This window comes from Wolffia australiana, chromosome 5 (genome assembly GCF_029677425.1).
Source record: "Wolffia australiana isolate 7733 chromosome 5, ASM2967742v1".
Taxonomy (NCBI): Eukaryota; Viridiplantae; Streptophyta; class Magnoliopsida; order Alismatales; family Araceae; genus Wolffia; species Wolffia australiana.
In genome coordinates, this window is record NC_135839.1 from 16,777,151 (window position 1) to 16,849,239 (window position 72,089).

The 72,089-nt window shown below is 36.4% G+C and overlaps 5 protein-coding genes and 1 long non-coding RNA gene across 10 annotated transcripts; 3 read left to right on the top strand and 3 right to left on the bottom strand.

Annotated features, from left to right (window-relative positions):
- Positions 1-31,175: 31,175 nt before the first annotated feature.
- LOC144703545 (aquaporin TIP2-1-like) lies at positions 31,176-32,375 on the bottom strand. The gene is made up of 3 exons (XM_078575732.1): positions 32,172-32,375; positions 31,848-32,098; positions 31,176-31,755 (listed from the first exon to the last, which is right to left on the bottom strand). The coding sequence occupies exons 1-3, from the start codon at positions 32,296-32,298 to the stop codon at positions 31,387-31,389; spliced, it is 747 nt and encodes a 248-aa protein (XP_078431858.1). The 5' UTR covers positions 32,299-32,375; the 3' UTR covers positions 31,176-31,386.
- A 1,664-nt stretch (positions 32,376-34,039) lies between these two features.
- LOC144703732 (uncharacterized) lies at positions 34,040-35,108 on the top strand. The gene is made up of 2 exons (XR_013581607.1): positions 34,040-34,653; positions 34,873-35,108. It is a non-coding gene; the product is annotated as an uncharacterized LOC144703732 (long non-coding RNA).
- A 15,103-nt stretch (positions 35,109-50,211) lies between these two features.
- On the bottom strand, positions 50,212-51,966 carry LOC144703550 (Phosphorylase superfamily protein). The gene is made up of 5 exons (XM_078575736.1): positions 51,674-51,966; positions 51,529-51,596; positions 51,286-51,441; positions 50,940-51,194; positions 50,212-50,678 (listed from the first exon to the last, which is right to left on the bottom strand). Exons 1-5 carry the CDS (start codon positions 51,900-51,902, stop codon positions 50,343-50,345), a joined length of 1,044 nt encoding a protein of 347 aa, XP_078431862.1. The 5' UTR covers positions 51,903-51,966; the 3' UTR covers positions 50,212-50,342.
- Positions 51,967-61,369: 9,403 nt separating this feature from the next.
- On the top strand, positions 61,370-63,164 carry LOC144703553 (rac-like GTP-binding protein 2). Its single transcript, XM_078575744.1, has 8 exons — positions 61,370-61,686; positions 61,779-61,866; positions 61,941-62,050; positions 62,142-62,205; positions 62,279-62,343; positions 62,433-62,498; positions 62,642-62,748; positions 63,041-63,164. Exons 1-8 carry the CDS (start codon positions 61,588-61,590, stop codon positions 63,072-63,074), a joined length of 633 nt encoding a protein of 210 aa, XP_078431870.1. The 5' UTR covers positions 61,370-61,587; the 3' UTR covers positions 63,075-63,164.
- Positions 63,165-63,283: 119 nt separating this feature from the next.
- Positions 63,284-64,738, top strand: CAK1AT (CDK-activating kinase 1AT). Its single transcript, XM_078575743.1, has 2 exons — positions 63,284-63,778; positions 63,851-64,738. The coding sequence occupies exons 1-2, from the start codon at positions 63,284-63,286 to the stop codon at positions 64,571-64,573; spliced, it is 1,218 nt and encodes a 405-aa protein (XP_078431869.1). The 3' UTR covers positions 64,574-64,738.
- A 168-nt stretch (positions 64,739-64,906) lies between these two features.
- Positions 64,907-69,848, bottom strand: EMF1 (embryonic flower 1 (EMF1)). 5 transcript variants are annotated; one of them, XM_078575739.1, is made up of 6 exons: positions 69,496-69,848; positions 69,010-69,202; positions 67,903-68,052; positions 66,759-67,081; positions 65,992-66,656; positions 64,907-65,923 (listed from the first exon to the last, which is right to left on the bottom strand). In XM_078575739.1, the coding sequence occupies exons 2-6, from the start codon at positions 69,120-69,122 to the stop codon at positions 65,087-65,089; spliced, it is 2,088 nt and encodes a 695-aa protein (XP_078431865.1). In that variant the 5' UTR covers positions 69,123-69,202; positions 69,496-69,848; the 3' UTR covers positions 64,907-65,086. The 5 variants fall into 5 exon arrangements, with proteins under 5 accessions (XP_078431865.1, XP_078431864.1, XP_078431867.1 ...); XM_078575738.1 differs by having other exon boundaries at positions 67,903-68,027; positions 68,967-69,202; positions 69,496-69,843; XM_078575741.1 differs by lacking the exon at positions 69,010-69,202 and having other exon boundaries at positions 69,496-69,842.
- Positions 69,849-72,089: the final 2,241 nt, after the last annotated feature.

The window sequence follows — 72,089 nt, forward strand, 5'->3', positions numbered from 1 at the left end:
ATATACATTAATTATTATGTCCTCACTTATCATCCTTCTCATCACTGTATTCTTATGTTATAAAATATATCCTCTCATCCAATAATTACGATCTAAAAAGACATTTAATCCATATTATATAGTCTTTCAAGAGATGACTTTGTTCATTACTAGCTAGTCATATTCTTTTACGACTCAATATTTAATAAATTTTAGTGATTTAATCAAATATCATCAACAATTAAATGTCCTTAATTTGATTTCATCAACATTAAACTTTTATATAAGTTATTATGCTGATTATTATTATTATTACAACTCATTATAGTCATCACGAACCCAACTTTATTCAAAGGTGAATGATGATGATGGCTCATCATATTTATCTTTGACAGAGAACTTCATGAGAATATTAAGAACTCAAAAATTAAAGATGAATTAGGCAAATTAGTATTGAAGTCCTCTCTAACCTCTATTTATAATGCAACTAGATTAAAATAATACTAAAATATAGATTCATAATTACTTACAAAAGGAATTTTTTGTATAGTTCAGGTGAAATTGTGAGTGATTTATAAAATATACAAAGTATGATAATTAGCATCGATTAATTGATAGTGTCTTAATTAATATCTATGGAGATAAGAAAGCCTCACATTTTTTCCTAGTTTTTTAATAAGTTAAATAATTTAATCAATTATTTGGAAACAATCCATTTATCACTACCCCCCTAATTAATTTATATACTTTTCGTGCATCAACCTCTTGTCGTTTTGTTTTACGTAGTCTAAAGTTTCAAATAACACGACTTACCCCAGATTTGGAGCCATTTTATCTTTTGTTTGTACAATAAAAGCAAACAGAATACAATTAGCACAAAAATCTGATCGAGCTATGTGCATAACTAAATTTAGTGTAAAAATAATGTAGTTTTATGCATTTATGATGTTTTCATAAAGAAGTTAAAGTTATTTTCCTCTATTTTGACTATAATTACAAATTTTGAAGGTAGCATTTAGGTCATTGCCCTCATAGGTAATCACCTGAGTGGACAACTGGTCAGTTAAGTTGATGGGCAATCGGGAATTAGAATTACCTAATTGCTCGATTTGGCCTCCCCAATTTGATAATCATAACACACCCACTATTTTCTTTTCTTATATAATCTATTCCTGTGGCCCATTAAAACTACTCTATAAAATAATGCTGAAGGGTAAGGGGTCCACGTTTAGGTCTGATCATCGAGTGCAAAATCAAATTAAGACGTCAATATAGTTACTTTGACATTTGCATCTTTATATTCACTTGATCGCAGTCAACTATTGGATTCATACCATGTTAGGGATGGTTTGATCACAGTTTTTAGGGGTTTCTCCAGTGTTGTTTGAATTTTTTGACTGCCTTTTTCACAACCCGCTCAACATTTGCTCAGCCTAGCGTGCACGAACTATACATGGCATTTGTGGGGTTCATGGTGTGTTATTTATTAGAAACAACAAGATTGAAAACATTATTCATGTAAGTAGGTGACTAAACTAAATCTACATTAAGTGTACTAAGGTTGCTGGTTTTAAACGTCTATGATACATTTTGTAAATTAAACTTAATAGAATAAGGTCATTAGAGGGGCCTCATGTGCAAAGTCGCATCGCCTCACTAACCCTGTGGTAGGGACAATTAAGGGAGGTGAACGGTTCAAATTTACACCTATAAATTTCTCTACGCGCTATCCCATGGGGTTGAAGAAGTAAAAAAAAATCCCCAAATAGGCAAATTTCTGCACCGCACCATGTGTCCATCTATGATTGATCAAGATAATTTACAATTGGATTGTCTGCACTGAGTAATCATACAAGTGGATGGATGGGCCCCACATAAGATATTAAGAACACAAATATGTCCAAAAAATAAACTCTTTCTTCTCTTGGCACTAGCATTCGCCAGTCCTGAGCCCGTTGTCATGAGACAATGATAGGATGGATGATGTACCTGATGTCAGAAATTGAAACTCTGATATTCATCTTGACCAATATCTAGTTGTTAGATGACGATATCATATTTCTATAGTACCAATATCCGACACTGTTATCCATCTTGATATTGGCCTTTGTCTTTTTCACAAGGGTAGGAGGCAATATCAGGTTTTCATGGGGGATACCAATTTGTTGATATCTTAAATAATTTATAATTTCACAATGAAGCATATAAATATGTGATTAAGCAATAAGAGTTGTATTTACATTATTGAATTTAATCGACATTCATTTAAGTTAAAAGGGTTGATATCAAATGAGGTTTTTTGAATTAAATCCTGTACTATTAGCCCAACCCAGCCCAAATAGACTCATTTTTGAAAACTCGAGGCCCAGTTGGAATCGATCAGCTGTTCTAAATCCATGACTCAGAGAGTACAGCTTTTTTACTACACATACTATTTTCCAAAAAAAAATACTATTTCCCAAAATACACTATTTTTTTTACAACACATTACGCATCCTCCACGTCTTGATTCTTTGATATCAATCTTGATATCAGATATCAGATGTCTACTTTTTATATGTTCAATATCCAATATCTGATATCCGATATCTGAAATTGTCTTGATTTCATCCAGATCTTAGATTTTGGATGGGAGAACACTATCTGGCACCCATAATTAGACCATATCCAAAAAGTCTCATGGAAGGATCACAAAATAATTAGACCACATCCAATCCATCATCGGTCAACCATCATATTCCATCTCATTCTGTCATCAAACACCACTCCGCATGTCATGTAATTTATCCCCATCCCTTCCGTCCTCCATCCCATCATCCATTCCATACAACCCCCCATACCCATCCGTCTGGCTTGCCACTTGGTACCCATTCATCTGGACAGGTTCCCCAATTGGGCCTCACGGACTGAATGGACCCATAAAGTAGGATCAATTCCAAGATGGATTTTATAAGAAATGAGGATTCTATTGATTGATCAGAGAATATAGACAGAAGAGAGAGAGATAAATATGCACTCTAAATTTCAGCCTAAAACTATTTCTGGATCATCGGTTATCTAGATTTGAAGTTGAATCATTCTGAAGTGATGGATTTTTATCTCTCATTGTGGATCCATGAGTCAGGTTACCACGCTATCACAAAATCCTTAGATTTTCCAAACATTTGTCACATTTTCTGTGTTTTAATATGGGTTGATGCATGCCCATCAAAGAAAAGTGTCCTTTCTTTTTTGGAAAAGTGTGCCTCATCATCTGCATTATTCTATTTCTGCAAGTTAAAGATTCCATGTGCACATACTTTCTCAGCTCCTGAAATTACATTTATTGTAAATTAAGTCATTTTCTCTATTGATCCCTGAGTGTATATAATTTTTTGAATTTTGAATTTGCATTCATAATGCTTTAAATATTCCCTTTTTCATTGGTAAATGTCTACCTCTAAAGTAGAAAAGAAGTAATGTTAGAGCATGATAGGTCATTATGGCATCATGACTTGTGCTGCCATAATGCAAAATTTTGAAAAATTTATTTGATGGCTAATCAGTTATCACATCTATGATTGGCAGCAGTCAATGAAGAGCTGCAGTTTAAATTAATAGAATTGCGACACATGGCTTTCTTAAGTTCAAATCCAAAAGTTTTGATAAAAACTATTCAAAAATATATTATGACCTAGAAAATGATTCTAAAATTAATTTAGCATCAAAAAATTCATTCAAAATATCTTTAACAATAAAATAGTTTTTACTAGTATGATGTCATTAAGAAACATGATAAAATTCATAAATAATATTTTGAGTGCAAAGAAACATGTAAAGTTGATGTTATTAATCTAATAGTTAGTGTCGGTACCAGGTGACAATGAAAATTTTATCATTATCACTATTCTTATGAGTGGACAATGAACAGGTGATGACTACAACGTATGATATTTTCATATTTTTACATGCTTATTTTATTATAGACTCTCTCTCATTACTATAGTTCCCTCTGCTACTGTCCACCACATGTTGCCATTGTCTAGTGTCATAGCTTCCATAGGTGTGATCAGAGACCACCATCTTCAGACATGAAAAATTGGTGTACAACATTGGCTTATGGATAAGCTTTGATGAAAATGGCTTATAAATTTTCAGTAAATAAAATTTTTAAATCTATTTGGTCACAATTGAATCCACCAAATGAGAGATCTGAATTGTACACTAAAATCTGACCTTCGAGAAATACATGAAAATTTTATGATACATTATGGTTATACGATTTATGATACCTTCGAGAAATACAGTAAAATCTGGCCTTGCCAAGTTTTGACTGTTATTTATGGTTATCCGATTTTCATTTATCAAATAAAAATGTATTTTTTTCTGGTCGAGAACATGATATCTTAAGCACAACTTATTTTTTAGTTTTAAAATCATAGAATTTCGTGAATTTATGCAATGACAGTATTGTCTTTTAAACTTTTCATTTATTAATCTTAAGCCATGATCCAAATGTCAAGTCTTCATAGAATTTTTTAGATACATCAATAACTATATGAGTTCTGAGATTAACATTGTTTGATTCATTGGGGTAAGTTATACCCAAAAGGGAAGATAAATTAGGAATTCCATTGTATTATGAACCTGTCATTTAGGTCTATACATGGATAAATGTGCATTTTATTATTATTATTGTTTAACTAGTGACATAATATAAAATTATTTTATTTTTAATTATATATCTTTAATAATATTCCAAGGAGCCTCTCTCACAATCCATCATGATCATGAGTCTAGGCCACTTTGGCCTCATCCCTATTATTCGAACTTTAAGGACTCCCTTAGTATCCAATCGATATTGATTGAATCTCTTAAATCCTGCAACCCCTATTCTTATTCAACTTCCATATGAGTGATACCATGTATTCATATTCCAACTTGTATAATTTCAGTTTACCACTCTGGTCTTTCTACCCAACATTTTCTTAACCTCTAGTGCTCAAGAAAATATGATGAAGCACTGATTTAACCTTTCTACCAAAGTATTCTTTTTGAAATTCTTTTTTACAGGGCCATTTCTGTCATTTCATGAGAAATCACTTTTTCTCTTCCAAACATATCTTGATCTCTAACAGCATGTAATTTCTCTTTCTTTTCTCTAGAGTCGTAATGTTAATATTAACTTTGAATTCAAATAAGTCTCAAATTAAAAATTAGATTCAGATTCAAAAATAATATTCTCTAAATAAATACAGATATTAGAGTAATTTTTGAGAATACAGATATTACTCTAATATAATTTAATCATTCAAAGTAATAAATTACCTACTAATTTTTCTCAATGGTTTAAATTTTTATGAATATCCATCTACGAATTATCCAGAACTCTTTCTCTAATGACATATTTATCAAATGTATACAATACTCAAGTATAAGATGGTCATTTTTTTAAAAAATGAATCACAGGGAACCCCTTTAGTCTCAACAATAACCATAGCATAGTTAAATTCAAGTTAGTACAAATTTACACACATACTATATTTATACATAATAAAATTCTATGGAGTATATTCCTATTGCTATTCATGTAAAAAATTCATTTAATATGAATTATTTGAGACTAAAAATAACATATATCAATAAATAAATTTAAAAATGGAAATAAATTTATTTATAATTGCTAAAATTGATTCAGAGACATTCACCTATTTTATCTCAGCAAAAGCGTTTCTTAATTTGTGACTAGTAAATTAGAGACAGATAAGTCACCATATTTGGGGATGGTGAAAGGAAATAAAAATTTACAGATTATTTTAGCCAATATTTTAGGAAAAATACAATAAATATATATTTATGACTTTAAAATTAATATAGTTATAAATTTTACTTTTTCCTTTTTTTTTTTTGGCAAAAATCACGGTGCCGGGTACGTCCAACCCTAGGGTTGTGCCTGTAGTCCGATCCAGCCGTGCCCTGGATGCCACCTAGGGGGTTTTAATTTATAAAGTGTAGTGTTTTTCAATGTTTGTGGGCGTGGATCGAGTATATATATCCCAATTACACTCGGATCCCACTCGTCCACGCCCATAGTTTGGGAAAAGAAAAGATACATGAGTGATACCTCGCGGACGCTCGAGGAAGTGTGTTCGTCATCGTTTCTCCGGAGCGATTCCACAAGGTCATTGTAGCGCTTGGTGGCTGATAACACCCTAATTTCGGTCTTTATTTCATGTTATTAGCATGATTTATGCATTTAAAAGGCTTAAATTTGGGTTGTTATCATATATTTACACAAAAATAATGCTTCCAAGTAATTTCTGATTTTTCCCTAATTTTCTGTTAATTATATGAATTTTTAAGGATTTATTGAAGCTCGAAATAATTATTTTTGGATGAAAATGGCACATTAAAAAGTTTATTTCAACATTTATCAACATGGGAATTAATCAGGGAATTTTCTAGAATTTTCTAGAATTTTTTACGAATTTTTAGGAATTTTCTGGGATTTATTTCAAGAAGAAATGCATTTATTCTATGAAAAAAGGGCATATTTATAAGACAAAAAATGTATTTATGCAATTTCTAGACTTTTCGGGGCCTTTTTGCAACGTTTCGTTGCAAAAAGACCCTGAAAACAGATCTCGGTCGCCACGGCAGGCGTAAATATCCTATTTAAAATCATTCAGGGTTTTATTGCAATTTTTAATATATATTTTTAATGTTTTAGGAGAAATCGGAGGAGAGAGAGTGCTCCAGGGGCATATACGCAATTACTTTTGGGCGGCGTCCAAAAGCAATTCCAGGCTTTTTAAGGACTTTTCTGCAAAAAGGAGGATTCAAAATGCGCCAGCCAATGAGAGAGCGACACGTCATTGCGTGTTTAAAAACGAAACTAATAAATAAATCAATTTTAAATCCAATGGATTAAATTGGTTTAAAATTGATTTATTAATAACTTTTGATCCTGAAGTCCGATTGAGATGATTTTTTATGGATTTGTTCGTCTTGATCCCCTCTTTCTATCTGTACGGTTAGATCATTCAGATCTAGCCTACATTGATAGATAAATATTAAGTACTAAACGGGGGTAAAATGGTGATTTTTACCCTATAACCTAAGTATAAAAGCTAAATTTCGAGAGGGGGAGCTCATTCTGGATGGTGCTCTATCACAGCTGCAAGACAGGGAGGAGCTCTAGCTTGGATCAAGTTATCTGGTACTTTTTTTCCTTTATTGTATTTGAACTTTTATGCATTTTGAATGAATTAGGTTAAGTTGTTTGTTTCTTCATCTCTATTCTGATCTGAACTTCTAAATCGCTTGGCTTGAGCGGCATGTACAAGCCCTGATTAGGATTGAGAGGAGAAATTGAGGGATTTACCTTGGCATTCAATTGCATTCCAAAAGAAAACTCTAAAAAATTTAGTTTTAATTCTTAGGAGATTAAGATTTCCCTTTTTATTTCTGATTTAGCAAATTCTCAAAACCAACCAAAACTTAAATCAAAAATTTCTTCCAACCTCTCTAATTGAATTCTTTGATCCATCCAATTGGATCAATTAATTCAATCTAGAGCCCACATTTCTTCTTTTCATCTCATCTCTTCTACCCCCCTCTCTAAATTCTCACCTAATTAGGGTGACTTGATCCTCATTGAAGATCAAATTCACTCTAATTAGGATCTAAAACACCAAAAATAAAATCAAATTGAAATTCCTACTTGCCTCCCTTGACGACACTCATACTTATCACTATACATATTAATTAGAGTTTTATAAATTTTATTGCATAAGCCAAAAATTCACAACGACAAGGGCTAAAAATTTTGCGTAATTTTCACCCCTATTTTTGGCTTATCAATTGGCGCCGCTGCCGGGGAAGCAACGCTAAGGAAATTCAATTGGTAATCATTTCTATCAATTGAGTGCTTTAAAATTTTCAAAATCGATTTTGGTTTAATTTTCTCTAAAGTGCTTAGTATTCATCTAATTTTTATTATTGCACTACATTGTATTGCTTACAATAGACAATTTTTTTTTTTTTAAGCATATGAAGCAACCATGTCTCACTATGATGGAAAAAGTTCTTATTATTATGAGTTGCATCAAAATTATCACCATGATCATTGTCTTTATGAAAATTCACAATGTGAATATTTTCTTGATCTTGGAGATTCCTGGCATCATGATGAAAAAAATTATTGTGGCATCAATCCTTATACGTATGATTGTGACCATTCAAATGAGGCCTTCCCCAATCTTTATGAGCATTCATATTATCCTAAATCTAGTGAGGTGACGACCCCTAAATTTTCTCGTCATAATAACCACAATCATGGCTTCCACACTCATGCCATATCCCCTTTGGAATATCCACACTATGAGTGGGGGCAATCACCATCTTTAGTACTTTCCTCTACAATTTCATTGCAAAATGCATCATCTTCATTTTCCAACGAGCATCATGTGTTTGTTAATGAGTTTGAAAGGATTCAACAGAAAATTTCTCAACTTGATGACTCCGAAGAGAGTGACCAGTTTATGATGAATTATTTTCTTGAATATGAGGATGTTTTCAAACATGAATGTCTTTCCAAAATGAGTCTACTTCATGATATGATTAGAGGGTTTCCTACTAAAACAAATGATTTTCATGAAAGGAGAATACTTCTTAAGGATCTTACATATGGAGAAAGATATTTGTAAATTTTTGAAGGATTTATTAGCAGAAAGTGGTCCTCGAGGAAGATTATTTTCTCAGAAAAATGAAAATTATTAAGATGGAGATTTCTGAAATCTTGAATTTACATTTTTATGAAGAGGAAATATATGGGTATGAGGAATCACAATCAGATGCTTCTAAGTTAAATTTTCAGGATGACATGCGAAACGATGGAAAGAGATGGGGAAGTTCAGTTTGCAAACACCCATCCTCATTTGGAAGAGTATCAACCTCCTATTCCATTTCCTGAAGCACTATGTACTGGAATTGTATGTAAACCCATATATAATAGGAATGGAGAAGAAATGAAAGAATTTTCAAGACATGATTCTTTTGGAAAATTGTGCAAGGATAATTTTGGGGAATCAAGGATCTCAATGGAAGAAGTGGATGAAATAATCTCTAACATCTATATGTTGTTTCTTGATGACAGAAATCATGTGAAGGAAAATAGCAATTTGAAGGCTTCCATGAGGATGGTATTGATGGATATAGAAATGGAAAAAGAACTTTGCAATACGCCAAATGAATTATTTAAATTTCAACCTAGGACAAGGATGAAAAAAATTTGTGATGAAGTTGAGGTTGAACCTTTCTTATGCAAAATTCTTTTTACAGATTGGCGTGATCATTTATTTGAATTGAAATGGCAATCTTCTAGTAACGTTTTCTTTGCATTTGATCTCTTAAATGTTTTACATTTGTGGACCAAAATTACAAGGAAACCTATTCTTAAATATAGGTATGTACACATGGGAATTGAGTTTCTCATACAAAGTCCTTTGAGTTTAGCTTTATGATTGAGACAATCTTTAGTTTGATTTATTCTGCTTTTTCTAATGGGAACTGGGATCCTTTTCCAGTTCTCCTTTATGTTTTTTTTTCCTATTTCTTTAGCTGTACCAAGTAGGTGGAACCCACATGAAGGAGGAATCAAGGGATGCAACCTTACCATAAGGGGGAGCGGTTTTGAAGATTTGTCCACAACCTGATCTTTTAGGACCCAAGTCCTCAACTTGAATTCTCTCTTCAATTTCTATGTTTAAAGACTTCAAATATTGTTTTTCATGTGCAACCTCTATCAGTTGTGTTGTTGTGTTTTTTATCAGGATGTTGACCAAGTTGGAGCAATCATGATGTACGACGCAACACAACTTATTTCAGGATTTTATATCTATCATCTCAACGGCGAGCCACACGTCCATCCCCACTGTTTGCCATTCTCTCCTCAATTTTTATTTTCATTATTTTCTTAGTTATGCATTGAGGACCATGCATGTTTTAGAAGGGGAGCTAGTTCATTTAAACTGGTCAACTATGACTTATACATTTAGTTTTGAGGAATATTATATGAATTGAACCTGCCTATAAAAATAATTAACATGCCTCTAGATGAATCAGAAATTTTCATCCAATGGTTTGGGAACATGTGTAGAGAAGTTAAGCTCCTAGAGCGGATCATGAGCATGTTAGAGGTGGAACACGTGATTTTGAGCAATGTGGGTTCAATTTCAAATTGGGGAGAGTGTCTAGTAGGTGATTAGATGATGGAAAGTCAAGGGTAGAAGCTCTATGCTTCAAAGGAGTGACGAGTGAACTGAGAGCCCCATTCCATCAACTCTAATAGCCGATCCCACTTATGCATTTCTTTCGCCTCCCATTAGCCTACTTTCATTCCAAAATAGTGAGCAGCCATTCTCCGAGTCCTATGCACGGAATCCACCACTTCATTCACCTTATTGTTCCACACGCTTCACGCCATATCCATCACAACTTGACTTCACCACCTTGCTTCCGCTACCGAGGATATGCTTATCTCCCAAGTACGTCTATCTCCCTTTCCACGGTATCACTACGATACTGCCTCTTTGTATCTTTTCTGTCAATAATTCGCTCTGCATCATCTAAATCTCGTTCTTCTATCGCTTCTCCATAGACCAATGTGATTGTTATGACACTCATGCTACTTGTGATAAAATATTTAAAAAACCATTCAAGTCATGGAAAGTGTTTCATTTGTTGTTATCCTCTTTGTTTGATATACAAAAAAAAAAGAAGCGAAAAAAAAGGAGTTTGAAAAAAAAGAAAAAGAAAAAAAAAGACAAGAGGAATGAGAAGAAGACAAAGAGAAAGGAGGGGTTTGACTTGCACCATTTCTGGTTTTGACTTTCAATTCAGGGCAAGATGGTCTTTATTCTCTATATCATCACATTGGTCTCATCTCTTCTATCTCCCTCACTTCCTCTAAAAATCTTGGGAGTAGGTTATCCAAGGTAGCACAGCACCCATTGGACCATAAATCTCTCATTGTTCATGCTCACCCTAATTCTTTCACAAAGTCTCATTCTCCCCCATCACAACTCTATCATATATTATTCTCGTTGTGTTCAATATTCTGTGCTCAACAGGAGGAGGAAATGGCTTCTTCTATTCTTAGGAAAGAGAAAAGGCTAATGGAGAGGCAAGTACTAGGTGGCCGTCACCCCGGGAGAGAGTGATCTTGCTCGCTAGAGATGTGAGGCCAACTGCACATGAGTGGAGAGAGTTTACCTGAGGGGTATAGCGTTATACCTAGAAACAAGTACACTCCCTTCTCATCCACTTAGGCATCCAAGCCAAGGAGAGAGAAACCCCACATTCCTGAAAAGGTCGGAGCTCAAAATGTCATTTAGTGTTTTAGTTCGGCTTGTGATTGATACACTTAACACTTCCCACACTTGTTGTCTGACTTACAGGATGAAAGAGATGATAATTCAGCAAAGTACTTAGATGTTGCTAAGGGACTAGCAATGTCTAAGTAGGGGGGTATATGATAACACCCTAATTTCGGTCTTTATTTCATGTTATTAGCATGATTTATGCATTTAAAAGGCTTAAATTTGGGTTGTTATCATATATTTACACAAAAATAATGCTTCCAAGTAATTTCTGATTTTTCCCTAATTTTCTGTTAATTATATGAATTTTTAAGGATTTATTGAAGCTCGAAATAATTATTTTTGGATGAAAATGGCACATTAAAAAGTTTATTTCAACATTTATCAACATGGGAATTAATCAGGGAATTTTCTAGAATTTTCTAGAATTTTTTACGAATTTTTAGGAATTTTCTGGGATTTATTTCAAGAAGAAATGCATTTATTCTATGAAAAAAGGGCATATTTATAAGACAAAAAATGTATTTATGCAATTTCTAGACTTTTCGGGGCCTTTTTGCAACGTTTCGTTGCAAAAAGACCCTGAAAACAGATCTCGGTCGCCACGGCAGGCGTAAATATCCTATTTAAAATCATTCAGGGTTTTATTGCAATTTTTAATATATATTTTTAATGTTTTAGGAGAAATCGGAGGAGAGAGAGTGCTCCAGGGGCATATACGCAATTACTTTTGGGCGGCGTCCAAAAGCAATTCCAGGCTTTTTAAGGACTTTTCTGCAAAAAGGAGGATTCAAAATGCGCCAGCCAATGAGAGAGCGACACGTCATTGCGTGTTTAAAAACGAAACTAATAAATAAATCAATTTTAAATCCAATGGATTAAATTGGTTTAAAATTGATTTATTAATAACTTTTGATCCTGAAGTCCGATTGAGATAATTTTTTTATGGATTTGTTCGTCTTGATCCCCTCTTTCTATCTGTACGGTTAGATCATTCAGATCTAGCCTACATTGATAGATAAATATTAAGTACTAAACGGGGGTAAAATGGTGATTTTTACCCTATAACCTAAGTATAAAAGCTAAATTTCGAGAGGGGGAGCTCATTCTGGATGGTGCTCTATCACAGCTGCAAGACAGGGAGGAGCTCTAGCTTGGATCAAGTTATCTGGTACTTTTTTTCCTTTATTGTATTTGAACTTTTATGCATTTTGAATGAATTAGGTTAAGTTGTTTGTTTCTTCATCTCTATTCTGATCTGAACTTCTAAATCGCTTGGCTTGAGCGGCATGTACAAGCCCTGATTAGGATTGAGAGGAGAAATTGAGGGATTTACCTTGGCATTCAATTGCATTCCAAAAGAAAACTCTAAAAAATTTAGTTTTAATTCTTAGGAGATTAAGATTTCCCTTTTTATTTCTGATTTAGCAAATTCTCAAAACCAACCAAAACTTAAATCAAAAATTTCTTCCAACCTCTCTAATTGAATTCTTTGATCCATCCAATTGGATCAATTAATTCAATCTAGAGCCCACATTTCTTCTTTTCATCTCATCTCTTCTACCCCCCTCTCTAAATTCTCACCTAATTAGGGTGACTTGATCCTCATTGAAGATCAAATTCACTCTAATTAGGATCTAAAACACCAAAAATAAAATCAAATTGAAATTCCTACTTGCCTCCCTTGGACGACACTCATACTTATCACTATACATATTAATTAGAGTTTTATAAATTTTATTGCATAAGCCAAAAATTCACAACGACAAGGGCTAAAAATTTTGCGTAATTTTCACCCCTATTTTTGGCTTATCAATTGGCGCCCTAGTCGGGGTGGTTGTTCGTCGTCGTCATGTGTGCTCGGAGTGGGCGGAGTGACGCTCTAGTCAAGGCGGGCGCGGTCCACGCCTCGTACGCCAGCGCTCCAGGCGATCCTCCAATCCCGCGGGCCTGGCGTCACGAGGAGGCGACGTGTGCGGAGGGAGGGCAAGCCAAGACGATCGAGCCGATGACATCCTCGGGCCATGGGCGGAAGCTCCTGCCAAGAATAGAAAAGAGTGGAGTGGGTGCGAGCGTGTACCGCATGGTTGGCGAGGGCATCAGCTGTCTGGTTTCCCTCTCTCAGCTGATGATGAAAGCACGCGATACGCAAGCGGCACCGCATGATGTCGCCACTGGGAGCATGTGCCTGTACGAAACATATCAACTAATATCTGTGAGTCCGATTCCACTATGATATTATGAAGGTTCCGTTCCTCATAGAGGAGGAGACCATCACGTATCGCCATAGCCTCGGCTACTGTATTAGTTTGTACGCCATAAAAAGAAGAGAAGGCAAGAAGGAGGCTCCCTGTGTGATCGCGTAGGATGCCTCCGCCCCCTGCTGGCCCTGGGTTCCCTTTCGCCGCACCATCCACATTCAATTTGAGAAAGCCTACTAGCAGTGGGAGCCAATAAACTACTCGATACTGGATGCGGTTGGCGAGGGGGGTCACCGGGATGCCAATAGAGCGGAGGAGGTCGCATGCAAGTGGTGATCGGCTGTCTCGCGGTGTGAGGAGAGGCTGAATGCGTCGAAGCCACAGCTGAACTCGACGCCTGATGTCCACAGCTCGCATAGGTGTACCTGCAAAACGAGACGAATTTCGCCCTTTCCAAATCTCCCATAGAAGATAAGCTATTGTGATGGGGAGGATGGGGCTCCGTGCAGAGCGAGTCGGCGTGAGGATAAACTTGCCGAAACACTCAGACGGTGTCAAAGGATGAAGACAGTCGGTGATGAGACGCCACCAGTCCACTACCGTCTCGCTATGGAAGAAAAGATGATCTATCGTCTCTGTGTGTGGGAGAGTGGGGCAGCAGTGGCAGCGCGAACTAAGAGAACAGCCTATCTGAGCCACTCGGTCATCAGTCGGGAGGCCTCGGTGGAGGAGTCTCCAAAGGAAAAAGGAGACACGTGTATGGATCACCGGATGCCAAATGCGCTGACCCCAGTGCTGTGGGGGAGATTTCACACGGAAATGCTCCCACGAGGAACGACACGTGTATGCTCCATGGGGTGTGAGTGTCCAGATGGCACAATCAGGACTAAGGTCAAGAGGGGTAGTCTGGACCTTGGATAAAGTGGCCAAGGGAAGGCCGTGCTGCTCCCTTAGGTGTGGTGTGTTGTTTCTAAGCAACTGGGCCACTGTGAGGCGCACACGGTGTGGTACGAACTGAGGATGAGAAGCGAGCGCCGCATCAGCATGCCAGGTGTCGTACCAAGCGCTAATGTCGCCTCGACTGATGTGCCAATGGGTCACGTGACTCATCTCAAGCCAGTGGCGCTGCCATGTCCGCCATCGCTTGGTGCCTCGAATATCAAGCTCGCGTCGGGCCCATTCTTTGTATTTAGCTAAGATGAAACTCCCCAATGGGGAGTGGGTGGTACGGTACGCATACGCCATACCAGTTTCTTTTGATACTTTTTCCTTTAACTTTAAGTGCATGAATGGAATTTAATTCCTTGATATTCCCTAATAATGAGAGAAAAATATAAGTAATTATTGGATTTAAACTGATGATGACAAACCAACTTTTATTTGTATTATTTTGAAACTGGTAAAATTATTTTTAAAAAATATTAACTAAAATTAATTATTAGGAATAACCGTCAGTATTTCTGCCTCTCAACTTTAATTGTCATGTATTACTTCTTTCGTGGGACTATTATTAACCTAAATTTCAGAGATAAGTTATACATTTTCTAAATTATAAAATTATGATGTTTTATTTGCAACCATGTATTCCTGCTTATTTAAAATATTTTTACCAATACTTGTTAACACATAAAATACATTCTTTATAATAATATAAATGCTCATGGCATAGCCTTTCACACCCAAAATATTTCAAGTATGACTTTTAGCGGCCATTTTCGGGACACAAATCTTTAGGATGATTTTTTAATCTTGAGAACATGTGGTTAAGATAACCAGAAAAGCTGCGAATTGAGTGAAAAGATTCAGGTTCTTCAGAAATATTTTTACTTCAAAATTTCAAGTTATGTAGAATTTCTAAATATTTACGGACCCTAAAATTAAGATATCATGTCAGATACATATTTTATGTTGTTCATATTGGATTTAAGGTAGGTATAAAATATTATTCTTGATATTCTTCTTATACACGGAAACTAGGAACTATCCCATAATGCGTAGACACATTGTGTAATACAAACCATATTGCAGGTTCCTAGGAGGTGGAGAACAAAATTTTCAACTATTCAAAAACCTTAAAATTATAATATAGTGACAGATACATATTTTATGTTGTTCATAGGTAACTGAAAGTATGTATAAAATATTATTCTTGATATGTTTTCCATATATCTTATTTCTAGCCATGGAATCTAGGAACTCACACACAATGTGTAGCAGGCACATATCACAAGTTCCTTGGAGGCAGAGAAGAAAATTGTGAGCTATCATTATGTGAGACAGAAAGTTTCCTACAAATCATGTTTTAAGAACATCTGTCATTCTTAAAAGGTAGAGAGTTGTGTGGTTTCCTCCCAATATATTTTAAACTTTTCTTACCATCACTTACATCAAACAACCATAGCTCAATAATGATAATGATAAAAATACAATTATTGTTATCATAAAAAATAACCTCTTGTATTTTAAAGACATTTTGATATCATTAAAATATCATTTACACCGTATACCCATTAATAAACACCAATCTTGTAGCTGTTAAGTTGTTGCACTTTGACTATTAATGCTTGTAGTAGTAGATAATAGAGACATTTTTGTGTTCTATAATTTTAGATTCCTTGTAAAACTTTGATCCTTCCTAAGGTCCCTCCTTGGTAGAGATATTTTATCCTAATTTGGGGACATATTGCAAATCCATTCCCATAGGAGGATTCTGAAAGTCTTTGGTCTCTGATTCTTCGCTATTTCACTCAAATCCTATGATTTTTGGAAATTTATATCTGATTATTAAATACTCCTGCATGTAATCATCTCACAACAATCCCAAAGCCCCTCCTTGAATCTTCACAACTCCTCTCAACTCTCTCGGGAAAAATAATAATTTAGCCTTATCAACACTTTACATTTTTATGATTTATGTAATTAGCCCTTCATATTCTCATCATGTATAAAACGTAGTGAATCCTAACACAACTCAATTTAGAAAAATCAACCTAATTGACTCATGAATACTCAACTCTGTATTTTAATCAACTCAATTTCTATTACATCACAAGCCACTATGTAATCCAACCTCAATTCAAACTCCAATCCATCTGAGTTACTCTCAAGGATCTCATGATTCAACATTTGACTCCTCTCAAGTCAATCATATACTCATTATCACTCAGTAGAAAAGACGTGGGTTTTTCTTAACTCTAAAACTCCTTGTCTTATCTAAAATATCAATTTAATATTTGAATTAAAAAATTTTAAGGTAAATGTATCATATTTATTTTTATAATTTTGATTAGTTATCGTACAATGACGAAGGAAAATTTTTGACTTCATATATTCAAAAGAAAATTTATAAATTTTTTAAAGAGAAGAATGTTCAAAATATTAAAATTAAAATAACAGGAATATTTATTAATACAATTCAAAATGCATTTGGTTTTGAAGATTACGAAAATATACTAAAACACATATTTGAAATACCAAATGAGAAATTTATAAAAGTCACATTTAGTTAAAAGATCAAACTAAAGAAACATCTTAAATTACTTATAAATTATTAAATAAAAAAATGACACATTATTTAAAAACTCAAATCAAAAGATCACAAAAAATACTATGAATCTTTTAAAAGTTAAGAAGGAAATTTTCATGGGAGAAATCTACATATCGGATGGTTGAAGAATCATGAGAAAATGTGATATACGTCTTATAAAATTTATAAAAATATTATTTATGTTTCTAGGAATTTTATACCGTAGTTAATAAAAATACAAAAAATATTAAAAATATTTCATTCTGAGATCCATTGATATCACCCTTAGGATTGAGAATAACAGCCATGTCAAGTGATCATGGATGATTTTCCTAATTTTTTTAATCTAATGATTTATTTTCAAAAGGTTTGTTTATTACTTCAACATAATTTCTAAATATTTTACATAAACCTGAAAAAATTATTGTATTCTTAAAAAATTTTAAATTACCTTTCATGTATTGTACAACATATTTTTATTTCCATATAATAATATTCATTTGATATCTGCAATCCACCAAGAGGTACCACATATTGAGGATCTGGAGGAGGTGAAAGTATTTTCAATGGATCATTGGTACCCCTCAAACCTTAACTTTAGGTGTTTTTTATCTTATATCATCGGCTATGTTTACTAACACCTATTGAAGGTATTTCAGATATATTTGACAGAATCGTGGAAATATTCAATGGTTTCAATGCGCAAAAACCATTTATCTATTGGAAACATCATAAATAGGTTCTCAGCAATGGGACCTTACCATGTATTGTTGAGACATTCTCAGATATAGTTATCATATTCACCGCAAACGGGCTTCCTCTTCTATCCCTTTCTTGACTACCAATGAGTCTTCTGCCTTAGCTATTTTTGGGGTTGTGAGAGAGGACATGGACATGAAAGTTATTATTGATTCAATCATAACAGTGGTAGTGTATGAGGAGGCTATAGACATTTCCATCAGTCCAAACACTATAGTGAATCATTGTTCTGGTTATTACTGGGCAAAGTTTGTTGAACTAGAGAAGTTTTGAAACTCTTGTATACGTAATATTTCATAGATGTCATTGATAACACCCAAATTATTACATTAATCGCATGAATTTTTCATATCTATTTGGACTAAAATGACCATAGATCTGTGTTATCAAGTTTATAATGATTAAATGTGGTTTTGGAAGACTATTACATTTTTATTTTTCAATATTTTATGACATCATATTCAAAAATAGAATAAAAATTAGAATATATAATTAGAGTTTATGATATTAAAATCATATAGGAAATAATTCTCTAACTCATAATCAATATTTTAAGAATTTTTGAAATTAAATTCTTAAAGAAAATTAAAATATAAGCTGCAATATATTTTCTAAAACATTATGAATTGAATATATTTTGTGTAATTTTTTATTAATTATTCTTTTTTAGCAAAAACCCCCTGCCACTTGTTCAGAATGATTCAACTTCAAATCGTGATTTCTAACAAACTAGGCATTTTGGGGCTAACATTTTGAGGGTAGCTTTGTCACTATCTCTCTCTGGTATCCATCCATGCCATTTGATCTATAAATAGACCCCTCTATTATGTTGAATTAATCATGGGAGAGAGTGAAAGAGTGTGATTTCGAGATCCATCAAGTTTTATTGGTACCCATTGTCATTTGAAGTTAGAACACAGAAAGAAGTGGAGGGGCTCTCCGACTATCATACATTGCCTTGATCCTGGCAGCACATAGGGATACACAGTGAACTTATTGTTCTTACTTGATGAGCATCTTCTTGACATCCGCTCATCCACCTCCATCCATTGATATCCATTCATTTACCCATCATCATCAGCATTCATCGTGTCACTTATTTCAAATTTATAAACATTTATTGGGACTATTATTACATATTTACTATCCATCTCATCATGATCTTATTTTATGAAATACATCCTCTTGTTCCCTAATCACCATCTAAAAATTAATTTAATCCCTAATATTATTCCTCATGGAGGCAATCCTTGCCCATAACTAATTAGTCAAAGTCTCTCATGAGTAAAATTTACAACTTTTTATTGATTCACTGAAACAACAACAAAAATCAACGACCATAATTTGAGCACATCAGTCATCTTCAGCCAATCTGTCTTTGTCTCAAGAGGAGTATTATCTTTGAATTAGGTTCAAGGATGGTACATCATCAACATTTAACATTGAGCATGAGGGCATTCTTGTCTTTACCAAAATTCCTCTCTGCTTACTATCATAGCTTTTGTATTAATATCATGAAATTTCCATGTTTGGAAACACTAAAATGATTTTATATGGGTGCTATCAAGTTTAAAATGATTAAATTTATTTTTAGACTGATATTCTCTTTTTGGATTTTTGGTATTTTAATGGAATTTTGGGACATCATATTTAGAAAGAAAATAATTTTCTAAATTGAAATTTTCTAAATAAGACTTTTATAACATTAAAAGTTTAATAAATCAAATTTTCATGTAAAAATGTATCTTTAATTTATTAAACTATATTCAAAATATATTATTTTAATTCAGAATATATTTATTTATTATTTTCATAAATTTCAATTTATTTTATGGATTTATTTGAAGGGTTTTAATATTTTTTATATTTTGATAAAATTTTATATATTATGGCATTCTGGCCCTTTGGGTCATTGAGGCGAGCAAAAATCCATTGGTGATAATAAGTTAAATTCAAAATGTGATAGCTGAGAATGCAAGAGTTTTGAGCTCAAACTGTGAGGATAGCTTCCTCTCTCTATCTACTCTATCCATCCACATCCCACAATGAGAAAATAGACCCCTTGGTCAATCTACAAATTATATTGGAATTTTAGGATCCTACAGTTTTCTTGGTGTATCGCATTTATCAAATTTGGAAGGCAATAAAGAAGTGTAGGGCCTCACATTTTAACAAATCACCTTAATCCTGATGGAATATATCTATCTAAGTCTAGTCTTCTTGTTTTTACGTTGCCATCTATTTCTCAAAATACATCCATCTTCCATTAGTACATCCATTTATCCACATTCATCCATCCAAAACTTTTTCACTAATCATCATCGTACACTGTGCCCAATTGTATAAATTAATTATAAGTCTAATATACCCTGACTTATCATCCATCTCATCTCATCATATTTCTACTTTATAAAATATCTCTTCTCATCCTATTATTATCATTTAAAAATGTTCAAAATCCCTAATTTGCATTCATTGTAGATACGACCCTTGCTTATCATTAGCTAGTCATATTATTGTAAGAGTCAAGGTCTGAGAAAATTTATTCTTGATTAAAATTTATATGAATTATTACCCCAAATTTGAGATCATCAATGGCCTCCTGTCAAACTTGGATTATTTGCTTGCATCCTTGGAGTATTTGAGCATCAACCCATATGGTATGCACATGTTTCTTGTTTTCTTATATTTGCAACCTTCCTAATCCATCCTCCACTGCGATTATGGATGATCTTGTCAATCTTATCCTGGGAAAAGGCTTGTCTACCTCAAGTTGTACCTTAACACTTCAAGATATTCTTTGTGCACCTGGATTTCCTAATAATCTTCTCTGCTTCGATTATTTTCCACCGAACAATTTGAGATTCATCAACCTCATTACTTTTAAGTGCTAATTAGCCTTGGTCGATTATTTTCCACCCAACAATTTTATGTATTGGGTCTTCTTAGTGAGATTGGACTTCGTTCATCTAAACCGGAATCTTCAAAAATTGACTTGTGCCCGGATTTATGTAATACCTCCTCTCTACTATTAAACAGAATTCATCATTATCTTCATTTGAGCATGAAAATAATCTACATCATAGTCAGATGTCTGAATATTGCTGACACCGTGAGTCTCCTGAATCAGTTTCTTCGCGAGCCATGATATGCTCACTGGCTAAGAGCTATATCAATACTATGTTATCTCAAGTGAGCACAAAGAGAAAAACTTCTATATAAATGGCATGTACATCAGCAAGTTAAGGCATATTAATATTCAGGCTCTATAGGTGATAAGGGTGATTGAATTTTTACTTCTACTTACTGCACATTTCTTGAAGGGACCTGGTCGTCCTGTGTAGCAAGAAGAAAATGTGATATATTACTTGAGTGCTAAAGATGAGTTTTGAGCTTTGGCAATAACTACTTACAACATGATGCTGATTTGGTTGCTTTTATGAGAACTACATCTGTTGGTGTCTAATCCTATTCCAGTGTACTGCCACAAAAAGATATACATCTTCATAGTGTGTATTTAGACATTTAATGAATGCACCAAACACATCGATGTGAACAGTTACTTTGTACGAGAGAAGGTGATTAAATGGCTCATCACCACATCTAATATCACATCAATCAAAGAACTAAATACATTTTCACTATGGGTTTGGGTAAACACTCTTATGGCATTCTCTTTCACAGTCTAGGCATGCTTAACTGACATTTGTGGTCCACCTTGAGGGGAGTGTAAGACTTGTTGGGCATCATGGGCCACTATCTATGTGTTTCTCTCTTTGGTTCTCCCTCCTATAACATGCAAATCAACTTTGAAACATCATGTATTTCAATTTTTATTTTCACTAAAACGATCATAAATGCATACGATTAAGGCTTATTATCATTAATTTTAGCTTTAGAGTATTATTCCATTTTTCAGATTTTTTAGAAAATTTTGACATATATTTCATAGATCAATTAATTTTAATTTTATGATAATACTTTTTTATGGATTTACGATCACTTTATTGGGATTTAATGTTGTCCTGTCACACGACACCTTAACTTCAGACAACTGTTTGCCAATGATTTACCATACTTATCATTATAATATTCATCATTATGACTCTGAGATTAACAATGCCATAGGGAACCAATAATTGGAAGTTGTCACATTATTTTATTATCGCACGGAAATGTGTTGGGACATCAAAATATTTTATATTTTAGCTTTGAATAAAACTTAACACCAACATTCACCATACAATAAGATAATTTGAGGATCTTTATAAGAATTTATAAATTTGAGACAGGAGGACATGTGGTTGAGCAAGAAATTCCAGGATTTGTTTTGCAATATGTGACTCAATAACACATGAAAGTGGAAAAATGAAATTTTTTTACATCATTTAATATCAGCAGATGCCTAAACACTCCTGTCCACATGGTCGAATGTGAGTGGCTAGAAGGGATTAAAGGCTCTGATAGGTGTAAATTGATTCACTATTCCATATGATGATTAAATAAATGAATTATATTTACTTTTTTATTCTTCATGTAATTATGTGGCAAACAACCTTTGGACGATGAGTAGAATGAGGCAAAAGGATGTTGATCAATCAGAGTGTGCCATTCAGGATGAATCACCCCACATAATTCAATTCAGTTGCCCACTGCATCTAGCCATTCAATTGAGCTCAAAATTAAAGTAACTTTTAAAGAGACTTTAGAAAGATAGGAAAAAATACTTTTGAAGTGCACCCCTGAACAATTGGGCACAAAGTAAATTTGTAAGTTTTTGTTAAATCCTTGAATTATCAATTGAATATTTCCAAAACCCTAAGGCATGGTTGTTGTGCACATGACCATAAACGATATAGATTGATAAAAATATTATACGTCATTCAGTAACCGGATGAAAACACAAAAAATTGGTCTATCATGTTTGTAACTGATGAAGAAAAATTACTGTATAGTTTTTCGTTCTGATTAATTTTTCACTGATATATATATATATATATATAATATCACTCAGGAATGTATAAAAGAGAGTTATATTGAGGGATCTATTCATTATAATAATTATTATTATTAAAACTGTAGATACAAAATAAGTAATACCCATGTATATTTGGATATCTATAAGATAATGAGGAATTTAGAGAGAGGATGAATAGTCATGAAAAAGAGGATAAACTAAAAAAATAAAGAAAATATAGATTCAAATAGATGTTTCTAGAAATGCATTTTAAATCCAGTCACAAAATTCCATTTCCCCTAATTTACCCATTTTCTCTCTCTAGATTGGGGATCGGATTGTTCTAAAATTATATTCTCTATCTATTATAGCTCCTCCTAAAACTTCATAAAAATATCATTGATCTTGAACTTCAATTTGAATTTCAGTTTGCCTTCTTTAAAGTGGAGATAAGAAAATGATGCTTAGAAAAATTTATTTCAATCTAATATAATTATGCTCAGAAATTTGACCTTGGTTTTTTAACTGAAAATTCGATCTCAAATTGCAGTTCTGAATCTTTACGAGCAAAACTCTCATAATATTATACAAATCATAATAATAATAATATTTCATTATGCATTTCTTTCTTTTCTTCAAAAATTCTAATCAAGTTAAAAAATATTCAGAAGTTTATGCACAATTGCCTCACTGTTTATAGACCCCTTTCTCAACCTATATTTTCCATATTTTAAAAAAAGAGAATTAGAAATTTTATGATATAAGCTTAAACATCAGAAAACCATGAATCCAGTCCTTGACCTGCTGATCCATGAGAGGATAGCAGAGCCTGGCCAGACTTGACCAAACTTTGGGTAATTTGGGAACTGGGATAATAAGACTGAACATCTTGAACATGACCACCTATCCCAAATGCCTAAGCCAATGCATCAGTCACCTACTACCACTGCATGCTGTTGTTGGTGCTGCCACTAACCAAGGAAGAGGTAATTTAGGATATTTTATGAATTATCAATTTCTACAAAATTAAGAAAATCCATAGAAAATATTATTCATTTTTAGTATTTTTACCCTTTAATTTAAATGAATAAATATATGTAAAACTCCGATTTATTATTTCTAGCCATGTTTCATTAAAATTTATTTTCAGAAAATCTAAAAACTATATTTTTAATTTTTGTTACTTAATTAAAAAATATATTATTAATTTATTTCCATTTATACTCAAAATTGAATCCCATAGATTATATAGTAGAGTATTTTTTAATAAGTTAATATCTAAGATTACTCATGTTCAATCCCAAGGGGAACGTCAAATCCAGAACAAGTTCCACATAATTTCATATTATTTTATAGAGTTTTAAATCAATTTATAATTCATTGACACCTACCTTGAATGAAATTGATTGCAAGCATTCAATCACATCCAATAGAGCACAACACATGAGTGAGTCATCCTAGTATGTGTCAAGTTGTGCTTTATGACAGTCCCGAATTGGTACTCATGGACAAATCTGTAACGTTCTATGTTAGTTGCCAAGGTTGACTTTAGAGCCTATTAGGAGTGCGGTTGAAAGTATTTTAATAAGAATACCTATGCATGCCTTTTGTATTATATAGACTAAGAACAATCAGGTGTTAATTTTTGTTTTTGCATTTTTGCTTTACATTTATGAAATAATATTTATGATTAGTTAAACTCAATATTTTAGAGCAATGACCGATGTCAAATTCATAGGGAATAGTGATTAGAGAAAAACCTGAATTAGAGTTGATGTAGGATAGCTATTATACTACATATAAGGGGAAATGTTATAATAATTTTAAGCATCTCTGTATCCTCTCATGTAATTAAATATCTCTTCATTCCAACCTTGGGAATGAAGATGAGAGATCTTTAATAAGGTCTTCAAGTCTAAGATATTTAATATTTATTATGATGAGAGATAGAGAACAAGAAAAAAGAGAGAAAATAGAAATGCAGGTTAGGATCAAAGTTCTTACCAAACAGCACCAAAAGCTATTCCTCACAGCAAGGATGCTACTTTATTTCTAAGCACAATGCAAGCTAGACAAAATGCAATCAATTAAGACATTATTTTAGAAGTTATTTAATAAACAAATATTAGCATATGATACTATGACATAAAGTTACAAAGAAATAGCGAGATACGAGAGACTTACATGATATAATGGGTAGAGCATAGTAAATATAACCTACATGCTTGCTTTAGTTTTAAATTTAATTATTTCATATGAACTGAGTCCGTGCATAAAATGGTAGGGGGAGTTATTCTATAAATTATAGTATTTATTAAAAAAAACTTCATACAACAATTTTAGAACCCAACCTTAGGAACTCCATTTACCTTTGATCATAGGAGTGTGTAGAGAGAGTCGACTCGTAGAGAAATGTTTTAAATGGTAATTTGTGATAATTGGGAATATGATTTTATATTATTTGTGAATAAGTCCCCAATGACAAGTTTATATGATAGGGCAGTGGAACAAACATGAAAATAAAAGTATTGAAGTACTATAGTACTGGATGGAGGGATAACTAGTGTGAACCCCCATTTCACCACCACCTTATATGAGCCGACCAGACTTATGTGTCTTACATACGCACCAGCTAAATCTTATCTAGGGATAGAGGTATGCAGTTCGTAAAATCCTAAAGCACAAACACAATTCTTTGAGCCACCTAAAAGTATCTGAAAAATCTTTATATGTATCATCTTCACCCATTTTATCTAGCTTACCTTACACCATTTCACCCCATGATATTCATTTTTATAGGATCCCATTTGTCCCCTCATTATCCCTAACATCTTATGATACACTCCTAATTTGTTTTCATATCCCCTTCATGATATCATTATTTCATGATATTGTTTCTTTATTATCCCCCTATTTGATTTTCATCCACATCTTCTCAACCTATTTCTTGGTTTTCTTACTAGCATGGGATTTTTCATTTGACCAAAACGTCCTCACATTTACAAATAGAAGTTTTCATGTTTGTGTTTTTTTACCATTTACATAAAAAAATTGAGAAGGAATTATGAGGTTTCTTGATTAAGAAAGGATGTGTCGATAATTGTTTTTCATTATAGCTTTTTTATGTGGATATACACATTTTTTATCCATCATTATCGTATTCATCTACATCCTTTCAGTGTACTCTGCTCATTTTTCTATTATAAGTTTGAATCTAGTTACATATTTTTGTTGTCTATCTGTTATTCTTAACCTATCCTAACACTTTTCTTTTGAGCCATCCACTTTTCTCTTCATTTCACCCATAGTTAGATAAGAGCATCATCACCAGCATTTCGTTGGTACACATTTGATATTATGTGCTTATATAAGAGGATAAAAATGTGTAATCCCTATTTTCAGATAATAATCAAGTTAGTAGAAACTCAAAAGTCTAATTAGCCGCAACCTGTACGAGAGTGATGTTTATTATAAGAGGTGTAAGGCTAACCATTCCAACAAGTAAGCTGAGGAAATTCTAAAATATAATATCCTACGTTGCAAGAAGTCGGTGTCACTCCTCATAACCTCTAATTTGACCCATATTAAGAGTGATTTTCCTCTTAATTCCACAAAGGTGAGTGCCCAAATTGTCATTGGAGGATTTATGCTAATACATGATCGTTATTTTTACCACTTCATGCACGTCTTAATTTGTTTTGAAGTTATAGAAACACAACAAAATTTTATTTTACAAGTCAGAAAAGTATTTTTATTTTTATAAAAATATTTTAAGGTTTATTTTATTTTAAGAATGATACTTTTATCTACCCAATTTTTTGGTATTTTATGTAATTTTTAAAATTTTAAATTCTGATAAAGAATATTTTATAAGATATAATATTATGTCTATACTTATTTAAATAATTTTAAGGGATTTTATATGGAATATATTTGATTTAATATGCTCCTCCAGGTATGAAAATATTGTTCTTTAAAATTTCAAGCAGTCAATGACTTTATTATATGATTGGTATTGACCAATCATTGGTGACAACAATTGATTACTAGACTTTGTTTCGGTAAGTGGACAAATAATAGACAAAAGGAGGCATTTGTTTACAAGAATTACAATGAATATTTTTTAAGGTGTGAAGATGTGGGATAATGTGATTCAATGATGATTACATGTACTATAAGTGCCATTATTCCTTTCTCTTTTTCCTTTTTACATGTAAAGTTGTTTATGAGACTTAATGGTGGAAAATGTGCAATAATCACATTGGAATTCTCTTTATTTTTCCGATTTTCAGGCGCACATTGTGGAATCTTGGGCGTGTTTTTGAAAGCCTGCTAATTGATGCAATGACTGGAATATTTGTGTAAATTATGCAGATGTGTTAGGTGTTGGTTATAAAATATACTACAGTGTGGGTTTTGATGCAAAATATTTGGAAAATCTGAGGGACATGCGTGTGATCCTTATGAGGAGAGAGAAAAAAAATAAACGGCTCGAATTGCTCTAATAATTAGAATTTTTATGGTAAAAATTTCAAATCGATAAATAGTTCATTTTTAAAGGGAGATAGCAATCCACAGTATTGGATCAATATATATAACCCCTTATTGTAAAAAGGGCACCCTTGGATTTTGTTCCTAGTTGTGTTAAGCAAAGTTATCTAATTTGAATTTGTTATTTAGTCTCAAGAATGAAGGAGCAAATATCTGATAACGATTCATAAAGAGAAAACACCACTCGACCCACTAGGCACATGGTGAAGAGGTTAGTCTAATCTTATTTGTTTAGCTCACGTCTTCCACATTTTTAGTTGGTTATTCTTCTCAAGGATACTCTTAGGTTTTCACTATCCTACACTCCACACAAACTTCTTCATTTTTTGATGCATATACACATCTATCTCTCTCGACAATAACAAAGATAAATCCCCATCACTCGCCTCACAATGTCACTGATTGGCATGTATTCACCTCCATCTCCAATGTTGTTGAGTGTAATGTCCCGGCACTCCAGTCACCAATATCGTTCGCACTCGTCTCAACTCCCCTGTCACCCAACACTCATCAAGTGTTGGTTTAGGTAATTATTTAGAATTAATTTCTCACTAGAAAAATTATTAAAATTCTTATAATTTTTCGAGAAACTTTCGATAAACTAGGCTAAGTATGATTAATATTTTTCCCCTTCCTACAATAATCAGAATTAAGTTTCACTAATTTTTTTTTATTAAATTATATTAATTCATAAAACATATATAATATCTGAAAAATATAAATTATAGTTAGACGTCATTTATTTGATATTTTTTCTCTATGGATTCAACCCTTTCTCAGTTTGCGCATGTAACAAAAAATATAAATATTTTTTTAGAAATATGAAGTCAAAAAATAGTGTTAACCCTAATGTTTTTATCATAGCTCTAGTGCATCAAGCTGCATGTAGTCGTGTGTCTTATACTTTTTGACATTCATCACATTACTAGAATCAGTCATGTCATTCCCACATTATCATTGGCATTGCCTCCACAAAAAAAACTTATGTTAAGGTTGTGGTTGTTGTATATATCAGAGTATTTCGGGTGCTATCAAATTACAATTGTTGCACCCTCACCACCATTGATCAATGAGTTTACATCATTGAGTTGTCGCCTATAATACACAAATTATTTGGTTAATAATTCCCATCCTACCATGTGTCATGATTTGATTAAATAATGACCAATCTGGGTTTTGGCAATGGTCAGTGCTACTAATCATTGCAAAAAAGCCATAATGGCCAATGATTATTTGAAGGCTTTTCTAATCCATAGGGTGACATGGACCAATAGAAAAAAGACATAGATCTCAATATATGAGTGTGGAGATCAATTAATAATTATTCTGATCTTCCATTTTTCATAGTTGATATATCAAAAAAATTGGTGTCGTGATGTGACATCATCTGATTAGTAGAAAATGAAAAAAAGAGTTGATCTAGTGTAACAATCCGCAGTGCCGCATCACACAATTGATCTAAGTATGTGTGGTCAATAATACAATCACACATTCCACATCTTATTCAATGTTCATTAATACAATACATTAATGATAGATGATGCATTCTTTTTATAACGAAGTAGATGAATACATGATCCTACTAAGTGAATTATTTTAAGATCATAGTTGGGAGATCACAAATCCTTAAGCATAACTTCTAAATATCACTATTTGAAAGGTACTTGAGAAACACATTGAAATATCCATATGGAATAATAATATAGAGTCTTCACTTATATGATGAGTATGGTTGGTTTCGTAGCCATTACTGTGGAGACACTAAGGATAGAATAATGGGTGCTCTTTAGAAGAAAGGGTTCATTATATGGATCCCTACATGGTATTTCAATAAATTATCAATCATGTTTATTCACATCATGGTTTTGTAAGTGATCCTCAGACACGACACCAAAAATGTGTTGTGAATGGACAATTGTACTTTGGGTATCGCCTAGTATTTATTTGTGTGATTCCAAATCATCTTAACTCGAGTTAAACAAAAAATTTAAAAGATGATTGAGAGTTCAAGATGGGGTCTTCCATCCTTGATATAGGAGGAGACAACTCAAGAAAGACAATGCCAGGAAGTCCTCGGCCAATGCAATGGAATATCAAAGAAGATTAATATGATTATTTCAGTATGCATCGATAGTAATTTGAATGACCATTAGGTTTTGATTGTCGACCATATCCTTAATAATCATAGGAGCTTCAAGCAGATGATGGACTACACCTACATAGAAATCGACGATAGAAAGCTTCCACGGGTGAGTCAATGCACTCTACATCTTCTAGAGCACGTGGTATAGCTAGGTAACCCATGGGTAGAAAACTTATTGATCTAGTTATATCAATACATTAAGTAATATATATGATGATATAGATAATTGATTTGGAATGCCAATAAACTTTATTGGGCCTCTAGAGTTGTTAACTAGACTAATACTTGGTCCTAGAAGGTCACAGGCAAATGGACTTTTAGACATCAAAAGATATACCCAAGGATTAAAGGTATTTATGAAAATTCCCACTTAGTATATTTAGGGGAATGAGTTAAACGAAATTCAATCAGGCCACAATTGTTCAGATGTTCCACAAATCTTCTCTATTCTTCCCTTGTCTACTCTCTACTCAATGTGGTCGAGACAACATAATGATGTCAATGAAGTGATCAGATGGACGAGGAAACTTGATATGCTAAGGATGGAATGGACATGTCCAGAACATGGAAATATGAATAGCTCAACATGTCTTATTTGAGGAAGTTAAGAAATCATTGAGCTAATTTGCGCATATGGGATGTTCCCAAGATTTTGTTCACAGTTTGATGTTGCATGAATCACTTAGGTTTAATTTTAATCAAGGCCTAGAACCCAGCATCAATGATTACTACTTATTTTCTTTTCACAAGAATGACACATGTCAGCATGGCATAAAACAGAAAAAATAATGTGTTGATATGGCACGCATGGACACATCCCACATCGCATGATATACTAGTTAAAATGTAATTTTTTTAGTGTAGAACACTTCACTACCGGAGAAAATGATTGTGGATGATGACGTAAACCACATCAATCATTAAAGATGGAATATCCCAAGATCCAAAAACTGTTAACCGAAAGCAATAAAGTTACTGAGGCTCTAACTAGGAGAGAATATCCTATCAAACCAAAATTGCTCCAACTTCATGGCTTGATATCTTGCAGTTCAGAACCCTGTTTGAGCTAAAATTTTGAGGTACCTTTGTATTTATCCCCTCTTTCTGTTTGTATCATTAGATTTATAAATTGGCGCTTGGATCTTTGTAAAATCCCCAAACTTGCTAGCTACATGTGTGGGCTGATTGAAAGAGAATAAGTTTCTGAGATCCACCAAGCTCATTCTTAGTGTCATGGGCGTATGAGCAGAAGCAACAGAGAAGGGACATCCAAAAACTAACTTATGCATTTTCAAGAAAATATCATGAACTTCAATCTTCATTAAATTCCAACTGCTTTATAACTTTCCCATCCTTCACGCTTACTCTTTTAATGCAATATCCCCTGCCAATCTGTTTTTTAAGGATCCCGAGAGTTTATTGCAGTAACTCGAAGTTAAGGTTCACCATCTACCGCATCACCGAAAGACAATCGTTTGCTAAAATACACTACGATGTCCTCCCGAGTCACACCGGGAAAGGAAAAGCTTAGTACTTCAAATGGCATGAATATTTCTCCCAAAATGGCATGGAACATCGTGTACCAAGAATTGACGGTCCTGGATGCTCACGTTGCGCCATAGCTTGTCAACCGCACGTTATACAAGTGAGACGATACGATCAGCGAAGAAAACTCTAAAACCAATCAAACAGCAAGAAGAGGTACGAAAGGGAAATTCATTGGGCACGCCGAGGGGCTACGTCATGGCCTCTCACCAATAATACAAAAGCTCCACGATCGGAAGGAGTGAAATGCTGAAAGAGACATTTACAGACACAGAGAAAAGCTCTGAACAAATTATTCCAACGACAGAAGCCACGCGCTCGGAACAGCTTCGACTTCGATTCCTCCGATTCCTCAAACAATTCCATCAAACCGTGCTTGTCAGAACCTCGTGATCGGAGGACAGGTTGAGGAAGCTGTAGACGAGGCCTGCAAGCCCGCCTCCGACGAGTGGGCCGACCCAGTAGACCCAGTGGCCGGCAAAGTCGCCGCTAACGACGGCAGGTCCGAAGGAGCGAGCGGGGTTCATGGATCCACCGGAGAAAGGCCCGGCGGCGAGGATGTTAGCACCAACGATGAACCCGATAGCGATCGGGGCGATGGTGCCCACTGAGCCCTTCCTGGGGTCGACTGCGGTGGCGTAAACTGTGTAGACAAGCCCGAAGGTGATGACGATCTCGAGCACCACGCCCTCCAGAGGCCCAATGCCAGAAGCCAGCGAGTGGGTCGGGATGGCCTACGTTATAAACATGTTACCCATTATATTCTTTTCTCCGAACTCAGGAAGATCAGAGATTTAGAGGCGTTGATTTTATGATTATCTCTTACCAGGCCGCCGGTGGACACCTGCAGAAGCAGGGAGGCAACGATGGCACCGACGAGCTGAGCAACCCAGTAGAAAATGCCCGTCAAGATCGTGATTTGGCCGCCGAGCGCGAGGCCGAAGGTCACGGCGGGGTTGACGTGGCCGCCGGAAATGTTGGCGGCGATGGAGACGGTGACGAACAGAGCGAAGCCGTGGGTGATGGCGACGGCGACCAAGCCGGCAGGGTCGAGCGCCGCGCCAGAAGTCAACTTCCCTGTATTATTCCCCTGGCTTAATCAACGACCCATTGTACAGAAAAGATAGATATGAAAATTTAGCTGTAATACCGTAGGCAATCGCGGATCCGACGCCGGCGAAGACGAAAAGCAGAGTCGAGATGAACTCTGCAACGTAGGCCTTGATGGAGGCGGCGCTGAGGGAGTCATCGAACCTGCCGAACGCGATCCCAGCCATGGCGATTCTCGCTCTTCTTGACGCTGAAACAAAGATAGGGAGAGAGAGAAGGAGAAGCCGCTCGTGGTTGAAAGCCTCATCCTTGATAGGCCATTATATACTGCAGTATCTCGCCCTCCATGAAGCGCATCAATGGCTCATCCGACAGCTGTACAGGCGGGGTCTCTTGGGCCCGTCGAGCCAAGTAAGAATAAAAACCTCCATGTGAACCGCGCTATCGAAGCGTGGTGGGCCGACCATCTGCTGGATCGCCATTTTATATATTGGACTGCTGCCACCCTTCCGTTATTTTACGATATTTAATCGAGGAAACAGCCGACCAATCTAACAATAATCCGAGAAGAGAGTGGTTGAAGTTGCATCATTGCGCCGCGGCTTCACGGCTGGAGGAATATCCACGGAGCTGATGCCTCGCTGTCGTTTTGTAATGCCAGCTAGCGATCGCTACCGCCCTCGTGGCGTATATCATTCAACAGTTCTTTCCAAATATGAGACACGTCAGCCCTCATCCCGTCATTCCCGTGTCAGAATATTTTTATGCAATATTTATTGATTTTTTCTCTATCGCAGACCGCCCCCCGAACCTTATCCACTCGTTCTTTCGACCTCAATTTATAAAATATTATCCGCGGAAGAGATAGTTTGGAGGCCAATTACTTGGCCCCAGGTCGCTCTAAGGGGTTTCGAGTGACTGAAGACAGCCAGCCAGATACAATATTCTCGGTTCCAATCATTACAATGGGTTTCCGAGTTGTCCTCTGGTTAGATTTTTTATTCTTTTTGTTTTCCGTCTTTCTCATTTTTATTGCGTATTTCGCTGATTCGATGTTTTTCTCCTTTCTTTCTCACTGAGCCAATAATATTAACTCCAAAAAATAAAAGAACCACCCTCGATCCTGTTGTGATCAACAATGAAAACCAATAAATGCGTGATTATTTTTTTCTTGGGAGTTGAAGAAGCAACACTTGCATGGAGAGATTGACTGCAGTGACGGAGTTGGCAAGTCCCCCCATTTCCTCCGTGAGCTACCTGGTTTGAAAGCTGAGATATAGCGCAGGTCTGTTAGACAAGGACTGTAGAAAGAGACGTGTTTCGCATTGAAGGGCCCGTACTGAGCTGAGGTGACCTTCCCGGCGGACTGAAAGAGAGAACAAACAGTAAGCAGAGTGTCTTGCTGGGGGCCACGAGAAGTAATCCCGGATGCGCCGATGGAGGATTGACTGCGAGTAAAAAATGGGAAGGTAAACACGAAGCAGCATACAAAGAACGGTCGGGATAACTTTTTGTTTTGGCTTGAGTCTTCGGATTTAATGCCTTCCTAGTCCTCGGATTTAATGCTTTGGTAGGCGTGGGAAATGAATGAGTGGAAGTGAGAACTTGCCACTTCTTTGGATTGCTGATTTGGTCATGTTGAGGAGTTTTGCTTGCCACATCAGCACTAGTGTGCCAATAGGATTTTAATAAGATTAGACTAGTAAAAAACTTACACGTACCATATACTAATTAATAATCTAGTGGTTAGGATTAAAAATAGGAAAACATTGACAGATAAGATTAAACATAGATAGGGAAAGGAAGACGGTCAGGATCAGATCTAGTTAGGAAAAGATAAATGGTTAGGATTTGATCAGATACAACCGTAACAAATTGTTGTTACAGACACGATCAGTTGAGCGAACTAACTAATACTGTTATATACATATACATTACAATAAATATCAACACACGAGTACATTTTTAATTCACAGAATACAACGATGTTAATGGCTCGTCTTCTTGTCTTCTTCTTGCTCCGTTATCTCTTCTTCTCTACTCTTCCCTCCTTTCATCTCATTCTCTACATCTATCATTTCTCTCAATCTCTCCATGAATCTCAATCAACCTCAACATGGTATCAGAGCATCCGATCGTCGTGGCAGGAGAGATCTCCGCAGCAGCTCATGCTTTGGCCTCTACAAATGTTGTCATCGCTGGACAAGTCTCGGTGAATATTATGCCAGGGTTCATAGTCTTGGCCTCGCTCAACGATAAAAATTACCAGATTTGGAAGAGCTCAATTCTTCCTATTCTCAATAGGTATGAGTTAATCACGTTTGTTCAGGATAACCCGCCCTCTGTTTCTATTTCAGACCCACAGGGAAATCTAATGGAGAACCCAGAATACAAATAGTGGTGGAAGAATGATCAAAAGGTTCTGGGGTTTCTTCATTCAACATTGTGAAAACCAATCATTCCATGTATTAGTAAAGCCAAATCCACCAAAGAAGCCAGTAACATTTTGGAAAGCACCTTCTTCAGCTGAAACCAAGCACGAGTCATGGATCTTCATCGAAAATTCCACAACATGAAAAAAGGTACAATGTCTATAGATGATTACGTTAAAATTTTTGATTTGTTGTGGAATCACTCGAGTCTGCTGGTGCTAAGCCTGATGAAGATTAGATTATTTTTACGTTCTGGAGAAGATTGGGGAAAGAATACAATCAGTTTGTACTTTGCATTAATGCAAATGTTCAACACTTGAAATTTGAACAAATGGTAACCAAACTCGAGGCCCACGATTATTTCCTCAGCTATCAACAAAAGGCAAGGTCAAGCATTTTCTCCCATGGCAAACAATAGCCAGGTCTAGAGACATCCATCTTCAAGTCAGACTCCACGAAAGGACAACTACTAGTCAAGAGGATTCAGTCAAAACTGTGGATGTGGAAGAGGGAGGACTAATAAATTCCAACCAAGATGTCTAGGGAATGACGGTGTCGGTCTCGATACCGGTCTTTTGCAAAAACCTAAACCTATACCTAAACTTTGGTACGGTCTCGGTTCGGTCAAAGATCGGCTCGGTTCGGTAAAACCTATAGTTTGGTCATGAATACCAACTGAAAATCATGATCAAAGTTAAAAAATTAAAATCTTCACAAGTTAATCAATCAATTTTAGAATGTAATTAGAACATTTTCACTATTGATTCACCACATAATCAAAGAAGATTCATATAAGAGTGTTAAGGGTTTTCTATTTCAAAATTTCACAAGGGAAAAAGTTATTTTCTAAATTTATTTTTACATGATTATATATTTTAATAAATACATTTGTATACGTATATATATTACATTTATTTACTGTTTTCGTAAAAGTGACATGGCTAAGTTGGCTAAAGGGTACGTGCGCTGGAGGCGTGTAGACCAGGGTTCGAAACCCCATGGTTGTAACTAAACAAATTCAATATATTTACTTCTTTCTCTTTCGGTTAGGTTTCGGTCTGGTTGGCGGTTCGAACCGAAACCTTTACCGAACTATCGGTAAAACCATGAAATCCAAACCAACGGTATCGGTTCGGTCCAGTTTTACCAAAATTCCGTAAAAATGGCGAACCTTAAAGATGTCAGATATGCTCCCAGTATGTTCATGAAGCTAGAGAGTGTCAAGAGTTTATCATAACACCACCAAATCGAGGACAACCCAGATAGAACAACCAAATGTCGCCTGAGGTTTATTCTATGACCAACTCGGAAAATGGAGCATGGTTTCTAGATAGTGGAGCAACTCATCATGTAACATCAGATCAGGGCATACTTTCAAATCCAAAAAACTACCAAGGAAGTGAACATCTAGAATTGGGTAATGGTGCAGGTTTGAAACTCTCATCCGTAAGCTCTTCCAAAATTTCCACTTATGATAGAAATCTATTTCTCAAAGACATACTGAATGTGCCCACAATTAAAAATAATTTACTCTTTATTCATATACTGACCATAGATAATAAATTTTTTGTTGAGTTTCATCCAACTTATTGCCTTATGAAGGACAAAAAAACCAGTTGCACACTGCTCAAGAAACAATTAAGGATGAAATGTACTATTTGAAGCCACATCCAAGAAAACCAACTGCTATGGTTGGAGAAAAGATATCTTCAGATACTGGCTCACTTGCTTGGGACACCCAAATTTTGAATTCTACAACTAGTTATACAAAAGTTTGGACTACCATTTACAAAATTTCATAAGGAACTCATATGTGAATCATGTAGAATTTGAAAGTCACATCAAATCTCATTTTCTCCTACTCATTATCATTCAAAAATGCCTCTTGAAATAGTTCATTCTGACTTAAGCGGACCTTCACCTATCTTATCTAATCTTGTTTTTTCTTAATACGTTGTGTTGATTGATGATTACAGTAAATAAACATGGTTATATCTAGTAAAGGGAAAAAGTGAAGTCGTATCTAAATTCATTGAATTTCAACAAAGAGTAGAAAATCAGTTCTCTACAAATATTAAATACTTTCAGTCAAATTGTTGTAAAAAATATCACTCTCTCCACTCAATTCTAAAGTCACAAGGTATTGTTCATCAGGTATCTTGTCCTCATACCCCCAAAAAAAATATGGAACTGCTAAAACAAAACATAGACATATGATAGAAGCATCATTAGAATTGCTCAACCATGCATGTATGCCCAAGAAATTTTAAGACGAGGCAGTAGCTACAATTACATATCTCAGTTACATATTACCAACTCCTGTTCTTAAAAACAAATCTCATTTTGAATTTTTATTCAAAGATATACCTGACTATTCTTCTTTAAGAACTTTTGGGTGTCAATGCTATCCATACCTAAGGTCATATGCACATCATAAATTTGACTCAAAATCAGAAAGATGAGTCTTCTTGGGGTAGAGCTCAATGCACATTGGAGATAGGTGTTTTTCAATATATTGAGGTAAAATTTATATTTCACGCCATATTATTTTCGAAGTAAATTTATTTCCCTTTTCTTTTGACTCATCACCAGAGAAATATCTCAGAATACATGGATCTTATCCCGTAATCGCATCCAATATTCCACGTGTAGATTAAGTACAAAATATATCATCACCAATACCAGATCCAGTATTCAATAATGATATTCACTCATCCCCTACTCATTAAACACCCAAGAGGATAGTACCTTAGTACAATCATATGACCCCTTGTCGAACACAATAAATCCAAATCTTGTAGATATCTCTAGCACGTTAGTGATGTTTATCTTCGAGATGAAGCCTGTCAAAAAAGCAATCATATATATTTTTTAGCTCTTAAACATCCTATTCCAAAGTGTTTGTTTACTAGATTAAACAATACAGAACCAACTACTTACATCGACGAATCCAAAGATGAAAATTGGATGGAAGCGATGAAAGTAGAGTATGATGCTCCTATTCAGAATCAAACTTGGATGTTAGTTCCAAGATATTCAAATCTTCATATTATAGGCTGTAAGTGCGTATACAAGTTAAAATACAAACCGAATGGGAAAATTGACAGATATAAAGCTGGACTAGTATCTAAGGGATTCAATCAACATGATTCAGAGAACATTTCTTTATGTAATCAAGCATACCACAATTAGATTACTTTTGTAACTTCCAATTAGCAACTGTTGGAAAATTCATCAACTAGATGTATCAAACGCATTTTTGCACGAAGATCTAGAAGAAAAGGTCTACATGGAACAACCCTCAGGTTTCAAAGATACTCTTCATCCAAATTCTATTTTTATGTTAAAAAAATTGATATGTGGGTTGAAACAACATATCAAAAAAAGATGTCTTTATTTTTGAAATAAAGACATCTTTATTTTTCAAGATTATCGTCTTCACTTCGTGCTCTCGATTTTATTGGACCGAAAAAGATACATCTTTATTTTTCAAGATACTTGGCATGAATCCAATTTTTATTTTAATATATGTAGATGATATCCTGATAGTATCTCCACAAAATAGTGAAATTGAACAAATAGTTCGTCAGTTACATAGTCAATTTGCGATCCGTGATATTGGACCTGAAAAATATTTCCTTGGTATTGAATTATTGCCACATCCAAAAGAATTCATTCTATCACAATAAAGTTATATTTTGTCAATACTTCAACAATCAAATATGGAAAACTCAAAACTGTTATCAACTCCTATCATCATGTCTTCAACATTCAAATGTAAAATTAAAATAACTGATGATTCTCGTTATAGATAAATCGTTGTTGTCTACAGTACTTGACACTAACCATACCTGATGTTGCACTCGCAGTTAACAAAGCCTGACAGAAGATGCATTCCCCAAATTCTGATGATTGGGGAGCCCTTATAGACTTACTTTGTTATCTTAAGGGTAGCATACTTCACGACTTACTTATTTGTAAGAATTCTAACAAAAATATCAGTGATTTTAGTGATTATGATTGGGCAGGTGAACAATCTTGTGTCATGGAGATCTAAAAGGCAATCTACTGTAGCCAGAGCAAGTACCGAAGCTGAATATAAGGCACTTGCTAATGTAACTGCTGAAATCCTGTGGATTCAGTCAATGCTAAAGGAAGTAAGAGTACTATATGAATCGGTGCCAATACCTTGGTGTGATAATTTAGGCACTATATATCTGGCAGAAAATCCTGTGTTTCGTGCTCGGATGAAATATATAGAGATAGATTACCACTTTGTTTGTGAGCAAGTGGCAGCTAAGGCTCTCAGGATACAATTCGTTGACAAAAAGTGTCAATTGGCTGACCCTCTAACCAAACCTCTTTGAAAATGTCATTTTTCTATTCTCAAGAACAAGCTCAACGTCGTCTACACCGTCGATGATCTTTGGGGGGGGGGGGTTTGAGGAGTTTTACTCACCATTGCAGCGCGAGTCAGCCAATAGGATTTGAAATAAGATTAAACTAGCAATAAACTTCCACATACCCTATACTTGCTAAGAAATTTAGTGGATGAGATTAATATAGGAAAATATATATGGATAGGATTAAAGATAGATACAGAAAGATAGATGGTCAGGATCAAATCTAGTTCGGAAAAGATAAATTCTTTGATGCCATGTTGAGGTTGATTGAGCTTTGTGGAGAGATTGAGAGAAACGAGAGATGTAGAGAATATGATGAAAGGAGGGAAGAGTAGAGGAGAAGAGCTAACGGGGCAAGATGAAGAAAAGAAGACGAGCCATTAAGATCACAGATGTAGGATGAGCAAGGCACTTCGTTGGTATGAAACTTATTCTGGAATCTAATTGCCGCACAATATCACAGGAAAAGTATTTAGCCTCTATCTCCAAACATGCTGATACGGAATAGTGTATATCGCCATTCACCCCACCAGGTTACACTTCCATATGTCAACAATACATCATTTCTGTTGATCCAAAACTGTTGGAGCACTGTAATATGCAACTCTAACACAAGCAGACATTTCCTACGTTGAAAAATGGGCATGTTCAACAGTGCATGATCGATCCCTGAAGGACTGTACTCTAGTGAAAAATCTATTACACTATCTCAAGGGAAGTATCCACATTGGTCTATTTTTTCTTAAAGCATTCTATCCTTTGTTTAATTGCCTACATAGATCAAGACTGGACATGATACCTGGCTGATTGAAGATCAACCAGTGGTAACCTCATTTACTTGGGGGACAATCATATCTCTCAGAGTTAAAAAAAACAACTGATTGTATTATACCATCGAAATTATCTGTTTAAAGTCCTGCATGCAGGAATTAGAACTACATTTGGATCTAAAACCAAGCCTCTACTGCAACGACATTAGGGCGACATACTTGGATGCTACTCCAGTATTTCAAGCAAGAACTGGACATGTGGAAACTGAATCCCACTTAGTTTAGAAGCAGGTGACCTCAAAGAACCTTTAAATTTCCTTCATCTCCATCAAGGATCAACTAACTGATGCATTAACAAAGTCCATCCCTAAGCATCAGTTCAGTTGGCTTTGGAACAAGCTCAACCTCCATTCACAACATAGCTTGAGGGTGGAGGGGGGGGGGGTATTGAAGACACCACCATCTCAAATAATCTCAATGTATGATTATTGATAAAGATGGCTTCAAACTCAGAGCCTATCTTAGTCAAAACAAAGGCTTTGGATCTAGAGCCCATTTGAATCATACATAGATCAAACTAATAGGAAATTGTCCAATAGTAAACCAAAAAAAGAAATACATGTACGCCACTTCCAAGAAAATGAAAAACTAACAACGAATATGAAAAGAGGAATCAGCATTAACTAAATAAAACAGACATGAAATAGATGTTTTAACAGCTTTTTGCCTGTTACAACCACAACGACCCAATGTGCTAAACAGGTTGTATAAATGTAGATGTAATTATATGTTCAAGGATTGCTATGATTATGATTTATTCTTTCATCTCTCTATGATGTCCTCTATCTTCATGCTTACATTTCCTCTGAAGAAGAAGAAGAGAACGAGACAGAGAGAGAGAGAGAAGAGAGAGAGTGAGAGAGAGAGAGAAAAGAAGAAGAAGAGAGAGAGAAAGGGAGAGAGAGAAAGAGAAGAAGAAGAAGAAGAAGAAGAAAAAGAGGAAGGAGAGAGAGAGAGACCAAGAGAGGGAGGAGAGACAGAGAAACCAGCAGAGAGAAGAGAGAAGGAGAGAGATTGTAAAGGATGGGAGGGAGAGGAGAGAAAGGGAGACTGAGAGAAAGAGAAGAGGGAGAGGAGAGAAAGGGAGACTGAGAGAAAGAGAAGAGGGAGAGGAGAGAAAGGGAGACTGAGAGAAAGAGAAGAGGGAGAGGAGAGAAAGGGACACTGAGAGAAAGAGAAGAGGGAGAAGAGATAAAGGGAAACTGAGAGAAAGAGAAGAGGGAGAAGAGATAAAGGGAGACTGAGAGAAAGAGAAGAGGGTGAAGAGATAAAGGGAGACTGAGAGAAAGGGAAGAGGGAGAGGAGAGAGAGGGACATTGAGAGAAAGAGAAGAGGGAGAAGAGATTAAGGGAGACTGACAGAAAGAGAAGAGGGAGAGAGAGAGAGAGAGAGGGAGCGAGATAGACCACGAGAGAGGAGAGAGAGAGATAACCAGAGGGATAATAGAGAGATGGAGATATCTAGAGAGTGAGAGGAGAAACGGAGAGACTAAGAGAGAGACTGAGAGACCGAGAGAGGAATGAGGATGTGACGAATAGGCCTGTGACATGTGATAAACAAATGATTGGTTTTGCATAAAATAGGGATATGTGATGGGACGGGGGATGTTATGAACTAGACGTCACACTCTCATCCATCACCACCCATTATCTGTCCAGTAATGTCCGAGCCGTCCCATCTGAAACATGTCATTCCCTAGAGAGGAGTAGTGGATGTTCTTGGCCAACAGATGGGTGTCGCAAGTGTTTCATCGGTTTCGTGGCTATGGACAACATCAACGGGTATTGACATGCAGCAGTTTTAACTATATTAATGTTTGATTGCACACAAACATTGTGATTGGCAGCCATGCAGGATTGTGGGCAGCAGAAAGATGTGTTAAATAATGAATGAGCGACGGAAATGTGATTTGAGGAGGAAAACCAATGAGTTGTTTATGAAATTTTAGAGAGAAAGACTAGGGATAGAGTGTGAGGTTTATCATACTATCACTTTACTTTCCTAAATTTTGCTTTTGGCTTTCATTTATACTTTGTCATTAATTGAAGGCCTCAAGGATTGAATTTTCTGGTACCCTTGAAGATGGAAGTTAGAGCCCAAAGAGAGAATGGCCATGTTTGTCTAAATTATCAAAGCCCAGTTGTGTATTTCTCTTAATTATCCATAATGCACAATTAAGCTCCTTCTCCAAGACCATACATTCAAACTTTAGGATAATTTTAAAATTATTTTTACCCGATTTGTGAACATAATATTATTCATTTGTAATAAAACTACCTGACCTCTATGAATTTGGCCTGGGTTAGTCATAAATATCATTTTAATATGATCATGTGAAGTACATAAGATGTAATATACTTCTCCTCATTATCATGTTTTAACATGCCTCATTGAAACATAGTAAATAATTCCAAGTGAATTTCATGTCATAAATTTTACGTTAAATTAAATACCAAACTACAATGGTGATAAATAGATGTAAGCACATAAGAATTTAAATTATGAAAATATCATTTTATTAAATGCATATCTTGTTGAACTAAGAGGGGGTGAATTAGTTCCACTTCCTTTCTATTTGTATGAATTCCTTGTTTAACTCTCTCGTACTTCACTCAAAGGACAATAAATTTTTTACCCTGCTTCGGGGCACTAATGTGCCCTTACTGCAGCCTCGCCTCACCCGAGGAGTCGCCCTGACTCCACTAATCACTTTGGCAAATGCAAAGTGAGAAAAACTATTCACGATGTACAATCGCTCGCACTGATCTCAAGTAATCACACATTAAAACACTTGCTCGGTGCCGACGTCTCCCTCGACCTCAATCGAGTGCCTTCTCAGCTTCGAGCTGTGTTCTGAGCCTCCCCCTCAGTCCACTCTGTGCTGACGAAGTCCTCACGTCTCTGGCCTCCTTCCCGTGTCCAAGTGGATGTGATCTCTCTCCCTTTAGTGCACTTCCCTGAAAGGTAATATGATGACAATATCTTTGTTGACCTTAGGTCAACTTTTCTCCTAACCCTAGTTTTCTTCTGAATTCTATTTTCCCACTTTCAATTCACAAACAGTGTATCAAATGTAAATCAATGTCAACTACCAATAGATACAATCAAATACAGTCAAAATCTAAAATAATATCAACTGGTAATAAATCTGCTCAATTGTGATAAGATAGTCAGATGAGATCAATTGATGTTTACTAATATCAGAAATATTCAAAGTAGACAATCAGATCAATCAAAATAAAAAGATCAATTGTCTTAACCCAAATCAAATGTGATTAACAAACATCAATTCAAATAAAGCAATTAGAGTAATCTGATCGAATGTGATTTAGCAGATATCAAATTAAATCAAACAATTCAATTGTGTAAATCCTGATCGAATGTGATTTAGGTGATATCAATTCAAATCAAACAGTTATATCAATTCTGATCCAATGTAATTAGATGATATCAATTTAAATCAAACACTTGTATCAAATCTGATCAAATGTAACAAAGATATATCAATTTTATTTCAAGATCTAAATTAATATATTCAAGAAATCAATTTGGATAGTTATTGAGATTTCATACAATACAAAATTAAAATTCAAATTCAAATGTACGAGATGAATGCATAAATTTCGAATCGAATTTGTTATATCTGAAGAACACAGATTTTCAAGAAATTTATTTAAAACCAATCAGAATTAGGGCGCCTGAAATTATTCCAATATTTTGAAATCAAATTCAAAATTGATTTGAATTAATCAATGAATTCAAATTGATTTAAAGCTGTCAATAGATTCAAAAATCAAGAAGTCAAAGAAAGTTTGTTATATGATTTCAAATAATAGCAAACTTTAAAATTGAATTGAATTTTATATCAATTAATTTGGTAGTAAAAGTGATTTAATCTTTAATCTATATCAATCAAGATTTCAATTAGATTTTAGATTTGATTTCACACAATCAAGAAACCGAAATTAATTTGTTATTTAGATTTCAAGAAATCCAAGATCAAAATCGATTGTTCAAAATAGGAATGATTAAATTTTGATTTGAGATTCTAACTTCTAAAAATCAATGAATTTGAAGAACCTTCAAATCAATTTAAAAAATCAAGAAGTCAAAGAAAGTTTGTTATATGATTTCAAATAATAGCAAACTTCAAAATCGAATTGAATTTTATATCAATTAATTTGGTAGTAAAAGTGATTTAATCTTTAATCTATATCAATCAAGATTTCAATTAGATTTTAGATTTGATTTCACACTATCAAGAAACTGAAATTAATTTGTTATTTAGATTTCAAGAAATCCAAGATCAAAATCGATTGTTCAAATTAAGAATGATTGAATTTCGATTTGAGATTCTAACTTCTAAAAATCAATGAATTTCAAGAACCTTCAAATCAATTTCAAGAATCAAGAAATAGGCGCCTGAAAATTTATCAATGATTTGTTGAATCAATAAAATATGGAACAATCTAACCAGGAATTTCTTGAAGAATCAGAATTTCCAAACATGCAGATAATGAGATTCACCAGCCTTGAATTTCTTCACAACCAGCCACAACTTTCAAGAACTAATCAGTTGAGGAGAGAGATCACAGCTTTTTCAAAGAGAGAGAGAGTAGGCGCTCAAAAAAAGTCATTGAAAAAACAATACAAATGGCTATTTATAGCCTTCAACCCTTATTGGGCCCAAATTCCCTTGTCTTTTTGGGTTTCTACCTTAATTATAAAATTGTTACCCCAAATATACTCCATCACATATTTATCTATTTAATATATAAATGTCTATATATTACTACTATATTCGACTACTTAATTAATTTCATTTAATATCTATTATATTAAATCATCAAAATCCTTTTCCTAACATATCTTAGTATTGATTCTATTCATTATACTATCCTTTTATATGAATTATTCATGTTTATTCTCAAGAAAAGCTTATTTCCACCCATGTATTCTGAACCCAGGCATCACAACTTATCTTAAGCAACATAATCATATCCATTTGATTATACACATAACCTTAGCTTGTTTCATAAGGTTGAAGCAGTTTTAATATTAATGAATATCTTACAGGTGATTAAATGTGATTGAATTGGATATGCATTTAATAAAATAATATAATATTATCAGTATTATATATTTTGTGGAATATCACGGGACACTACAGAGAACATGTGACAATGAACTCCAATAAAGCCATGAAAGAGATGTAACTACTTAGCCCACCGGACCTAAACTTCTTTTCTAATGAGAGATTACCAAATTCAACTCCCATGGTGCTAGAAAAATGTTCAAATGTATAGGAATGTGATGGAAAAAAATTGAAAATGGATGGGGGAATTTTAAATGGTCATGCTTCTTTTAAATATTGTCTTCCCTTCTCTTCCTTAAACTATAGTTGAAGGATCTCATTTGTGCACCAAAATTTATAGTATTTTTTTACTAAGCGTATAGTGAGTGATGGTCAAATCCATCGAGCCAAGGTATTGAAGAAAATAATTTCTAGTTATTGTATATTTTTATGTAAAATTTTGGAATTAAATATAATTATTTGATATTAAATTAGCTAAAAAATATTTGAAGATGAGAAATAAATAGGTATGATGTCTTTACATATGTTGTCTTAATTTTATAGAGTATCAGGATTTTTATTGTTATCTTTATAAAAAAATGAATTGACTCAGATTAAATTGACCTAGGGCGGTGCTCGGGTGAAATGAAGTGACAGTTAGTTTTTGTCATAAATGGTGGGCCCATGGTCATGCATAAAGGAAAGGTAGGTGTGAGTCTTCTTAGTGAACGCTAGTTGGCCCAAATCACTAGATTAAGCTATGACCACTTGATCCAGTCAGCCAATTCAAGTATAAACTCAAAGTGAAGGTTTTTATTTGTCATTGTTGTATTTGAGTTTAATCAATAAAGACATATACGTGTACTAGTATTCTTTGAATTGTGATTAATGAGATGAGACGTGATACATATAAAACATGAGGTTGAAAGACGAGAAAATGTAATGTGAGAAGGTGATCATTGTTTTAAAATTAAGATGATTAAATTAGATAGTAGATAGTGATTGTGAAGATATTAGGAGAACGAGTGAGAGAGAGATGGGAGGGTTAATAATGAGATAAGAGAGTAAATAGATGGGAGTGACATAATGAAAAGAATGAGTTGTTAAGGGGGATGACGGGTGAGATGAAAAGGATAATGTGACATGAAAGGGGTAATATATGTGATCCAAAGGTATAAGGATGTAATGTTATGGTAGAACGGGATGATGAAATAAATTTAAGCTAATGTCGATGCTGAAAAGAACCAGGGTAAGGTGAGGGTCCTTGCTGTAGACCCTTACATTCCACCAGGATCACATTGATTTTTGAGTACAGATAAGCTCCTCTCTTCTCTGTTGCCTCTTTTCACACACCAAGGACACCAAGAACAAGCCTGATGGATCTCAGAAACTCACTATCTTTCATTCAGCTCACAATTGTAGGAAGAAAATTCAAGCATGCCCCTAGTTTTCTTATTTGAATTAACCTAATTTAGAGGGCAAGTATTGGTTCATCAGCACCTTAAATCCATGTCCTACCATCATTTTAATTCAATCAGAAATGACCAATGCCAAATATGAAGTGCCCCCTCATAACGAGACCTTTTGACTTCATATTAGCCCATCTTCTATGGGCATGGACGAGGCTTCAATGGCTTTTATTATAGTTTACATTGTATACATATCTAACTATTTAATTTACTGGGATCCTATATTTTAAATAAAATCCAATAAAATGTAAGAATTAATTCACTTGATTTGGCGGAATTCAGTGATCGTTCTCTCATAAGTACATAAATGCTAAAATGTACCATAGTAAGTAAATATTGAGTTTCCTATATTAAATAATTATAAATGATGAATACTATGTATATATAACCACTTATCCATGATAAAATAAAGCATAATTGGACACGCTCAGAAGTATTTGTTTGATGTCATCACTTTTCTCCATCCTAACTTAGGAGGGCTAAAGGTTGTTATAAGATCCAATAGATACACCTGCTAGACATTATAGCGTATGAAGCTTTTTTCTCAATTCTTGGATTTCCCTTGAGGAAAAATGGATTTATTTAGTTTAATTATTTAAAATAACATTGTTCCCGAGAAGTTTATAAACTAATATTTAATATCCATAAAATTTAATAAAATATGAAAAGCTAATAAATTCATTCTTTTTGCTATTTAAAAATGCATGATTGCATTGCCAACATCACTTCCCCACAATCTCTAAGATCTTTTTTTGACATGCATCAATGAGTGCCACCACGTTGTGCACTTGGATACTGTCCAGCTAGCTTTTCCTACTTTCCAAAGTACCCAACAATGTGTCATCCGATGGAAAAATATGTGCCAGAAAGCCAATCACACATTCCATATCCCCTTCAATCAATGCAATATATACTTATTATGCTTGTGCGGTTGTGATGGGATATTATGGGGGTGGCTTAAAATGAAGTCCTAAATATTAACATTTTATTGGCTCGAATAGGTTATATGGCTGAGAGAATTATGATGAGATCATAATACAAAGATCACTAGTCTTTAAATATTTGTCTTAAATAATCATATTAAAATGATACTTGAGAAGAAAAAAATCACATCAGTGTGCCATGTGATGGAAATAATGACATTTTATATTTCTATGGATATCATAAGTATGGCCAATCTGGTATCCATTAGTGTGGAGATGCTAATGACAAGTAGCGGGTGTTCTTTGGGGAAAGTGCGAACAAAAACTATATAAGAATCAACGAATAGTATTATACCTAATTGTATATCAAGTTGATTTATGTCACTATTGTGAAAGTGGTGTTTATAACTAACATACCCAAGACATTGTGGGCAGATAGTTGTGTTTTGAGTATGATCTATAAGTTCCTATTCATGGAATTCCAAACCATCTTTACTTAGTTTCAGTAAGAATTTCATGAAGATGATTGAGTGGTCACGATAGGATTGTTTGCCATCAATAGACGGAGATTGCTCAAGGAAACCTTGTCCAAGGTAGTTACACATCTGGGATGTGTTCTACCCTGATTTCTCAACATATTAGTACCAACCGAGGAAACTTATTAGGGTTTTCTAGTTGACCATAGATTAAGTCATCGTCATTGGAAAAAGAAAAGGGAATAAGGAATTTATGTACATGGTTGGTGATGATGGTAGAGATTGCATGAGAGATTTATTAAATATCTTATAGAGAAAGAGGTTTTGCCCCTCCCCCATAAACTGGGAACTCAACCTGTTGCTTGGGACATTAGAGCTATTAAGTACACTGATACATGGATTTGGAATTTTGGACATTGGAAGAGATAATTTAAGTTTAGGGTTTTTTAAGAAAACTTTCATTAAGTAAAAATAGGAGAAAGAAATGAAAATATTTCACACAAGAAAGAGTTATTTATGTACCCATCCCTTCTTCTCTCTTCCTTCCTTTTGGGCCTTCTAGTTCCAATTAGAATTGTAAAATGATAACAGTAGATAAATAATGGGTCTCATCGAGATGGAGGTGGAGATTCAATGTGATGAGGATCACGTGAATACATCTTGGGGCTGGACACATGAAAAATATGACATGTCTTGATTGGGAAACCAAAAAATCATAGATCCAATCCAAGCAACGATGATTTGATCATCAATTGAAATTCAATGTTTGGTCTTCTGTTGCGTGATTCATTAAATGTTTATGTTAATCACAGAATAGAAAACCAATAGAGGATGGAAACTTGGATATATCTCAGCACGAATCACTTGAGTAACTAAGAAATCGCAGATCTGATCCATGTTAAGATGATTAGATCATCAATTTCTTTATTTGTTTTAAAAGCCTGTTACGATTGCATTTTATGTTGCATTACTTGAATCGTTTAAGCATTACGTCAATCATAGTCTTAGAACACAATATCAGGGGTATAAAAAAGCTCCTACATATTAAATTTATTGTATATGTTTTCAATGAAAAGTTTTTCTCCTGATGAAGTTGTTATCATTGACGGTGACAAACTAAGAAAATTAGAGGGGCTTAATTTTTTATGAGAAACGATTTGAAAGGAAGGAAAAATCTTGTGCATATAGTAGTTGGGTCTCTTAAGTTTGCCAAGTTTGTTCACTACCTGACCTTGATTTTATCATTAGGTATGGAGGAAGATTACAACATGATTCCGAGCTCAAACATTGATAGGCTACAGAGAAGGTTCTATGCAACCTTCAAAGATCAAAAGATATAGTGCTTACACACAAGAAAATAGATGATCTAAAAATCATGGGATTCTCAAACTCAGTTGTTGATAGATGCCTGGATACCATATACATATATGTGGTCTAGTAGCAAGCAGAAGATGATCACAACATCTATAATGTAAGTTGAGTGTGTGGCTTGTTTCCACACATATTCATAATTCAAGAATATAAAGTCATATCACATGAATACATCTGAATCTTGCTTTAACAATGTTGTGGAATTCAACTTGAATGGCTGTCAGGACAGTGTGAGCTCATCCAATATCTTGTATGCTGATATTTAATGTCTTAAAGCTTTGGTGCATGGTTAAGATTTGTGACTTGAAAGTGTATACCCAGCTCTACACTGATATTTATGAGCGATAATGATGATCTACGATGATGATCCCTGGATTGTGATTAGAAAACCCACGATATTAGAGTTTTAATAAGGTCAAGAGAGAGATTGTTGGTTTTGACCTATTTGACTTGCCACGTTCAAAGGGTATTGTTGTCATTCCTAGTTTATTGATGATTGCACATTAGGTTTATTGATGTACGGAGGCATTATGGTTCGACCCCTCTAATAGAAAAATATCATTTGGGCTTCTTGGATCGAGAACGAGATGCTTAACTTGCTATCTAGGCCCCTGAACCATGAGGGGATCATCTAGACTTGCCAGAGCCATTACACTGCCATCACAGGCGACCCAAGGATTGAGGTTGGTTATAAGCGTGTCATGGCACCTTCAAGTACACTCCTGATACACCAAATCTGTCATCGGGATTCTTATTAGGTGTTCATATACTGTTACTGGGATGCCTTTTAAATATTTCAATTGATCCTCTTTGACTGCACGTTAAAGAAAGCTTAAACAGTCCCGGGTCCGAGTTGTTATCCTCAAAATGAAGCAACAAATACCCACCAAGGGACCTAAATATTGATGGACGCGTGTGCAAGTATTCTGCCAATTGAATCTTTCTTACGGCTGAGAATCGAAGGGTAGGTGGATCAGTCGCCAAATTGGGCTACTCTATACCCACCTTTAATTGCGCTTTGAATCGACATTCTAAAATAAACAGAAGAAAAAAATCTGACGATAGATTTTTTCTTAGCATATCTGCGGGATTTTTGCGTACACGAAAACGGAACCATAAGTCTACGAGACAATGTGTCAAATTTATGTGTACGCCCATATGCTAAATGACAACACACATAGCGCCGCGTGTATTAGAGCGATAACATATAAGCAAGCATTCAAAGGATTATAAAACAGCCTTGATTGTGACATCGACCAGGACCAGTTGGCAACAAACAACCGGTACCAAACTTCACAGAAGTTTGACTAATTCGACCAGAGCGGTGATGGTATTCTCCGCTGCCAATGAGACGAAAATGTCGGCCTCGTTGGACTCGGCCGAGCCGCCACCAGCAAGATCAGAGAGTCCACGGATGACGATGAAAGGCACTCGCTGCTGGTGGCAGACGAGCGCCACAGAAGCGCTTTCCATGTCAATCGGAGTGAGTCTAAACTTGGAGAAGAGGAAGTCACGGTATGCGGCGTTGTCGATGAAGATGCTAGCGCTCATTCCTCTAGAGACGGTGACCACCTTGGGCGTGCGGGGTAGGCACAGAGTCGAGTTAACACAACCCTTGAGCTTTAATCCCTGCCATAAAAATAACATTGTTAAGAGGAAATAATGTTGACACGCGTTAAAGCGGTCAGAGATGAAGCATTAATCCAACGTGAGTAGTGTATTCAGTTTTTTTTCCCAGGATGATCGTTATGATTAAAAATACGAATACGTATATATATTATCATCTCTCGCTACGGCGAAAATAACTCCCTCATATTGTTTAAAGGTCTTAGAAAATGTGCGAACTTTGATGACTGTGGAACGAGGATGGATTTGTAAAAAGGGACTTACTTCAAGTTTCTTGGCAATCTTCAAGTAGCGGGCATTTACGGGAACCCAGAAGACGTGCTGTCTCTCCTCTGGAGTTCCGTCAACTGGGAAGATCTCCTCTGGTTGGTACCACACGCTGTTCAGCAGATTATCTTTGTCCCGGATGATTTTCTTGCCGTCTGTCGTGTAATTTGCGAACCTGAGGGAACCAAACGTCCTAGTGTAGGCTCCGGTGTTTTCCAAGGGTAGCTCGTCCTGAGGACTATCTCCGAATCTCTGAAACATGTACAAAACGAGGAAGACCAAAGAATGTAAGTATTTTTGCTTCTTGATCAGAAGAGCAGGACCCCTTCGACTAAACCATTACCTGCCAGCTCCACAGAGCAGAATGCGCCCAATATCTTGGAATCGTCACATCTCCAACAATAAGAGATGGGTTAGCGTTCCCGGCAACCCCGTAATTTACAACGCCTTCCACTTTGAATAACCCAAGGAGCAACTGGGTCGTTGTAGCCGCGTTTATCTGTTGTTAACGATTGAGATAAATTAAATTAATCTTTCGCCGGATGTGTAAGAGATTAAAGACAGGAAGTGGGGAACATTAGCGTACCATGCTGAGTCCTGTCATGACAATGATTACCCGTTTGTGTCCTATAGATCCGAAGCGAAACCTTCTGCCTGATCAAGAGTAAAACGGGAAGAAATCAGAAAGATCTTGCTCTTGGGAAATGGTAGATGTCGGGGAAAAGATTCACCAGCGAAATCGATGAAGGGGAGGCCTGTATCTGCTTTATAATCTGGGGACTGGAGTATGGGGGCCAGCTCAAAAACATTGGGTACTATCACACCGAGATGCGTTCCTTTCTGATTGATCAAGTCGATCTTCTTCATCGTCCCCGCCGGAACATCGCCGTTGGCGACATGGCAGCCGAACGCAGAGATAATCAGGAACGCCGTGAAGATTTCCCAGATTTCTCCTGCCATTGCTGGTTCACCGAAGACAGATTGTCAACGTTTACTCACCCGGATGGCCTCCTATATAAGGAAACGATCCGATCTCTATTCATTTGTTTATGAACATAATAGACTCTATGACCCAAATAATCGTATGTTATGACTATAAATTTATTTTGACGCGCGTGTGTGAAACCTCTTTCGTATGGAGGCATGATTCACATCGCGTCCATGCTTAGGGGCCCGTCAGATATCTCGATGGGGGCCGACGGATAGTAAAATAAATTAAAAATATTACATTGATAGTGATCAACGGATCACTGGGGTCAGCTAACTTAAGTAAAATAATTAATAAATGCATTTCCTCCCCCATCTTTCCTCCTAAACATCCTCTTCATCCACCACCCAAGTGGATCCATTGCCTATCCCAAATTCCCAATGGAACCCAAATGATATTAAAGAAAATTAATATTCTACCATGATAGTAATAAATGGATTAATGAGACCACTAGCTTAAGTAAAATACTTTGCAAAAGGGATTTATTCTCCTCCATCCTTCCTCCTTACCACCCTCTCCCTCTCCCTCTCAGCCCTCTCTCTATTTCCCTCGCCCTGACTCCGACTCTGGATTTCCCTTGACAAAGATTGGGAACGTGTTTGTTTATTGGATTTCTGTCTCCTTGCATCATTTTTTCTCAAACTCGGCATCAATGAGGGGAGAAGGGAGTGAAGGGCCGACTTAGACATTGACCGGAGCAGATAATAGACCCATCAGAAAATAAGCTATGAGGCACCCTTTAAGTGGGTAAATGATTCTACTTAATGACCAATCAAACTGCATATGTGGTCTCCTCGGTAATTAATTACTAGATGGGCCCATTGACCAATCCTTCCACTGCACCGAAGAGGATCCAGCTCACATGATCGATCCAAAGATATTTTTTTAGATCGACTGATATCAAACTCAACGGACTAATCAGATCTTCTGACCTGACTAGATTTGATTAAACTAGATGCCATTGTTGATATATAATATAGACAGCTATGTTTGCTACTCAGACACCAAGCCCATGTGCCTCAGAACTTTAGTCATCATCACTATCAAGAAACAAATCCTTCAATTTGTCTTAACAATAAATAATACTCCACGTGTAGTTTGTATCACATTTCATGTACTGGCGACTATCCGAGATATATTACTTCCCTGTTTTTAATGTTATATCTATATATTAAAGGTAAAATTTTGCTTCAAGGGTTTTAATGAAGTATAACGGATAGAAAATGTAAAATCAACGCGCATACTGTACCAAAAGAGATGTCTTATGTTTAATTATGATGCTTTGTCCAAGATCGAATGCTGTGACTGGATTTGTCTATAGCATACATCTTCGATAGTTTTGAGATATTTAAACATGAAATTAAGTTAAATAAATTAGTGCCTGAGTAGGATGCACGCAATTATATTGTAAATAGCTATAATATAAAAAACAGTGATTTGATATGTTTGTTTTTAGGGACCGGCAGTATTAAACAAAATACTTTAAACCTCTAACGGTAAAATAATCATGAAAACTCAATCATACAAGATGTATTTTACGTCCGAATAGTATTATTTTGTTATATCCTATATCCACTGCCATGAATATACGCTGTGTGCCAATAACTGAATGTCATAGGGGATTTATTGTGAACTTATTTATGAGTATTTTTTTCATATAAAGTAAAACACAACAATATTGTCCTAAAAACGGTAGGGATATCAATTCCGTGTTTTGGTACTCCCCTTGGCTCATTTCACCTTTTGAAGTTATATGTTTTGAATAATCATTAATTTTTAAAAAATAAGAGGAATTAAGTGCACAAAAAATATCAAATGTTCCATACTGAAAACTATAATATTCAATATTCCAATTTTATTTTTAAGAAAGCCTGTCATTTGTCCCATGAAGAAGCCTCTTCTGCTGGTGAATCTAACCAAACCCACAGAACATACCCCGTCTTGCAGATATTTCCCTATCGTCAATCTTATCTGGGTTCAGCAACCCAATTGTCTGAGGCGACATATAGAGAGATTTTAGAGCATAAATAAACAGACTTTAGAGGATTGATGTACTAATTGTATCTCCAAAAATATTTGTAAAAATATATATACAATCAAGGGTGAATCATTGAAAACCCGGTTCCCATTTGGTTAAATCTGATTTGCACCATGTGACGGAGCCCTTGGTTCTGACGCCAATATCTCCATAAAACTTTGTCCTATTCAATTCATATCGCGGCCGCTAGATTCATCTATATCTCAGCATTCCAATGAGTATAATAACACTTTTATAGTCAGATCAGAATTTTCTGACATCTAAATAAAGTTATAGAATTTATTTCAGAATTTATGGCATTAATATCATATTAAATTTATTTATTTATGTTGTAATATTAATTTCTCAATATGTATTTATATTTGTTTCAGGAATTTCTGAGCCACAGGATCTGCGTATACTAATTTATAAAGATTTCTTTATATTTGAGTCATAATATTAATTTTTATGAGTTATAAATCAGGTTAGAAAAGGATGACTCCTCCACCAATCAGAGCTCAGAACGGGCATAGTCTATGCCATGTAAAAAAAGGGGATTCTGTCCTCTCTCTCTCTGTCGCTCTCTCTCCATCTCTCTCTCTCTCTCTCTCTCTCTCTCTCTCTCTCCCCGTCTCTCTGTGTCTCTCTCTCCGTCTCTCCCTCTGTCTCTCTCTCTCTCCGTCTCTCTGTGTCTCTCTCTCTCCGTCCTCTGTGTCTCTCTCTCTGTCCCTCTCCGTCTTTCTCTCTCTCTCTCTCCGTCTCTCTCTGTCTGTCTCCTTCTGTCTGTCTATCTCTCTCTCTCTCTGTCTCTCTCTCTCTCCGTCTCTCTCTCTCTCTCTCTCTGTCTCTCTCAGTCTGTCTGTCTGTCTGTCTCTCTCTCTCTGGCTCAGTGTCTCTCTTTGTCTCTCTCTATCTCTCCCTCTCTCTCTATCTCTCCCTCTCTCTCTCTCTCTATATATCTATATATATAGATATATATCATACTGAAAGTCCGTTTGTGTTATTCTCCCTTTTTATACTTTTCTCTGCCGTTTCAAAACACCTGGTCTGGGTGAAATGTTAAGTCCCAGATAAGGAGGAACAAGGAGAACCAAGTTAATTTGCATCTCTCTAGAAATCATTCGGTATCCCCCCCCTCGATGGCAATATTAATCACAAGATTGTGCAGCGTTGACGCGTGTAATCAGTTTCCATACTTTTGTGAGTACAAGCAAACATTTTATTCCTTCCAACATGTGTTCCTATGCATAAAATTATCAGCTCGAGATTGGCCCACTATTGTGATGCACTATTTTCTGAAATGATTAGTGAAGCTAATAAATAGCGAATACCAATGGTTGGCTGACATCTAAATAAATCTGATGGCAACAAATGGCAAGGATAAGACTTCATATAAAACCAATTCAAAAACTTTAATTAACATGTATCTCCACGTAAAGTATGTTTCAGAAGTAAACCGAAGGGAAATTCCAAAATCAGACTGCCAATCTTGAAAAACAGTTATTCCTGGTTCGCACCGGCCGCTCCCCCCTCTGCAGTTTCCTCTTCTTCTTCTTCTTCTTCTTTTTCTCTTCTTCTTGTTTCTTCGGTTCTTTTTTCTTCTTTCATTCGGCTCCTCCTTTCTGCTTCTCTTCTTCTTCTTTTATTAACTGTTTTAATCCTCTATTCTTTCTCTTCTTCCTCTTCTGTTCATCTTCCATTCTTCTTATTTTCTTCATCTTTGTCATTAATATTTTTGTCTTCATTTCTTCGTATTTTTATATTCGTCTCTTGTCTTTTCATCTTCCTTTCTCTTTTTTTTATTCTCTAATTTTCTTCTGCTGTTCATCCTCTCTTACTCTTCTATTATTTTTCTTCTTCTTTTCTTCATCCTTTTCTTCTTCTTTCCTCCTCCTTTTCCTTCTTCTTTCATCTTATTTTACTCTTATTTTCTCTTCATTTTCTATGACATTTTATTACTTTTATTCTTTGACCTCGACATTGACAAGTCAACATCATTGGACTGGACCAGATCGGATCTGACTGGGACAGGACATGACCAGACCGGAACCAGATTGAAGTTTAGATAAGGTTTAGATCCTTGCTAGAAACACGGACCAGGACCGTCAAAACCTAATCATTAAAATTTAAATAATATATATAGATTTCATAAATTTAATATAATAATTAAGGTGTTTGAACTTGCATAGTGTTAAAATATCTATAATTATATTTAATGGTTATCTTTTGCTTTGATTACTGTACACACCAACCACACACATTTCCCTAGAAACAAGATCATCATAAGCTGTTTAAAATTTTTCAATATCTGTGTGATTCAATAATATCTCACAAATACAAAAATGTGATTTTCTTTGTGATTTGAAGCTTATCTAATCAGTGGGTAATTTAATGTGAAACTAAAAACATTAACATATATTAAATAATTAATGATTGTATTGTATAATACCTTTATTAAACTACTACATCAGCATTAAACTATATTTGGGTTAAACTTTTGTAATACTTTAAATGTATTATAATTTTAACATTTTTATCCTGAAAAATAGGTAACAAAATCATCGCTTTGTGAAAAAGATATACTATCAAAACTTGGAAATATCTTCAGATTATTTCATATTTCTATTAAAGTGAATTTTATCATCGAAACTATATATATACAGTTATTCTCAAAATTGGTTAAATTAGATTATTATCTTACTTGCAAGATTATGGATGTAAAATCCATAACACTAAAGTATTATGCTTCTTCATAACATCAATATATACATGATACAAGGCAATTTATACTAATATACTTCATTAATTGAAGGATAATAAGCAGAATAGTATTATTATTTATTTAAAGGTAACATTTTGAATTTTGTGTTACCCTAAAAAATTGATTTAATTTAAGATTAATATTTTGAATTATTTTTTATTGGCCTTGAAAATATATTGAAATGGGCATAAGTTGAAAATGTATTTTTATTGTGTTATCCTAACATAAAAATTAGGATGCCCGCATTATACTAATATTTTTTAAAAGATTCATAAGTGGGATGATTCAGACATATATATCACAATAGTATTTTAAGAGTAAAAAAATATGATATTCATAGTTTATGTGTGAATAAAAGTTTGGGATACAACTGCGCTTACAGGTCTCATTTGATTCATTATTAAAAGTCATGTTCATTATTATTCATGCGACTTGTTTATAATGAAATCTAATGATATGTGGAATGTTTATAGTGATCTCATTTATATGATGATGTTGTCCCAAAGTTATCACTCATATTTATACACATATAATGGCAGGTCAATATTATGAAGAACACTATTTAGTCATGCTCATGAAAATAATGGCAGGTCTTGTAAAGTTTTGTATGCATACTCTTTATATATATGGTGGGTGCTCATTAAGAAAATGTTGACTGAAGTAATCTTCATTAACCACTATATGGTGTTATTCATAGATGTCAACTAGTACTCCTTACAACTCATAAACCAACTACATTTTATTGATGGACAGTTATTTTTACTATAACTTCTTTTGTCCCCAATCACTGGATTCCAAAAATTCTTAGCCAGAATGCAACTATAATTATGCCGATAAATGAACTACTTATTACATTTGTCTCATTTAAATTTTATGTTTACTTGCACTAAAATGATAATATATGTATTTTATTAAGGTTAAAAGGCCAATTCTATTTTTAATAATATTATGATTTATATAGAGTACTTTATGCAACTTTAGAACATCATTTTCTTAATATATATATATGTTATGATAATTTTGTACAGACTATTTGATAGTTTTGTGAAACTAAAATATGATTTATTTTGAGGTCAGTGTTGCAATCTGATATGCTTTAATTACAGCCAATCAACAGCTAAAACTGATTATTTTCTAGCCCAATCATTCTGAAAAATATCATTATAATGTTGTCATTTAAGATCCCTTAATTGGACTATCATTTAATTAATATTTATTTTTATTTAATGTGCAGGGACGTGTCATTAGGATCAAAGGGTGTATTTAATTTTTACTAAATGAGATAAAAGAGATGAAAGTTGGTAACACTACAAATCTGGGCGATTAGAATCACCATAAATGCAGTCCGAAGTAAAAACAAAAATTGTTCATAAAAAAGTTGGAATGAGAGCTATCAAATGTCAAAAATGAGAGAATATTACTTATTAGATGGACATTTTGGCAAATATGAGGACACTACGAGATCATCATGAATTATCATTAATTCCAATTTCAAAATGTAGAAATTCATGATTAATTTTTGGTAAAGCCAAGGATACCACTGAAATGCTAATGATCCAACATGTGCAGTAATGGGATGAGAGAGAGAAAATAATGGCTCAAAATTGTACAATTTCAGAATGCAATATCTAACGATCCAGACCTAGTTTTGGACCCAAGTTTTTGGGGAAACTTTCTCTCTCTCTCTCTCTCTCTCTCTCTCTCTCTTCTCTATTCATCCATATGTTTTGATGTATAAACAAATCCATGTGTCTGTGTATAAATCATCTTTGAATTTCTACTACTTTGATAGGTTGAGTGAAATAAAGTGATTTCATGGCCCACCAATTTTTAGTTGCAAAATGTTGATTGAAGTTGAAAGACAAAAGAGAAGTGGATGAGCTTTGTGGTAAGTGCAAATCACAGCGATCCTGGTGGCGTAGAAGGTTTTACATTTAGTCTCTTGCACTTTGGTTGAAATAGTTTTCTCAACCACCATCCGTGCACCCCATTCACCCTTATCCTCGCATTCAAAATCCATCCATACATGCACTTCATCCACAAGATATTCATTTACACACATAAAAATAATCCTTGCGTATCATTCTTATCATCCCTTCATATTTATGCACTTTCTCCCCCATATCTCTACTATCTCTAAATCACCCTTCTTTCCATACCTCACCTTCTAATCTAACCATAATTCATATTTATGGACTTTCTCCCCTTTATCTCTACTATCTCTAAATCATATTTCCTTCCATACTCGCCTTCTAATCTAACCACAATTCATATTTCTCTATATTTGTAATGCATATAACTATCTCTCCTCGTTCCTTAATCACCAATTTAAAGGACACCCATTCCCAAATATATGTTACCTATGAAGACTATTTTGAAGATTCAAGGTCTTATATATAAAATTATTGATTAAATAAATTCTGAAAGCTAATTAAATGTCCAACATTGAGTTCATATATGAAGGTGATGATGTGACACAAGTCGATCTTCATACCTCCGTATAAGATCAGACATAATTATGGAAAATGATGCAATACCATATTTATTCATTGTAGTGTCAATATTAGGAAATATTTTTTGAGGATTTTTTAGTGGACGTCCTAAAGATGATGAATGATTAAGGTTTATCGATGATTATGTACAAAGTCATTCTAACAATACGCAAGTGATATATTATACATGTACAATAACTGATGTTAGAAAGCTTACCTGGAAAGGATAACTAATTTTAGGCATTTAATTAGTATTGAAACCTCATGTATTGAAAACTTGGTCTATTGATTTGGTCAAACTTATCCATTACTGATTAATCTATATGTCATATATAGTTAATTAATTGGGTCAGCTGATAAAGATTTATTGGGCTTCTGGAGTCAATAACTAAATTGGTACATGGACATAAAGGATTACACATTTCATATTTATTAGACATTAGGGAATATACTTAAAGTTCAAGGGTCCTGTGAAAAACTCTGTTATATATAAAAGAATCCAAAGTCATAAAATTAGAATTACACATGAAAGGTTTTCCTTGACCACCCCTCTTTGTTCCTTCTTTCATTGGGCGAACCGTCCCCTTTATGAGTAATTCTAATTTTATGACTTTGGATTCTTTATGCCCATATACCAATTTAGTTATTGACTCCAGAAGCCCAATAAATCTTTATCAGCTGATACAAAAGATGAAAAAGAAGATTCAACGTGTCCAGGACCACATGGAAACATCCTGAGGCGTTGGCATCTTCTGTGGCTTGAGACAACTCATTTGTAGATCCAAAAGATAGTAGATTCCATTCTGTGCAAGGTGATTAATTATCAACAGTTTTTGTGTTAGATTTTTTTGGCTATGTCAATCTCGTCTTGGATAGTGAATCATGGCTGAACCCAACACACAATAAGCAATTTTCTATTTTGAAGTTCATGCATCAAGATTTATTTGTTGAAGTTCAGAACTTAATAAAATCTATGTCCTAAAGGCATACACATATTTAAATAAGCTATTCTTATTAAAAACATGTATAAGTCTTGATCACAAGTCCTTTTTCACAGAAAATTGTTTTTCCATTTAATGATTTTATAATATTTCAATTGGATAATATCCAACTCCTATCCTATTTGTGATATCTACTGAAAGCTATTAAAGTTTCTTTTTGTAGCATCATAAAACTATTAAAATTACGCTTTCATGTGATACCATGAAGGCAGTTCTTATCTTATATGGGATAGAATATATTAGTTGGATTCATTCCGAGCATATTGTTGAGTATAATGCAGACTATTACCACACTCATAGCATCACACATCACAAAATGTTTCTAATATCATTAATATTGCATGTAAATAAACCAGTGAAGTAGCAACTTTCTTTCCCATTTCTTCTCTTCCTTACAAGTAGGGTCTCCGCGTTTGCGTTGCATCAGCCAAAACAAGCTGTCAACAGAACAACAAGCTTCAAAGATGAGGCAGACATAACCACTTGTTGAGCACTTCACTGTGAAATAGACACGTGACGATTACTCAAAGTTTGTAATCAAACCTGACGATGTATTTCTCAAATTTAGTAAAATCTGTCCATGGAAAATCTTACTTGGGAGATCAAAGCTATTAGTCTCTTCAACCACTGGCGACGCCTGACAGCGACTCAGAGAGCGGCTTTTCCTCAGGTCTCGGGCTTCTCAAGCTCTCTTCGGGAAGCGCAATTCCTTGAGAAAGTTCCCCCCTTTGTTATTACTCCTTCTCCAGCCATAAGTTTTCAAGTTTATGATTTTCCGCGATAATCTTCTGCTATAATCTTCTGCGATAATCTTCCGCGATAATCTTCCGCGATAATCTTCCGCAATAATCTTCGGCGATAATCTTCGGCGATAATCTTCGGCGATAATCTTCTGCGATAATCTTCTGCGATAATCTTCTGCGATAATCTTCTGCGAATGCCCCTGATGAAGACAATGGCAAAGGGGTTAACACATTTGTCATCCGTCGACGAATCTTTGTGAATGGGTTTAACTCCCACTCGTCGTTTTTCATGCACAGATTTAACTTTCCAACCCTAGATTCGTTTTCACCTGCACAGCTCACTCTCTTTCTCTCTCTATCCTTTTCTCTTTCTCTCTCTATATCTGTATGGCAATCGCGGTTTGTCTTCGGGCGAGTGGATATTAATGGCCCTTCTGGAAGCGCAGCAACATGTGAAGCTCCACAGTGCCATCGTCCCCCCTTTGTTAAGCTCTCCCGTTTCTCCGTCTCGGGAACAGTAATCTTAAAGAAAGCCACCTGCAACAACCAATTTCTGGAGCTTGAAGAAACCCCAAGAAATCTCCAATCCTTAATCCCCCCCTATCTCCGAGCTCTCCCCCCTCCCACTGGAAAAAGAAGAGGGATGAGCGCCACCAAGTTCATCAAGTGCGTTACCGTCGGAGACGGCGCCGTGGGCAAAACCTGCATGCTCATCTGCTACACAAGCAACAAGTTCCCCACCGTATTTCCCCTTATTTTTATGATTATTATCTATGTTTGTTGTTCATTTGGCGAGGAATAATCCAAAGTTTGGGGGTTTATTGGCCTGGGCAGGACTATATCCCGACGGTGTTCGATAACTTCAGCGCGAACGTGTCCGTGGACGGAAGTATCGTCAACTTGGGGCTATGGGATACGGCCGGTGGGGAGCTCGTCGTCCTCCTCTTTTGAAGTTTCTCGCTGTTCTTGAACTCTCATGGGCTTGTTCGTCTGTAGGCCAGGAGGATTACAGCAGGCTCAGGCCGCTTAGCTACCGCGGAGCTGATGTCTTCGTCTTGGCTTTCTCCTTGATTAGCAAGGCGAGCTACGAGAACGTCCTTAAGAAGGTCAAATCTATACAAATACATACATTATATATATGTATGAACCTTCGTCTGAGTTTTTCATGGGGGATTGATTTGTTTGATGGGGTTGCAGTGGATGCCGGAGCTCCGACGCTTCGCGCCCGCCGTTCCGATTGTTCTTGTTGGGACCAAGCTCGGTGAGTTTGATCGGTGATTAAGGTTGATTTGGCGTAATACTTGTTTAATTCTTGTGATCTTGGTTGTGGGCAGATCTCAGGGAGGATCGCGGGTACCTGGCTGACCACCCTGGTACAGCCGTCATAACCACGGCTCAGGTAATCTCCATCTCTCTCTCTAGAATCTGGAATGGGCATGTTCGCATGATGGTATCTCTCTCTCATGCGATCTCTGGGTGTGAGAAAAGGGGGAGGAGCTGAGGAGGGTGATCGGCGCGACGGCGTACATTGAATGCAGCTCCAAAACGCAGCAGGTGCAATGAATGAAGCTTCCTTCCTTCCTCTCTCTCTCTATCTCTACTCTTTCTCTCTCTATCTTCTCTCTCTAGAATCAAAAATTGATTTTGGCGGCTACCCATTTTTGATTTTCGCTTTCCGCTTGATGGGTTTGTCTCAGAACGTGAAGGCCGTCTTCGACACGGCGATCAAAGTCGTTCTCCAGCCGCCCAGGCGCAAGGACATGGCCAAAATGAGCGCCAAGCCCTCCTCCGGCTACTCCCTAAGGTACAACTAGGGTTTGACCTAAACGTTACCTAAACTTCGGTCTAGTCAGGTTTACTAGTCAATGTCAAAGTAGAAAACTTACATCCTTAGTAATTTCGAACATCTTCTAGAACACTGACTTGGATTTGATACTTTTAGAAATTTATAAAAATCAGTAATAATATTTTCTTTTAAAAAATTTAATAATATTTAATAATATTCTTGTTTGACCCTTGGTCCTAATTGTGTTACAACACCCCCACTCGAAACCCGTTGACTAGTCAATCCTTGACTGTTTCAATGTCTTGTGTAGGGGTCTGCTCTGCGGGTGCAGCTGCGAAGCGTAGTCAACGCCCCTCCCGGACGACTGGAATTTCCCATTTTCTCCCCGGTAGAGAATTAGTTGGAAGAAAATACAATTTAGCATTACTTCGAAATTCCTGGCCCAGCAGGCCCAGTTGGCCCAGTTGGCCCAGTAGGCCCGATGGGGGGGGGGTATAAATAGCCGAAAGAGGGGCGGAGAACGGGAGGGAGAGAGAGAGGAGCGGCGACGGCGATGGAGGAGGCGGCTCCGCCGCGGCGCCACCGGAGCTGGAGCATCCATGGCCGGCCGGAGATCAATCATCGCTACGAGATCATGGAGAGAGTCGGATCGGGCGCCTACTCCGACGTTTACCGCGCTCGAAGGATCTCCGATGGGCAAATCGTCGCGCTCAAGGAGATCCACGATCATCAGAGCGCGCTGCGCGAGATCGAGGCGCTGCAGATCTTGAATCATTCCCCCAATGTCGTTCATCTCCTCGAATACTTCTGGCAGGAGGACGAAGACGCCGTTCTCGTCCTCGAATTCCTCGTCGCCGATCTCGCCTCCGTCATCCGCCATGGAAATCGCAGCGGCGGGATCGCCGCCGCCGAGGTGAAGCAGTGGATGATCCAGACGCTGCGCGCGGTTGACGAATGCCATCGCAACGGCGTCATCCACCGCGATCTCAAGCCGTCCAATCTCCTCGTCTCCGCCGACGGCGTCCTCAAGCTGGCGGATTTCGGCCAGGTCGGAAAAATTCCCGAAATTCGCGGTTGATTTCTCCCGGAATCGGTGGTTTCTGAGCGATTTTCCCCGCAGGCGAGGGTGATCGACGAGTCGAGGTTCATGGCAGCGCCGGAAGAACAGGTCGGAAGCTTCTGGAAGGATCGAGAGAGCCAGGAGGAAGCGGGCGACGTGGACGCGTCCTGCGTGGCCACGTGTTGCACCAGCGACGTGGAGGACGATCAGCTCAATTCGTATTTCTCTATGCAGGAGGGGGGGGAAGCGGAAGGGGAAGACGGGGGGGGTTTGAGTAGCTGCGTAGGGACGCGCTGGTACCGCGCGCCGGAGCTTCTCTTCGGGGCGACGAGTTATGGGGCGGAGATCGATCTTTGGGCGTTGGGCTGCGTTCTCGGCGAGCTCGGCAGTCTTCAGCCCGTCTTCCCCGGTTCTTCCGACATCGACCAGCTCGGTAGAATCTTCTCCGTGCTTGGGAATCTCACGGAGGAATCTTCACCGGGCTGCTCCAGGCTGCCCGACTACGGCAAGATCTTCTTCTCCGCCGTGGACCAGCCGGTGGGCTTGGAGGCCTGGCTCGGCGACCGAGCCAGGCCTGCGCTCGGCCTGGTCAGCCAGCTTCTCCGCCTTGACCACGCTGCCCGGGTGCCCGCTTCCGAGCTTCTCCAAGACAAGTACTTCGCCGAGCCGCCTCTGCCTTGCGCTCTCCCCGACTTGACCCTCCCCGCCCGGTCTGCCGACTCCGGCTCGGACCCTGGCTCGGACGATGTCCTCGACGATGGCTTCAGCGTCCGCTTCGACTAGCCCCCGTTGTGAGTGTTCCCTCTTCATTTATTCATCTCTTTTTCTTTCTTTCGCTTAAGAATGACGAAGAACCATACGGGTTTTGATTACATAAACTGTTTTTAGGACATCCTGCAAGTACATTGGTTGCATGTAGATGTGGTCGTTCTGTTCTTTTTGTGCAAATTTGTGTGAATTGTTCGTTCTGTTCGGTTTTCCGAACAGAACAAAAACGAATTCGAACAAGCGTGGCACAGACCTGTGTACGGTTAATTTCTTCGCTTTGTGCGAATTTTGTTCTAGTTTTGTGTGAATGTACGAATTATGTTCGTTTTTTTAAGAAAGTACAGAACAGAGAACAAGGCCTGTGCGGTTCTTTTGTGCGAACTTTTTGTTCGTTTCAAACAAACAGAACAGAACAACGATGTCAAGTTGCATGACGCAAAAGGGTAAGGTAGAGATCTACCTGTACATGGACATGGATGGATTTCCGGTTCTGCATTTTTCCAGCGGTTTGATTCGGAAGAACAGAAATTATAATTTATGGGAGTTCTCGGTGGCTGGAAAATCTTGGACTGCCGTGGATTTCTTCTTCCTCCTTGTCCGGCTGTTCCTGGGTTTCAGCTCGTTATAACTGATCATGAATAAGTCGCGCTCGTCCAGAGTGGAGAACTCTGCTGGATTCCTGTTCAATGTGCAGGATCCAAGATCGAATTTCTTGCTGTTCTTGATTCTCCTTTTCTTTGACTTTGTGTGGGGAAAATCCAAACGAGATGCTGAGCGTTTTTTCCTGTCAGACTGACCCGAAGAACGAGCTCGATCAAAACATTCGGTATTTTGGGTGAGAGAGGATCCGTCCAAAACCTCCTCCTCTCTCTGATTATTACTGCCTCCTTGTTTCCATGTTAAATTTCTGGCTGTTCCTGTCTGGGTATCATCCAAAGCGACTGCCGGGTCCATAAGCCTGAGCAAGCGCATGGCAGAAAGAGCTTCATGATAGAAGTGGAGGTTGGGGATGTAGCTGCATGAATTTCGATGGTTTGCAGAAGACCCATCTTTCTTCTTATTCTCAACTTTTCTTCTTCGGGGAATAAAGGCTGGCCTTCCTTGGGTCGAAGAATCATTTTCATGGCCAAATTTAGAAAGCCTAACCTGGATTTTCTCCTGCTTTGATTGACCAATTCTGTCATCCTGACAAACAGAAGGGCGGGTCTGTTCGTGTTTATGGTTCTTGTGAAAGTTGCTCTGAAGAAGTTGGAGAATCTCGACCGGAATGTCATCCACTATGGCTTGTTTCTCATAAACAGGCGCGGCGGCAGCCTTGCATTCAGTGTTTGGACTTGAATTGAGATCTTTGCACAGAGAAGAATCCTGAAATTTAATTTTGTTCAGGTAAAGAATCTCTAATTGCATGGACAAATAAACAAGAAATTGCGCACCTTGGGCACACAAACAGAGTTTTCCGAAGGTTTCTCCGGACATTCTGATGACTTGAATTTTTGGCCTTCGGAAACGGAACGTGATCTATCTTGCTCCGTGGTGTCGGCGCTTGAGATGTCTTTGATTTGATCAATCGTAGAGTTAGAGGATTCTTCGGCCTGCCGAGGCCGTTTACGGAGACTCTGAAGATTTGATTTCTTCCTGTTCTTGAGCAGCTTTCCGTATGAATTTCTCGCCTCTAAGTTTCTGTCAGCTGTTAATAACTGTTCATCTGTCAACGTCCTCTCCTCTGGAATATCGACACTTCCATTTGCTCGAGTGAACTCTTCTTTACTTGGAACTGTCAGTTCTTCACTCTTCATTATATCAGCCAGTGTACGTATTTTGAATTTTTTCCTTGGACGACCATACTTGGAATGCCTTCTTTTTCCTGAATAACAAAGGCATTCATCGATTTGATTAACATCAGAAATCTCCACCGAAGTACCATCCGTTTGCACAATAGAGTCTTCTTTGCTACTCTTCCTGTCGTCCCCAGCAGAAAAATCAAGCACCAACTGTTCAGAATTCATGCTCTTTCCTTGATCTGTTCTAGCAACGGAATCCTGCATTTTTCCCTCAAGAAGATCTGCATTTTCTAAATCATGAACGGGATCTTCATTTTCTGCAAAAGCGCGCAAGTTTTCTTGAGACTCGTGATCATCACATGAAAAAAATCAATCTCATTTTTTGCTTAATGTTGCTATAGAAATAATAATTGTTGTACCTTTCTGCGATGGGTTTGGGATTAAGAAATGAGTGTCATCGTTCGATTTAATGCCATTTGTTGCTTCAACTGCGGACTCAACCGGATCAGGTTTGATAATATGACTTGGATCATGAACAGCTAGATCAGAAACATCAGTATTTTCGCTTGATTCTGTCATCTTGATCTCTGATATGCAGCTTTCACAACCCCACCATTTAAAGCTTGGGAGAGCCATAGGTGGCAGAATATTTGGGAGTTTCTCCAATTGATTATGTCCATCAATGTCGTCAAATGGCCAGCAGGCTTTTCTTTGGATCTTCCGAAGTTCAGAAACATAACCCCTAATCAGAAATAAAAATATATCATGGGTCATCAATCGTCCATCTGCTGGTCAAATTAATAATTATTCATTAACATGAAAACAAATCTATTAGGGAAGAGGGCTCCACGAGAAAAGCATATCAGTGAACATAGCCCCTGGGTCATTAATCATCATCTATCTTCTTGGTCAAATAATAATTTTCTATAAATATTACAACAAACCCACCACGAGCAAAAAGTATATCAGGGAGCACAACCCCAAATTATAAAGAGAAGTATAACATGGGGCAATAATCATCGTCCATCTTCTCGCTCATATCATATTTTTGAATAAACATTGAAACAAACCCACTTGAGAAAACAATCCCAAGAGAGAATATTCAGTTGTGCAGTCAATTTCTATGAGCAAATTTCAGGAAAATTCCATCACGGAACATAACCCCTAACCAGAATCAAAAGTATATTATGGGTCACTGATCATCGTCCCTCTTCTTGGTCAAATCATAATTTTCTATCCTTATTAAAACAAGCCCATTAAAGAATAGAATCCCAAGAGAAAGTAAATTTCGTTCTGCAGTCACTATCCAAGAATAAACTTCGTGAAAATTATATCGTTGAACATAGCCCCTAATCAGAAAGAAAAGAATATCATGGGTCATTAATCATCATCCATCTTCTTGGTCAAATCATTTTTTTCTCTTAGTATTTAAACAGCCATCAGAGAAAAGAATCCCAGGAGAGAATATTCCGTTCTGCAGTCACTCTCCGTGAACAAAATTCAGGAACATTTGTCACAATAATTGAAGAGTAAAACAAAAACAGCTCCAAACCAGAAACATACCGGATGGAAAAATGATGGCAGGCCGTAGATCCTTGAATTTCCTGAGCATCACTTACTGAAATATGTCTGAAGTTTCTGTGTGGGTTGATCGAGTGAGAAGGAAGATCCTCCATTGGTTCAGCGCTCTGCAACGTTAGTGTTAATCCACCACTGTAAGAAAAATGTAGCCAGTAACGTCTACAGGGGGAAATAGAAGCAGTTTAAGAGTTTTAGCTTGGCTGGTTAGTAAATAAATAATAACCAGCACTTGGTGATCACCAGGAAGATCATAAGAGATCACGAAACCATTCCTACTTTCCATCACAGTAAGGTTCTAAGAAAATCATCGCGAATTAGTGCCATATTTTGAATTTGCACAATTATAAGAAAGAAGGGGACATCAGATTTACATTCTCTTTAGCTTGCAGCCAAAATTTTGATTCCTCCAGAGACTCCTACGGGGGTGAAATGTACTCTCCCAAGATTGAAATTCCAACAGAGAGAGCTTCGATTTCTTTTCATAGATTCTGGTTGAAATAAGTTTGAAGATTCACAAAATTTGGACATTATGAGAGGAAAAGAGGGATTAGAGTCTGACAGCTAGATATGCTGCAGGAAGCAGTGTATCTCCTGAGATTCAGTGTATGATTACTAGAGTGGTATAGTTTCCATGTGGCAAAGAACAAGAATATTTCAACACGACGAATACAATGAATACAACGAATTCCTATCGTGTTCGCGTTCAAACAAAATGCCCACGTCCAATCGATTGATTCATCGAAGAATGAAGCTATTAAAACGAGAAATAGTATACATGTATTCAAATCGATGAAAGCAGAGACTCCTTTCATTACAAGATACCTATAACTGATGCATCAACACGATTCGACGAGTAAAATCCTAACCCATTTTCTGTGAAATCGGTAAATGAATCCGCGGGTCCAAAGAAAATCAGTGCCTCATACACTGCAAATCGATCTTTGTATTCACAATCGCGAAAGGACCAACTCCTAAGGCAATACTAGTAAGCACACGAAATAACGCCCGAGAAGAGGATGACTAGTGTATTCTAGCTCCCTACCCACCATCATATTGCAAGAACTACAGAGATAATCAGAGATGAAGAACCTCCAAAACCAGAAGCAAACCGGAAACTGCGTATTCCCGTCCCGAAGATCACGAATAGAAAGACAAGTAGGTCGACGAACTCTTCTGCAAACCTTAAATCTAACATAAAACATAAGACCCAATCATTGAGATGAACGCTGGTCGGAGCGAAAGAGGGACTTCCCTCCCTCCACAAGTGATAAGATCTGCGCCACTGTATACGCAATACCAAAAGAAAAGCTAAAGTGAATAGAAATAGAGCTGCGAGCAAGCAAGTAAGCACGAGTGAAGAGCACATCGAAGCTTAAACGAAACGATAATTGATGGGCGACGAAGCTAACGGAAGCAATGCGATCGACCATCGACATAGTTGCGACGGAATGAATAATAGAAGAAAGGGCGAGCGAGACAGTAGAGTAATAGCTCAAAAGGATGAGGCAGACGAGGCGAGAGATTATGGCGTACGGGCTCAAGGATTAAACTGATGAACAAAGAAGGAAAAATCACCTGTGTTATTGCAATTGAGGCGGGCCAACTCCACTACGATGTCGTCTCGCTACTTCTGGATCAAGTTCTCCGATCGAAATAGACGGTGCCGAACTATAACCGAAAGGGCGAAAGCAAATATCCGGTTTTGAAACCCCACCGATGCATGGCATGCAAGCTGGTAAACTCAGCTGGAAGGAGAGACAATCGATGATCGAAGGAGGAGAACTGGTTCTTCTGGGGTATCAAAAACCCTAAACCTAATCGGAACACCCAAATGGAAACCCTAGCCCTTCGAATGATCCCCAAATCAAGAGATGCCCTAAGTGCGAGGACATTCCAGGCCCACACTCTATCGCAAAACGACAAGTGATGGCGTCGCGAGGCGATTAATAGTCTCCGTCTAATGCGCCTTTTTTCTCGTTTTAATCAATCCAACACTGTCCAAGATCGATCAACGCGGTCAGATTGCGACGAGAAAACTCGAGTGGCTCAAATTTTACGGCCGACGATTACATGCATGGCGGTGCTCTTTGCGGGGAAGGTTCTCCTTCGTTTTATCGTGGAAAACCCTAAAACTAATCAAATACCAGAACCATGGTTGATGGACAACCCTAACCTTAATCCAAACCTTACCCCATACACTCTGTCGTCCTCATTCCCATCATGTCTCGCCGTAATCTGACCGTGTTGGCAAATTAAGAGCTTTCGTGTTATCTGTTCGTCGCTCCCTTCGTTTCTCACCGTGATTTGCTTGAAATACGAGGTTGCAGAGGGAGAAAAGATCGAAGGAATATCGAAGGGACTCGATCCGAAGGTCGTAATCTCTGGGATAGTTCAATAATCCCGTACGGTGAGTAGGAATAGAGATCTAAACGCAGGCAATCTCTCTGTGTCTTGCGCACTTGTAGAAAAAGTACTTCGAAATCAGCGGCTTGTTGGAAAAATTAAATGATTGATGCCGCCAGTGGAACTCCCTTAATGTAAAAAATTACCTGGTTACTCGAGTCATCTATCATTTCTTAAAAAAATTGGAACTAGCCAGAAGCTGAGAGAAGACGCCGGTTGAGCAGCTTTCACATGCCTTTTCCTTCCTCTATGCATCTGCTGCAAATGATTTTCTGGCCTCGAGATCGCCGAGTATCGAGCGATAGAATAGAAGATTAGTGATCGAAATAGGATACCATGAAAAGATTGAGAGGGAGTGAGAGATGAAAAGAAGAGTCTGCAACGGGAAAAGTCTCATCTTTCAGTCCGATTTTTCTCTCTTTAACACTTTTGATCACGGACAGAAGATAATCATCCTCCGCGCAAGACCTTCCTCTCCCAATCAAGTAAAGGAATCAGATGAAACACACCAAATAAGGTCTTCATTGTAAATGACAAATCGATTTTTTCCATAGATGATTGTCGAATAGAAGAAGAAAAGAATAAAAATGAAGAAAAGAAAGACGATGATCAAGAACTCAACCGATAGAAGTCCTGGGAAGATAAATATGAACGGGATCGACGGACAGAAATACGAAATACGTTAGCCTGGAGAAATAAAATCTGGAAACACCAACGAAGCTCTCGAGTTCTTCCTTAGAGTTCCATAAAAAATTGAAATTCATCGAGCAAAGAGAAAATAACAGCCACTGAGTGAAAACAAACACAATTTTTTCAAGAACAAACGACTTTAATGACTGGTCTGGCAGCGGAAGATTAAATCTTTGATCAGTAGGCGACTGCTTACCATCTCGAAGCCTTTTCTGGAGAAGAAACATGATATTCAAGGTTCGCGTCAACGTTACTGCTAAGTATATTGTAGCGTCAGAGAGAGAGAGAGAGAGAGAGAGAGAGAGAGAGAGAGAGAGAGAGAGAGAGAGAGAGAGAGAGAGAGAGAGAGAGAGAGAGAGAGAGAGAGAGAGAGAGAGAGAGAGAGAGAGAGAGAGTATATAGATAGACAGAAAAGATTGACAGATATATATATACATACATGGATATAGATAAAGAAATGTCTTCTCCTCATACATAAGTTGATTTTGCTTCAAGATTTCGCCCCGATAGTTTCACAGATTAGCAGGAAGCCAAGTGACGCGATTCCTCTCTTAGTTTGATGCTGGGTTAGCTTGGAGCTCCGTTTTTCCTTCATCCTCAAAAGTATGTTCACCTTTCATATTTCTAGCGATCTGTAACGGGATGAACAGTCCAAGTGTAACGTTAAATACATGGATAGAACGATAGTATAGGATAGGAAAATCATTTTATGCTTCAATGTCGTTGCCTACATTGTGAGAAATCCTTTCAGATGACCTTGGTTTACATGGAGAAAGTCGTTGTTTCCTAATATTTCTTTTTCCTGGTTCTCTGTTCTTAAGCGAGCTGCCACCTCCTTTAACCAGTTTTTCCTATTTTACTTTCTCTCCAATCCTGCCTTGAGTATTAATGCTAAGGAACAACGGGAAACATCTTAACTGCAAAATGCTATGTTGCTCTTCGCATCAAGCCAAGCTTTTTGTCGCTGCGGAAATGGAATCCCATTTTTGACTTGTCTCTAGCCCCAAACGTTGAAGGGATGATTAACGTCAGAACATCATAAATCAAAATTATCAGATTCTATTGTTTTCTCATAT

What these genes read in the sequence shown, in the direction of transcription:
- LOC144703545 (XM_078575732.1), bottom strand. Translation starts at nt 32,298, where the DNA reads ATGGCTGGGATCGCGTTCGGCAGGTTCGATGACTCCCTCAGCGCCGCC. An exon ending in CGGATCCGCGATTGCCTACG is followed by an intron (nt 32,099 to 32,171) that starts GTATTACAGCTA and finishes GGAATAATACAG; the next exon opens with GGAAGTTGACTTCTGGCGCG. An exon ending in AGGTGTCCACCGGCGGCCTG is followed by an intron (nt 31,756 to 31,847) that starts GTAAGAGATAAT and finishes TTTATAACGTAG; the next exon opens with GCCATCCCGACCCACTCGCT.
- LOC144703550 (XM_078575736.1), bottom strand. Translation starts at nt 51,902, where the DNA reads ATGGCAGGAGAAATCTGGGAAATCTTCACGGCGTTCCTGATTATCTCT. An exon ending in CTGCTCTGTGGAGCTGGCAG is followed by an intron (nt 51,195 to 51,285) that starts GTAATGGTTTAG and finishes TACATGTTTCAG; the next exon opens with AGATTCGGAGATAGTCCTCA. An exon ending in AGATTGCCAAGAAACTTGAA is followed by an intron (nt 50,679 to 50,939) that starts GTAAGTCCCTTT and finishes TTTTTATGGCAG; the next exon opens with GGATTAAAGCTCAAGGGTTG.
- LOC144703553 (XM_078575744.1), top strand. Translation starts at nt 61,588, where the DNA reads ATGAGCGCCACCAAGTTCATCAAGTGCGTTACCGTCGGAGACGGCGCC. An exon ending in CCGTCATAACCACGGCTCAG is followed by an intron (nt 62,344 to 62,432) that starts GTAATCTCCATC and finishes GTGTGAGAAAAG; the next exon opens with GGGGAGGAGCTGAGGAGGGT. An exon ending in TCCTCCGGCTACTCCCTAAG is followed by an intron (nt 62,749 to 63,040) that starts GTACAACTAGGG and finishes TGTCTTGTGTAG; the next exon opens with GGGTCTGCTCTGCGGGTGCA.
- CAK1AT (XM_078575743.1), top strand. Translation starts at nt 63,284, where the DNA reads ATGGAGGAGGCGGCTCCGCCGCGGCGCCACCGGAGCTGGAGCATCCAT. An exon ending in AGCTGGCGGATTTCGGCCAG is followed by an intron (nt 63,779 to 63,850) that starts GTCGGAAAAATT and finishes TTTTCCCCGCAG; the next exon opens with GCGAGGGTGATCGACGAGTC.
- EMF1 (XM_078575738.1), bottom strand. Translation starts at nt 69,122, where the DNA reads ATGTTTTATGTTAGATTTAAGGTTTGCAGAAGAGTTCGTCGACCTACT. An exon ending in GTAGTTCTTGCAATATGATG is followed by an intron (nt 68,028 to 68,966) that starts GTGGGTAGGGAG and finishes CTAACGTTGCAG; the next exon opens with AGCGCTGAACCAATGGAGGA. An exon ending in TGCCATCATTTTTCCATCCG is followed by an intron (nt 67,082 to 67,902) that starts GTATGTTTCTGG and finishes ATTTCTGATTAG; the next exon opens with GGGTTATGTTTCTGAACTTC.